General features: G+C 36.7%; 4 protein-coding genes, 2 long non-coding RNA genes and 1 pseudogene across 8 annotated transcripts in view; 2 read left to right on the top strand and 5 right to left on the bottom strand.

The window, feature by feature from the left end:
* LOC104115227 (serine/threonine-protein kinase STY46-like) overlaps positions 1-4,958 on the bottom strand; it is a 6,423-nt gene extending 1,465 nt beyond the window's left edge. The window contains exons 1-12 of one of the 2 annotated variants that reach the window (XR_011412943.1): positions 4,346-4,958; positions 3,814-3,928; positions 2,986-3,077; positions 2,735-2,851; positions 2,539-2,593; positions 1,748-1,858; positions 1,215-1,265; positions 933-1,135; positions 751-858; positions 534-607; positions 229-404; positions 52-147 (exon numbers count right to left, since the gene is read on the bottom strand). Coding sequence is in view for 1 of the 2 variants with exons in the window: in XM_009625810.4 (XP_009624105.1) it covers positions 52-147; positions 229-404; positions 534-607; positions 751-858; positions 933-1,135; positions 1,215-1,265; positions 1,748-1,858; positions 2,539-2,593; positions 2,735-2,851; positions 2,986-3,077; positions 3,814-3,928; positions 4,346-4,539 (1,392 nt within the window). In the remaining variant the exon portion in view is untranslated. The remainder of the gene's footprint in view (positions 1-51; positions 148-228; positions 405-533; positions 608-750; positions 859-932; positions 1,136-1,214; positions 1,266-1,747; positions 1,859-2,538; positions 2,594-2,734; positions 2,852-2,985; positions 3,078-3,813; positions 3,929-4,345) is intronic. The other variant, XM_009625810.4, reaches the window with a different exon arrangement.
* A 10,341-nt stretch (positions 4,959-15,299) lies between these two features.
* LOC117281190 (plastocyanin, chloroplastic-like) lies at positions 15,300-16,130 on the top strand (annotated as a pseudogene).
* A 1,813-nt stretch (positions 16,131-17,943) lies between these two features.
* LOC138903554 (uncharacterized) lies at positions 17,944-20,693 on the top strand. The gene is made up of 3 exons (XR_011412796.1): positions 17,944-18,506; positions 19,831-20,301; positions 20,360-20,693. It is a non-coding gene; the product is annotated as an uncharacterized lncRNA (long non-coding RNA).
* A 14,291-nt stretch (positions 20,694-34,984) lies between these two features.
* Positions 34,985-36,163, bottom strand: LOC138903119 (uncharacterized). The gene is made up of 3 exons (XM_070191035.1): positions 35,958-36,163; positions 35,756-35,831; positions 34,985-35,635 (listed from the first exon to the last, which is right to left on the bottom strand). Exons 1-3 carry the CDS (start codon positions 36,161-36,163, stop codon positions 34,985-34,987), a joined length of 933 nt encoding a protein of 310 aa, XP_070047136.1.
* Positions 36,164-40,792: 4,629 nt separating this feature from the next.
* LOC138903118 (uncharacterized) lies at positions 40,793-41,227 on the bottom strand. The gene has a single exon (XM_070191034.1). It carries the CDS (start codon positions 41,225-41,227, stop codon positions 40,793-40,795), a length of 435 nt encoding a protein of 144 aa, XP_070047135.1.
* A 5,271-nt stretch (positions 41,228-46,498) lies between these two features.
* On the bottom strand, positions 46,499-48,416 carry LOC104115225 (uncharacterized). Its single transcript, XR_690560.4, has 2 exons — positions 47,862-48,416; positions 46,499-46,772 (listed from the first exon to the last, which is right to left on the bottom strand). It is a non-coding gene; the product is annotated as an uncharacterized lncRNA (long non-coding RNA).
* A 650-nt stretch (positions 48,417-49,066) lies between these two features.
* On the bottom strand, positions 49,067-56,412 carry LOC104115224 (uncharacterized). Of its 2 annotated transcripts, XM_009625809.4 has the most exons (14): positions 55,947-56,411; positions 54,183-54,294; positions 52,764-52,876; positions 52,540-52,662; positions 51,490-51,680; positions 51,320-51,395; positions 50,831-50,917; positions 50,666-50,746; positions 50,554-50,586; positions 50,364-50,417; positions 50,246-50,287; positions 49,994-50,072; positions 49,838-49,908; positions 49,067-49,473 (listed from the first exon to the last, which is right to left on the bottom strand). In XM_009625809.4, the coding sequence occupies exons 1-14, from the start codon at positions 56,115-56,117 to the stop codon at positions 49,384-49,386; spliced, it is 1,323 nt and encodes a 440-aa protein (XP_009624104.1). In that variant the 5' UTR covers positions 56,118-56,411; the 3' UTR covers positions 49,067-49,383. The 2 variants fall into 2 exon arrangements, with proteins under 2 accessions (XP_009624104.1, XP_070048079.1); XM_070191978.1 differs by lacking the exons at positions 51,320-51,395; positions 51,490-51,680 and having other exon boundaries at positions 55,947-56,412.
* Between the last annotated feature and the right edge of the window lie 15,677 nt (positions 56,413-72,089).

Genomic DNA, 72,089 nt, shown 5'->3' with positions numbered 1-72,089 from the left:
AGCAGAAAAATGATTGATATTGAAGAAGAGGGAAAGAGAGGTAGGGTGGACCTCTGGAGCCATCCAACGATATGTTCCTGTTTCTGCAGTCATGACACCAGACTGAACTTGCACTCGAGCAACACCAAAATCAGCAACCTTCACGAGCTGTCAAGAACAAGCTGTAAGTACTTTGTATAGAGTCCTTTTACATATAAAGTTAAACAGGAAATCAACTTCATTCTTTACTTGATTTTCATCCATCAAGAGATTGGCAGTCTTCAGGTCTCTGTGGATTATGTTGTTTTGGTGCAGGTAGATCATCCCCTTTGAAACATCAATTGCAACCTTGAGTACCGATGGAAGATTGAAAAGACCTTTCGTTTTATGCAGGAAATCGTACAGACTTCCACCTGACATGAATTCTGCATAGAAGAGGATATTTAAAATAAATGAAAGGAGGCTTTTCCAGTAAAAGGTAAAACTAAACTAGACAATCAGTGTGCTCTTGAACTAAAAAGCATCTAATGTGACACATTAATCTCTAGGAATACCTGTGATGATACATAGGAGTGGAGGTTTTATACATGCACCAATAAATTGCACGACATTCTTATGGCGGACTTTCCTGTAAAGTACCAGAAAGAGAAGGAAATGTACACTATCTTAGACACACGCAGAGGGTAGAAGTCAAAGCAAGAAGTTGACAGTAACATTGCAGCAATCAAACAGGACAGAATATTGTTGTTGAAAGCAAGCATATATAGTCACCTTAATATATAAACTTCTTGGGCAAAATCTTTTTGCACTACTTCATTTAGGCACTCAGCCTTGAGAACCTTAATAGCCACTTCCTGACTTTGGAATGAACCCTTATACCTGCCAACAAGATAAATTATTAGGCCATAATCAGTAAATAATAGATTATTGTTTCAGAATGTCATTCTACTAACAAATCACCAGTTGAGCCAGTTGCAATTTTATATTCATATTTCAGCAATGCAGCGTCAATTTCCCAGGCTTCACTCCCATTGCTTGGTATATCCACATGGTTCGCGGTGAAGTTGATACCAGCTTTTACCAAATCCTTTTTAGGGGATAAAAGGACTTGATTTAGCGCAGACTGCAGAAGGTGCTGATTTAACGCAGACTGTTTCTGCATTGCATTTTAAAACTTAAGATAGACACAGATGATAGATGAAACAACATTACTAAGCCCAATCTATGACTTTTACCTCCATATTTGAAATTTCCTTCAACAGGGTACTTCTTAGTTGGTCGGTTTCCTAACAATTAGGAAAGAGACTAAACGTCAACAATTGTATAAAGATGATGGAGAGTGAAGTTTCATTCTCTAGCAACCAAAACAGTATTTGCAACTATCGAACACAGTTTTTGCTCAGTGTAGAGAAAACATTCATCACAATAGCTGCAACCAATTGGTTGAGGGAATAGTAAATGAATCCAAATACAACAAAGTGATTGTTCAATAAACCTAGAAGATACTTCTTTACAGCCTTTAGGATATTCTTCAACGTAATTTATGCATTGTCATCGAGAAAGGTGAAATACAGGAATAGCAATCAACTACTTGCAGGAATCTTAATGAATGTTTAGGTTAGCTCGGGAGACCAGATAAAAGAAAGGCACATAAGCACAGAACTAGAGAAGATGTGGTTCACTGTCATAAAAGGATGTGATAGCTCAATTTCAAGCATAAAACTATCATTAAACAAAGTATATCTAAACTTGAGTCTTAGGAGAGTACCTCATTTCCCCAACCATCAACCACAAAGACATCCAAGGAGTAACCATCTTTTGTGGAGAAAGCATGAGCTTCTTGAATGTTCAGCCCAATCTCCGAAAATAAGGAAGTCAACTGAAGTTAAACGTGCATTAACCTTAATCATATATCTTGAAAACAACTGAATGGAGAAACTTTTAGAGAATCTTTAGAGAGGACAAAGCAGACTAAGTGAAGAATATCACTATAGGAGAAATCCCTTATGCTTATCTTCTGATTACCCCCCCAGTTACATGTTCCTCACTTGACGAATGTTTAGTCGTAAGCCACATACTAGTTTGGCGACATGGTGGTAAATGACTAAGAAGAGTAGAACTATTAATATTAGTGTTTATGCAGGGCTTTAAATCCCAATTGAATCAGAATTCAAGGTTCTCTGGACATTAGAAGCATGCACAACAAATAATATAATATACTCTCTGAAAGAGAAGGAGAGAGGGAAGGCAATGACATAGTGTACCAAGCCTATAGAGAGATGTGCTCAGATAATAATTAATTCTTTTCATTACTTATGATAATTGTTACATGATCGTTTAGCTATTCCATCCATTGCAGAGAAACTAGGCAACGTGAACACGGTTTGAAAAAAGTCGAGATGTGCTCATTATGTAACTATAGTGAAGAAGAGGCAAATGCCACTCAGTCCTAAAATGTATATAATAAAGACTTGATTGTGAACTACATGGTGTTTGCAGATTATCCTCAGAAACAGAAGATACTATCAGATTTCTGGTCTGGCTACTGAAAATGCTTACCTGAGTGAGGAGCTTGGGCTTGTCAAGTGTTGAAATTGTTATTTCATACGAAGACCTGCAAAACAAAGTAAAAGAGGTAAGTATTAAATAAATTCCCTGAAAATGAAAGCATCATAGACTTGCAACATTTCAGAACACTGAAAAACTCCTTATGGACGACAATAGAGAAAAGGAAAGCTCAATAGGAGAATATTACCGAAATAACAGTGAATTTCCACTGACAGCACTATTTCCATCTTGAACATGTAACTTATTAGCTTCTAATGCAAGCTCTGTACTTGGTGACAAACCAAAGGCAGGTGGAGGATGCATGCTGTAATTTGATAAACAAAAGGAAAAAATGAATATAGAAACAGCCTATTGAAGCAGCTTTCATCACTATTCTGAGCATAGGAAGGAGAGTTCAGATATATATTTATATTTGTATTTGTATCATCATGCCTCTACCTGCCATTGTGATCAGTACCTTGTGCACCTCCCCTTTTTGAGAAAGTGGAATGAACTGAATCCCCTGGATTTCCATCGGATATTCGATGAATCTGGATTGCGCAAAAGTCAGATGAATTAGTTCTTATTCAATTTGCTTCAGGCATGCTAATCAGAAAATGTAAACTTAAAAGATACTCCTAGTAAAGAGAAATTGTAAAGAAAATAGGTGTATATCTTACTGAATAAAGTATACTAGACTTAAAAAATACATAACAGATTGAGATGAAAAGTCTTAGTACAGAGAAAATTCAAGATTTTGACACACTCCTGCTAAGGAATCAACTCGCATTACAGAAGGGATCAGGCCATTTGTCTAGGATGTTATCAAGTTAGAGCAGAGGACTTCTTCATGACTGGAAAACAAATCACAGAAAGTTATTGCTGTAAACAGGTTTTCAATTCTAAAGCAATTAGCTACAAATGTTTGATAATCATCATTAATTCAAGTGACCATTCCATCAAATATCCCTATGTCCATGATTGAGTTCAAATAAAACTTTTAAATAAGATGGTCACACTCTTCAACATAACATTAATTAGAGCAAGCAGAAATCCTGAGTTCGAATCTTACCGCCACCCATTATCAAAATAAGAATTTTTAAGTGATTGGCCTAAGAAAAAAGAGTCAGGCCCGCACTTGAGGGGCATGTTAAAGACATATAATTAAGTAAGTTTTTAGATGAGATGGTCATACACCCCAATACTTATAACTCATCACACATGTATATAGGCATAAATTGATCATCATAGAAAGAATGAAGTGCAAAAGTTGGAAAATATTATAACCTGCACTAGGCGGACTTCAACTGCTGGCCTGGTGCTCTGATAATGCGCCATTTGCAACAATTTTTTGTGCATCACTACATCTTGTGCTCTCTCAATATTCACAAACAAGGCATACCTACATTGAAGACGAAGATATTACCGATACTGCTAACAGAAAAGTCAACTCGAACCATCAGATTAAGTGGAACAACAACACATAAGTCTCATATCAAGTCTAATATAGTAACTTAGAAAATAGAATAATACTCCCTCCGTTTCAATTTATGTAAACCCATTTGACTGGGCACGAAATTTAAGAAAAGAGAGAACTTTTGATCATGTGGTGTAAAATGATATACAAATATTTTGTGTGGCTATAAATCATTGCATGAAGGTAAATTGTTACCAAATAAGGAAAGTGGTCATTCTTTTTGGCACGAACTAAAAAGAAAATAGGTTCACATAAATAGAAACGAGTATATAGTAACAGCTATAATCAGCTAAATATAACTTAAATTTGATCCGGGGGGGAGGGGGGGGTTAACAGTTTTACCGAAGTGGAAGCTTAGTAAAATGAGCCCACAACTCGTCCTCAAAATCAGGCTGATTCGTGTCTTCATCATTCGACTCCCTTAATCTACGAAGCACCTCTTGAAATACTTCAACTTTTTCTCTTCTCTTTCGAGTAATACGACTCTGTGGAGACTCCGACAATCCTCTACTACTGAAACTTACAGCATCTTCCATTATCAAGAAAGAGAATCAGATTAAGGAATATACAAAAATGAACGTGAATATACTCTCTGATTCAGATTCCAATTCCAAAGTGAAACCATATAAGGAAAAAAGTAAGATAGAGAGATGAATAAGTAAAAGAATAAAAATGTAGTAGTTGAAGTTGTATACGTATATTCTTTATGACAGGTTACATCATGAGCACACGAAAAGATTTAAAAAAAAAAAGCAAACAAAAGCAAGTAAGAACACAGTTTCGCGCTGATGGGGTCAATTTTTTTTACGTATATAATATGGTTGTATCTATCGAAGGACGTGGATTCAAACAAGGTTTGTAAACTTTGCTTATATCACCAAACTGTATTGTTGGGCTTTCTTATTCTGAATTAAGCTTTGTTTAAGGATTATATCCATTTCATGAATATCTTATTGGATAAAATAAATGCAAATTTGTCTGTTGTCTCATTTTCCACTCAAGAGATTCATTATGATGACACCATCAAGAACCTTTTTGAAAAAATCACACATCTTTATTCATATCGGGTATAATTGATAATAGGATTGTTTACCTCATTGCTTGAATCACCATATAGCACACTATTGGTTGGAAAAATAACGGTATGGAAGTTAGAAATAGAAACTGTTGGTTTTAAAAAAAAAAGGGGGGACGCATGAAGATTAAAAGTGTTGATCTTGTTATAAATATAACTCAAAATAACAATATCGAACAAGGAAAAACAAGCTAAGAGATATAGAGAGAAAGAGAGGAAGAGAGATTCTTATTTCTTCTTCAATTGAATGTGTTTCCTATCTATTACAAGGCTTTCATATAGGCATGAAAAGTGAATAAAAATATGTCATTGAATATGTCATTAAGCATAGAAATATGTCATTGAATATGTCATTAAGCATAAAAATATGTCATTGAATATGTCATTAAGCATTTGAGAAGATCATGGAGGAAGAGTAGACATCCAACATAATTTGATTTCTCTTATATCACTCCCCCTTGGATGTCCATAGATAATGTGCCTCGCTAAAACCTTATTAGGAAAAAATCCTATTGAAAAAAAAAATCATAGTGAAGGAAAAAGAGTACACATGTTTAGAAATACGTCTTTTGGTTGCCTCGTTATAAACCTTGCAAGGAAAACCTAGTAGGACAAAATCTTGTAAGGAAAAAAGAGTACAACGCGTATTAACTCCCCCTGATAAGAGCATCAATTCACATCCTTGAGCTTTCGCATCCCAATCTTGTACACTAGTTTCTTAAAGGTTGACGTCGGTAGAGATTTGGTGAACAAATCAGCCATATTATCACTTGAACGGATCTGTTGCACATTGATATCACCATTCTTTGAAGATCATGTGTCAAAAATAACTTTGGTGAAATGTGCTTTGTCCTATCCCCTTTTATGAATCCTCCTTTCAATTGGGCTATGCATGTTGCATTGTCTTCATACAAAATTGTGGGTAATTTATCACACTTCAAACCACACTTGTCTCGAATAAGGTGTATTATAGACCTCAACCATGCACATTCTCGACTTGCTTCATGAATAGCAATTATCTCAGCATGATTAGATGAAGTAGCCACTATTGATTGCTTAGTTGATCGCCAAGATATGGCAGTGCCTCTATATGTAAACACATAGTCTGTTTGAGATCGAGCCTTGTGTGGGTCAGATAAATACCTAGCATCGGCATAACCAACAAGATCGGGACTGTAATCATTGCCATAAAATAACCCCATATCGATAGTCCCTTTTAGATACCGCAATATGTGTTTGATTCCATTCCAATATCTCATTGTAGGAGCAGAGCTATATCTTGCTAAGACATTAACTGAAAAAGTTATGTCAGGCCATGTAGTATTAGCAAGATATATAAGTGCACTAATTGCACTAAGATATGGTACTTCAGGACCAAGAAGTTCTTCATTCGTTTCTTGAGGTCGGAACGGGTCCTTATTCACATAAAGTGATCGAACAATAATCGGAGTACTTAATGGATGTGCTCCATCCATGTAAAATCATTTCAATACCTTTTCTATGCAAGTAGATTGATGAATAAAAGTCCCATTTGCCAAATGTTCAATTTGCAAACCAAGACATAATTTTATTTTTCCGAGATCTTTCATCTCAAATTCCTTCTTTAAATAATCAATTGCCTTTTGGAGTTCTATAGGAGTTCCAATAAGGTTTATGTCATCAACATATACAGCAAGTACAACAAACTCTGATATTGTTTTCTTTATAAAAACACATGGAAAAATGGTATCATTTATATAACCTTCCTTTAATAAATACTCATTAAGGCGGTTATACCACATTCTACCTGATTGCTTTAGACCATACAAAGATCTTTCCAATTTGATTAAAAATATTTTCCGGGACTTTGAATTATGTGTGTCAGGCATTTTAAATCCCTGGGAAATTTTATGTATATCTCATTATCAAGTGAGCCGTAAAGGTAGGCTGTAACCACATCCATTAAATGCATGTCATGCTTTTCATGGACAGCAAAACTAATGAGATAACGGAACGTTATAGCATCCATAACAGGAGAATACGTCTTTTCATAATCGATACCAGGCCTTTGTGAAAATCCTTGTGCAATAAGGCGTGCCTTATATCCTTGTACCTCATTTTTCTCATTCCTTTTACGTACAAAAACCCATTTATAGCCAACAGGCTTAACACCATTTGGTGTTTTGACTACAGACCCAAAAACTTCACGTTTCGCAAGTGAAGTTAATTCTGCCTGGATAGCATATTCCCATTTTGGCCAATCATTTCTCTGTCTACATTCATCAACAGATTTTGGTTCAAGATCCTCATCTTGTTGCATTATTTCAATAGCGACATTATAAGCAAAAACGTTACCGATAACAATACTATTTCGGTTTCATCTTTTTTCTGTTAAGACATAACTTATTGAGATCTCTCCATTCTTATCATTTTCAGGTACTTGAACCTCTCTTGAGGTTTTATCATTTGTTATGTCTTTGTGCTCTTCTTGAGTCACTACCTCCGTATTATGATCACTTTGATCATTTGGTCCTTTTCTTTTTCGAGAATTTTTATCCTTAGAACCGATAGGTCTACCACGTTTCAAGCGTGGTTTAAAATTATTTGCTTTAATTAATTGTCCTACCGGAATATCCATTCAAATAGGAGCATTAGCAGCTGAAATATGTGACTTAGTCACCCTTGGTAGGTCAGTGAATGCATCCGGCAGTTGATTTGTAATATTTTGCAAATGAATTATCTTTTGAACCTCTTGTTCACATTGATTTGTTCGAGGATCTAAATGAGATAGTGATAATTCATTCCAATCTATCTCCTTTCTCAGCTGCTTATTTTCTCCCCCTAATATTGTGTATACTGATTCATCAAAATGACAATCAGAAAATCTTGCTGTAAATAAATCTCCAGTCATAGGCTCCAGATATTTTATAATAGAAGAAGATTCATACCCAACATATACTCCTAACCTTCTTTGGGGACCCATCTTTGTGCGTTGTGGTGGAGCAATTAGAACATATATCGCACAACCAAAGATTCTAAGATGAGAAATATTTGGCTCCTGACCGAAAGCCAATTGCAATGGGAGACTTTATGATAACTTGTGGGCCTTATCCGCACAAGTACTGCTGCATGTAAAATAGCATGACCCCATATTGAAATGGGAAGTTTTATTCTCATAAGCATTGGTCTAGCAATTAATTGGAGGCGTTTGTTCAATGATTCCGCTAGACCATTTTGTATATGAACATGAATAACCGGATGCTCAATTGTTATCCCAGTTGATATACAATAATCATTAAACGCTTGGGATGTAAACTCACCAGCATTATCAAAACGAATTGTCTTAATTGCATAATCTGAAAATTGTGCTCTTAGCTTTATTATTTGAGCCAACAATCTCGCAAGTGCCATATTGCGAGTTGATAGTAAGCACACATGTGACCGTCTTGTAGATGCATCTACCAAAATCATATAATATCTGAATGGTCCACATGGAGGGTGAATGGGCCCACATATATCACCCTGTATACGTTCCAGAAATATAGGGGATTCCATCATAACTTTAATAGCTGATGGTCTAATAATTAATTTTCCTTGAGAACATGCAGCACAAGAGAATTCTTTAAATTGAAGAATCTTGTGGTTCTTCATTGAATGTCCATGTGAATTCTCAATTATTTTACGCATCATAGTAGAACCAGGATGACCCAACTGGTCATGCCAAATAATAAAATTATCTTGATTAGTAAACTTTTCATTTACTATGGCATGCGTTTCAATCTTGCTAATACTTGTGTAGTATAAGCCGGAGGAAAGAGCAGGTAACATTTCAAGCACATATTTCTTATCAGACATTATTGTAGTAATATAAAGATATTCAATCTTTTCATCATTTGTAGTCTCAATATGGTAGCCATTTTGGCAAATATCTTTGAAACTTAATAAGTTTCTTTGAGATTTACTACAATATTGTGCTTCATCAATAGCCAAATTTATTCCTCTTGGTAGTAATAAATTGGCTCTTCCAGAACCTTCAATTAATTTTGTACTACCGGATATTGTATTAACATTGGCTTCTTTCATTACCAAATAAGAGAAATATCTCTTATCTCTTAAAATAGTGTGTGTTGTAGCACTATCCAGAAGACATATATCATCTTTATTAATCTTGAGTCTAACTGAAGACCGAGAAATTTTCATATTCTTCATAAAAAAAAATCAAAAAGTATATTATAAGAAATATGAAAGACAAACAAAATATATATTAAGAAATACATTAGGAATGTAGAAACTAGCAACACATGATACATTAGGAAAATGCACTTAAGAAAAATAAACTAGTTGCAAACATAACAAAATAACAACTTTTATTATAGCTTCATTCCCAATAAGGTGATTAGTTCTTCAGTCAATATCCTCAAAGAAGTCTCCAGCTTCTAAATGAGTGATATTTGCTAGGCCTCCAAAATCATCATCTTTATATGCAAGATGTGCCTCAGAATCATATTTGTTTGAGGGACCTGCTTCATCATCATTGTTTTGAAAGGTCAAGTGTGCCTCCACATTATTTTCTTTCTTTCTAAGGGAGGCTTGATAAAGTTTGACAAAATAATCTGGCGTACGACAAATGCGTGCCCAATGACCTTTCATACCACATCGGTGACATATACTAATTTTACCTTTTGAAGGATTAATTTGAGAACCCTTATTGTTCTCCTATTTATTTCTACCATAATGACGATAATTATTTCGTCCCCTGCCACGTTCACGTCTACGACTATGTCCACGACCACGGTAATTATTTTATTTTCTTTCAGACTTATCATATGCTGCTACAACATTCACTTTCGGGAATGGTGCTGACCCAGTGGGACGTACTTCATAATTTTTCATTAATAGAGTATTATTCTGCTCTGCCACAAGTAGGCATGTGATTAACTCAGAATATTTTTTAAAACCCTTTTCACGGTATTGCTGTTGTAGCACCACATTTGAAGCGTAAAAAGTAGAATATATTTTTTCTAATAAGTCTTCATCTGTGATAGTGTCTCCACATAATTTTAATAGAGAACTTACTTTAAAGATAGCCGAATTATACTCACTTACGGTTTTAAAGTCTTGCAACCTTAAATGTATCCATTCATACCGAGCTTTCGGTAATACCGTAAGTTTTAGGTGGTCATATATCGATCCTTCAAATTAATCCATAACTCAAGTGGATCTTTTACAGTTAAATATTCAATTTTTAACCCTTCATGTAGATGATGACGAAGGAAAATCATGGCCTTCGCTTTATCCTGATTTGATACTTCATTTTCTTGTATAATAGTATTTCCAAGACCTTTAGCGTCAAGGTGAATTTCAGCATCAAGGACTCATGATAAATAATTCTTCTCGGTAATGTCTAGTGCCACGAATTCAAGCTTTGACAAGTTTGACATATTGAAACTAATCACAAAAGTAAATGGGTTAAAACAAATAAAAATAATTTTCAATGAAAATATACTTGTAAAAATAAATCAGACAACTAAGTAAGAAGTTGATCACTTCAAACATGTAGTATAAAAAAGTAACATATAATATATATGTCAAATAAACAAGAATTATGGAGTATATGAATAAACACAAAGAGATATATTTAGTATGGTAAAAGAAAAGTAATTTATTATAAACGTGGATTTGAGGAATAACCATATACGGTGATAAGAGTGAATGTATTCAAATATTACTTTCCACCAATTGTAAAGTAATTTAAACTAGTATGTACAATAATTACTTTGTCACCCTGGTTATCACTATTTTATTTTTGTAGAATGTCTTGAAGATAAGTTTTGCTCTATGCAAGTCCACACATATTTATTAAATTATTTTTGTTAGTTTAACGCACTTAAGATCTATATCTTATATTTTCTTTAACAATAAGCAAGGTAAGAGAACTTCAGTAACATGATCAACTAAAATAAATGTTTAACAATATATGAATTTGTTAATAAATAGCATATTGGTGCATATATATTATCATAAACTAAAAGAATATATAGTGATATACCTGAAGGAGAATCGAACACAACTAGGATATGATTGTGAAAATGAAGGTGACAATCGTGCTGATAACGTGTTATAAATATAAATCAAAATAACAATATCGAACAAGGAAAAACAAGTTAAGAGATATAGAGAGAAAGAGAGGAAGAGAGATTCTTATTTCTTCTTTAATTGTGTGTTTTTTCTATCTATTACAAGGCCTTTATATAAGCATGAAAAATGAATAAAAATATGTCATTGAATATGTCATTAAGCATAGAAATATGTCATTGAATATATCATTAAGCATTTGAGAAGACCATGAAGGAAGAGTAGACATCCAACATAATTTGATTTCTCTTATAACAGATCTAAACTATTTCAACTAACTTATCCAATTAAATTTAAAATAAACAAAGACTCCTAAGACTAAACTACTTATTATTCTAATAAATCAAATATTAGCATACAAAATTCAACAGAAACATATATATCTAAGGAGTGGCCGATGCACCTAATAAGTTGCGTATTTATTGAACTCTATATTTTTTACGGAAGTATAAATATATCATGAAAATTCACTAAAATTTCATCAAAAATTATATTTAAACCTGTAATTCTAAGAGTATAGGAAATTATTCAGTACTAAAAACTTTAAAGATTGAATTCAAATGGTCGAAATTTTGATTTGTCTCAGTATCTAAGAGCTTGGATTAGACGGATATAGAATTTAAATTTTATGGGTTTAATATTTAAGATTTTTACCATTGCCCTCATTATATTTTTAAAATTATAAGTTCATGTCTATTATTTTTTTACAAATTCAATGAATTTTTACATATATATAAATTATACTTCACGCCGAAAATTATAGGTATCCCTCGCTTTAACACTACATCCGCCACTGCTTAAATGTGGGGTAGGTAGGGAACCATATGGATTTCCCTGCATCCGCTATGAAGGGCTTCGTTCCAGAAGGCTGAAAAAGATTATTCGTTTTTCGCTGCCGTCACTCAACATTTTCTTGGTCTCTCTTTCTCCAAAGTTGGTGGTACTACACTTGTTCCCCATTCGCCATTTTCTTTTCTTATCGTTTATGTCACTACCGATATTATATTTACTCAGTTTCAGTTTTATGTGACGACATTGAATGTACATTTAAGAAAGAAAATAGAAAGACATTTGAAAATTCTTATCTTAAACATGCTATAATATTTTTGAATAAAAATAAAAATTTAGAATGAAATTTTCGACCAGCCAACCAGGTTTTGCTCAGGGACATATACATGAACTTGCTTGTTGTTATCGAATAAAAGTAAGCCAGAAGAAAGTATTTGCTAATGAATCTGTTATCGACTAATTATACATTTGTAAACATTTTATAAAAACTATTGCGGAAGATCGTGGGTTAAGGTTAACTAGCACACAATCACACACAAAGCAAGAGTTGACCAAGAGTTGAGAGGATTTTTCACACCGGGCTAGGATTTTTGACCAAGAGTTGACTTTATAATTACTGGGCAAAGATTTTTGTTCCTTGAGTTAAAATAGGTCCGTTTTGTTAATTATGACTTGTGTGCAAAATTTGAGGTCAATCAGAGTTGATTTGATAGGTTTCGGCGTCGATTGTAAAGGTTGGAATTTTTTAGTTTTCGTTAGGCTTAAATTGAGGTGCGATTCATTTTTTTTATATTGTTTGATGTGATTTGAGACCTCGACTAAGTTCGTATTATCTTTTAGGACTTGTTGGTATATTTGGTTGAGGTCTCGGAGGCTTCGGGTCGATTTTAGATGGTTAACAGATCGAATTTGGAACTTAAGGCATGACTCGGCAGACCTGAACTGGTGTGATCGCACCTGCGAAGGTCATGGTCGCAGGTGCGTGGATGACATTGCAGAAGCGGCCTGGAAGGAAGTGGGCAGTGGTCGCAGGTGCGAGGTTATTTTCCGCGCCTACGAAGTCGCAGATGCGGCTTATTGGGCGCAGAATCAAAGCTCAGTGAGGAGGCTAGGGAGCGCAGGTGCGGAGGAAGTTCCGCAGATGCAGACTCGCATCTGCGCATGTGTTATCGCAGAAGTGAAGGCAGGGGCCTTCATGGGAAACCACAGAACCGGAGGAAATGTCCGTACCTGCGAGACCGCATATGCGGTTAAGTGGGTTGCAGGAGTGAAAGCACTAGCAATATACATTTCGAAGGGTTTCCGAGATTTTATCATTTTGGACTTTTGAAACTCGGTTGGAGGCAATTTTGAGAGGGATTTCGAGAGGTTTCTTGAGGTAAGTCACTCTTGATCATTTTTATGCAATAATATTGTTTACCCATTGAAATTTTCATCTAGTTTGTGTGTTTTTGAGGTGGAATTTTGGGAGTTATGGGCTAGGGATTGGAGAGTGAAATTTGGGGATTTGAGTGACGATTTGGTTTCGGAATTTGGTAAATTTAGTATGGTTGGACTCGTGGTTGAATGTGTGTTTGGATTTTGTAACTTTTATTAGATTCTGAGATGTGGTCCCGGGATTGACTTTTGAGTTGACTTTTTGACTTTTGATTAAGAACTTAGCATTTTCATATGGAATTGATTCCTATAGTTCGTGTTGATTGTATCGAATTCTTTGTGTCTAGATTCAAGGTATTCGGAGGCCGATTCGCGAGGCAATGGATTATTGGAGTAGAGATTTACACGGTTTGAGGTAAGCAACACTTCTAAACATGATTCTGAGGGTATGAATTCTTGAACTTCGTGTTATGTGATCAATGTTAAGGTGATGCACATATTGGGTGAGGGGCGTATAGGCGTGTACCGTAGTAATTATGACTTAGTTAATTTCGTGTGACTGTGTAGTCACCTTATCTGAATATTATTACTGTACTCTATGTGTTAGAGCATTTGAGCTGTGATTTATGTTAGAAATCATGTTTAGGCTATAAACAAGTATTATTGGAACCCACAATGGTCGTTCTTGTTGTTGAGTTATTTGGTTACTTGCCTAACAATTAAGCGCAAACAAGTGCCTGCAGATTCCCCATTCAGTCCAAATACTGCATGTTATGTACTCAGTCGCATTCATCATTGAGTATCATATCTCAGTCTCTGTTATCATACATTGTCACATCATGTATCATTGATTTGGGCTGCTTGGCATGAGTATTGTGAGACCGAGAGACTGGAGAGATTGAGTGTTGGTTGACTCAAGGAAGAGCAATGTTTAAGTGTGGGATGTTGATGTAAGACTACAATGCAGCATGTTATATCATCATTTACCTTGTATTTACTTGTAGATATTAACGATTTATGATATGTTTGCGCTTAATTGAGTTATTTTTATATGTAGGATCATTTTGGAATGAAGTGGGAAAAATTGGACAAAAGGCATCAAAGACAATAAAGTTGAGTACGAGAGGAATCACGATGCAAGGCCACAAAAACACTATGCCCCAGAGGGCGCTAGGTGACCACTTATTGGCGCCTTGCGAGGCTAGGGGCGCTAAGGACCATGTGCTTGATGGCGCTAGGTGAGGTTTAGGGCGATGGAGGAATGGCACGACACGCCAAGGCTGCTCACCGAGGCATTCTGACTGCCAGTCAGCTTGGAGCTTGGTTATTTCGGCCCTAACTTTATTCTAGCATATAAATACCCTTGGAACGTAGTTTTTAGAGGGTGAGACATTATTGTAGAGAAAAAAGACAGTGGGAACACTTGCAAGCAATGGAGCACAAGAATTCTTATTCCAATTTTGTCTCGTTTGTAGATTTATGCTTTCAATTATGAATATAATTGTTAGCATGACTATGAATAGCTAAGTTTCTATCTAAAGTTTGATTTAACCTTTTGAATGATAAACTCCCGTGATATTTGAATATAATTTTACCTGTAAATTTCTATGCGTGTTCAACGACATGCTTAACTTGGTTAATTGAATGGCCATCAATTAGCGGTGCCTATCTAGCGTGTACTACTTGAGAAAGAATGCATATTTGGGCGATTGTTGAACAGCATACTCCCAAAGTGTATGAACGATCAATATAGAGGGGTTAAATGGGGGTTTAGAGATAACAAAACCTTAACGTGATTATAATGAGCGATAAGAGAAAAATACAACTAGCGTAAGAGTGCGTCTAGTAAATTGTTGTACTTACTCAAGAGAGAATTACGATAAACGAAGTGCTCATGATTCATAGAGAGGAATAGGCGAAATTATTAGAGATATAGCAGGGATGATTCTGACAATTAGGGAAATCATAACTGTAGGCTTCTCAATCTTGTCTACAACTTTGCTTGTGATAATTTGCTGCATTGTTTTGTCGCTCGTTCGTAGTTATTAAACAACAACCATTGTTATTTGCAATTTCTGAAAGTTGATTGCTTGAATTCGTGCAAGAAAATTAGTTGTGATTTATAGGTTAATTTCCTATGGGATTCGACCGCTAGATTTTTTATTAGGCGTAGTTGGGCGTGATCACTATCCCATCATTCACTGGCCTTAAAGCTAGTGCATCAACTTCTAAAACTAGCAATATAGCCAAGATGGTGTCCACCACCCCAAATTGGCCGTGAAGGCTTTCATTAAAAGTTATTGGCAATGTCGTTTTCGCCACTGCTGCAAGTGCAATGCTAGCTAGCAATGCCATGCCATTGAAGTATTGCTTGGTGGTGATGATGGTTCTCTTGCTTTTGTCCCCGGAAACTTCAGCGTAAGCGCGGGTGGGAGTATTTTGCTCAAGAACAATAGAGGGTTCCCCCACAACATCGTGTTCGATGAGGATGAAGTCCCAGCTGATGATGTGGATGTATCAGAAATCTCCATGCCTGAAGAAGAGTATCTCAATGGACCTGGGGAGATATAGTTTTTGCAGTGCCTTGAATAATTGGAAGTTTTTCTTTGGAGTTTTTTCCACAAGACAAATTATCTCTATTCCTTTAGCAGAAATATGGTCCTTTATCAAAGGTTGAGTGAGAAAGGAGATTACACTTTCTACTGTGCGCCTCACCAGGGAGCTGGAATGATTGGCAAAGTTACTGTCAACTTATTACATAGCACCATGTAACAGTTGATATTATATAATTTCAGTCAGTTTAAATCTTTTTATGCTTCTTTTGCTTTTGAGGAGGCAATTAAAACTTATCATAAGAGCTAACAGATCTCTCTGGCTTTTTTTTTTTTTTGGGTATTACCAGTCACACCCCTTTTCTACCCAAAAAGATATGTGTTATGTTATGGATTGTAGGTTAAAGAGTTTTTTTAATTAAAGTTACCAACTTGAGTAGGGATTATTTTATTTAAAGAGTCGTCACTGAGAATTGATATTTTTGGTGTTTCAAGTCACATTTTATTTGAATCTCTAGTCAAATGAAGGTTTGACTATATTATTAATTAGTCTGCGAAAACAAAGTCCGGGTAAGAAAATTTGTTGACCGAGGAAAAGGTGTAAGGCATTCCCCGAGTCCCGTGGTTCTATCACGGTCGCTTTATTGACTTAAACTTGGCTTGAATTAATTTTGGACAAACTCTGATTTATATGATTTTTATATTAGACCTATCCGCTTTTATTTCTGGATTATTAAAAAAAATTAAAACAAATTTGAATAATAAGATGTTGTAACCACACTACGCAAGCAAATACGTGATCGAGACAAAATTTATTAATTTTATCATAACAGCGCTACGCAAGCGAATCCACATTTATGACAAGGATTATTAGTACATTATTACTTTTGAAAAAGTTACTACACTTGAAGAAATTAATTAAATATCAACTATCGCGCTACGCAAGTGAATTCGCGATTTTAGCGAAATGATTAATTATTAGAAATTAATTAATGCTATTGAATTTGGTATGGAATCAATAAATTAATTTAAGGTTAAACATCACGCTACGCAAGCGAGTCCGTGAATGAAAAAGTTAAAGTATGCCTATTAGTGCCTATTAATGCCTAGCATTTAAATTATTTGGTAATTAATTATTTACTAAAAATTGTCTCAAGTTATTTGTCCAACTATTATGAAAGTGTAGACCAATTTGTTTGCAAGTATTTGAAAAGACGGGTTATCTCACTTTGATGATAGGCTAATTTGTTTGTTTTTATTTTATAAAATAAAAATAAAAATAGGCCACCACACTATGGCTGTCCAACGGGACGAGACGTCCCATTCCGTCTCGGTTCCGTCCCGCATCCCGTCCCGTCCCACTTAATTTTAAACGGGATGGCCCCATATTAAACGGGACACGGGATGGGACGGGATGGCCATTTCGTCCCGTTTATCCCGTCCCATTTCGTCCCGTTTCGTCCCGTTCCGTCCCGCCCATCCCGTCTGTCCCATCCCGCCCGTCCCGTCCCCCCTGTCCCGTCCCATCCCGTCCCGCGTCCCTTTTTTTTTATATAAATATAGTCGTTGGGCAACGGCTATAATTGCAAAAATAGCCGTTCCCAACGGCCAAAAAGGCCATATTTGGCCCCCACTCCTACCAAAACACCCCCCTACCCCCAAACTTTTAATATAATCCCTAAATTTATTAAATTATACTTTGGCCCTATTTTCTACTATAAATACCCCAATCCTTCTTCATTTCTTCCCACAAAAATAAATTATTCTCTCTCAAATCCCTTTCATTCTATCTATATTATTCTCTCAATTTTCTCGCAATCAAGTGATAAGTTTCAAGTATTTGGACAAATATTTGGAGTAACTTTCAAGCTTCAAATTAATTTATCAAGTATTTGGAGCAATAGTTTGGGCAATTTCTTTAAGTTTCAATATTTAATCACGGTGTACTCGTTCCATCTCCTAATTTTAATATATATATATATATATATATATATATATATATATATATATATATATATATATATATTTTGCGCATTATTTTAGTGCTTAATTTTTGTGTTTACTTTACGTGTTCTATTTTCGTATTTCATTTGTGTTTTTAATTTTTGTGTTAACTTTTTAAATTTAATTTCGTATTTAAATTATGGCACCAAAAAATGTATTTGGCGTATTTAAAAAAACTAGTAAAAAAAGTAGTAAAGGTGAAAGTAGTAGTAATCCTAATCCTAGTCCTAATCCTAGCCCTTCTCCTATAATTAGAAAACATATAGATGAAATGACTCATGTTGATGAAACTTCATTTTTCCAACCCCCGCATGTTATAATATTAATTTCGGAGAACAACTAGATCATGAAACTTTACAAAGACAATTTGGCAAGGATATTTTTATTGAGGACGGAGAAAATGAGGATGAAGAAAATGAGGAAGAAGAATTAGATGAAACACCCACTAGTCCCGCAAGACAAGCTCCAACTCAGAGTCAATCTCGATCTGGAGCTTTACACCCTGTACCTCCTGTAAGGGGTAAGCCTAAGGGTGAACGTCCCAAAACATCACTTGTATGGAAATTTTTTAAACATGATAAAGTCAATCAACGTGCTACATGTGAAATATGTAGGCAACGATTTGTGCGCACCAAAAGTGGTGGGACGGGGGGTTTATCTAGGCATTTAGGTAGGGATCACAAAGCTTTATGGATACAAGCTAAAATAGAAGCCGGGCAAATACCGGATCCTAGCACTGGTACTAGCACTCCTAGTATATCTGGCGGGGGTTCTAATTTTTTACAACAACAGCTTGACCCTGCTTCTGGTACGATTTTATGCCCATATAACAAAGATAGAGATCGTGAGAACTTAGCAAAAATGGTAGCTGTATGTGGCTTACCTTTTACTTTTCCTTCTCACCCTGCTTTTGTTCATTATATACAAGAAACTTATAATCCTTCTTTTCAAGGTTTTCCTAAGACTAGAGTTAGAAATGATATTTTTAAATTTCAAACTGAATATCTTCAGTATATTCGTTGTGTATTTTTTCACTTAGATTGTAAAGTATCTATCACATCTGATATAGGTCGTAGTCCTAATGGTTGTGATTATTTAATTGTTACATATCATTGGGTTGATCATCACTTGAACATGCAAAAACATATTATTGGTTATAAATTTGTTGATTCAAAACACACTGGAGCATATATTGCAACTACTGTTCTACAAATACTTGATTTTTATGGACTCATTGATAAAGTTTTAACTATCACCTTAGATAATGCTTCTGCTAACACAACTGCAGCAACTAGCTTAAGAACTAGATTTTGTCCAATTAATTCGGTAATTTTTCATGTTAGATGTGCATGCAATATTTCTAACTTGATTGTAAAAGATGGTATTAATTTATTTTTTGATGCTTGTAGTAAAGTACAACATGCTTGCGGCTATATTTTTCGGGCTAATAAAGCGAGTAGAATTCGTGAATTTGCTCAACAATGTACTAGTGCTAACCTTCCATATAGAAAAGTTCCAAAAGATGTTTGTACTAGGTGGAATTTTACTTATAAAATGCTTAAAATTGCTTATGATTATCGGGTGCCTATACAAAAGGTATTTAATATGTATAATGGTATTCCCGCTGATCAAATTATTGATTCTGATTGGGATCAGATCAAAGAGCTTACTAAATTTTTAGAAAAATTTTATTATGCTACAAAACAATTTTCTGGTATATATTATCCTACTATTACACAAATATTATGGTATATTTGTAGAATTTCTGTTGTATTTGGTAAGTATAAAACTAATCCAACTTATGCAGCGGCCATTAATGAAATGATTACAAAATTTAAAAAGTATTTTTTCCTATTCCCCAAGTTTATTTAATTTCTACTATACTTAACCCATCTTTAAAATTAAGAGGTGCAAAGGGACAGGGACTTGTTCGTAAAATTTATGAGAATTTAGAAATTCAAGAAAATGAACAACCATCTCTCGAAGAATGCCAAGCAAACATATATTCTTATGTTAGATCAATGTTTGATAAATATAAATCTATGGAAACAACAGGTGGTGAAACTGCTCCTTATACTTCTAAGTCTAGAGTAGAAGTTCTATGGGAAGATATGGATGATATAACAGATTTTGATTCCTCTATTGATGATGAACTTGATTCTTATCTTAATCAAGGATTGGAAAGTATTAAAGACGAAGAAGGCAACGAACAACTTTTGGCATGGTGGAGGGAGCGTGGCAGGGCTTTTCCAACACTTTCCATAATGACCTGAGATATCCTTGCTATTCAAGCATCATCAGTAGCATCGGAGAGTGCTTTTAGCGCGGCAAGATTTCAAATCGGAGATCATAGACATTCATTAGCGGAGGACAGCCTAGAGATTTCCGTATTATTTAGAGATTGGATTAATTCAGAAAGAAGAAATCTTGGTTTTGAAAAATTAGCCACTAGGGAAGAAGAAGAATACAATGAGATACTTAGCATTGGGAGCGATGACGGCATGGAACTCATGGAACATCAATCAACATTGCCAATTCCAGAACAATGTCCGAGAGAAATTATAGATAAGTTACAACAAAGTTATATAGGAGCTTACAAATATTAGTATGATAATTTTTTATTGGCTACTAAGAGGCCTAGTTCAAAGTTCAAATAGAACCCTTCCTAGAAGGTGGCTGCATAGATTAGGTGCTCTTCAAAAGAATTATATTTGTATGTGAGATTTGAAAGTTCTATTAATAAAATAAAAGGCTCTAAGCGTTGAATTTGTTTTATGAATTCTCTTACACTCTTACTTAGTTACTTAATGGATTGAAATTATATTAAATAAATTATAACTCTATTATATATTTATAATTGCTAGAATATTTTATTACAAGTCTTTTGTTTTAATATTTTATAATTCTTTACTTAGTTTCCTAATTTTTATTTAATTTTTAAATTTATTGAATAAGTCAAAAAATTAGATGTTGCAAACTTTAAAAACTTAGTCATTGCCAAAAGAATATCCGTTGTCAAACTCAATACTTAAATAATTTTTTTAAAAATGGCACTTAAGGCCCGCGAACCCGTCCCGTCTCGTCCCATCTCGTTTGTTAGCGGGACGAGATGGGCCTACCGTCCCGTTCCATCACGTCCCTTCCCGTTTGTTAGCGGGACGGGATGGGTCTACCATTTCGTCCCGTTTGTCCCGTCCCATTTCGTTCCGTCCCGCCACCGTCCTGGCTAAATATCGTCCCGTCTCGTCCCGTTAATTTTGTCCCGTCACGTCCCGTTTATTTGTCCAACTATTATGAAAGTGTAGACCAATTTGCTTGCAAGTATTTGAAAAGACGGGTTATCTCACTTTGAGGATAGGCTAATTTATTTGTTTTTATTTTATAAAAAAAATAGGCCACCACACGTGCAAATTCTAAAGGCTCAACATAAGTTTTCCTTGAAAGATCACTTTTTCATTCAAATTAAAGTGCACTTTTCTCTTTTCTGCCTTTAGTTATTTCAATAGGCTTTTTCTTATCACTTTCAAAATTCTAATCCAAGCCAATAAGTACTAGTCATCATCCACTAATAAAGCATAATACATATTAGTAAATTTAATTCAATATATATATATACACACATTCATATGTATGTGGATGTACAAAAATTAATTCTAAAAATTAATTAAGTTACAAATACAAATATATTTTTAATGAAATATGAAATTCATATTGATAATCCAATATAATATTTTCTTAATCAATTAACTCTTTGATTGTATTACTTGGGGAATAGTGTTTATAAATTTAATCAGCATAAGTATGGGAAAAAAGAAACATTAACAAAATTTATTCAATCACCACTTATTTAAATAATTCTCAAAGCAATTAGTCACGAACTCCTAAATTACTTCATGCGTTTACAAAACATAGCAAGTTTGCAGCTAGCTAATCTCCAGGAAAACTCCAAATCCATACCCTATACAAAATCTGTTATCTAAGCTCCTGAATTAGACCTTATAGCACAAAAAGAGTTAAACAAATTAGAAATGAAGCTTCTGCAATAGCCATTTCAGATCCCTCACAGCCCTGAAGTTGCATATATACACTATCTCTTGCAAGAATTTCACTGTTTTTTGCTGTAGTTGTAAGTATTCTATAGTTCCTTTCTCTCCGCAGTCGTGAATGAATTCTGCAAACGTTAACATTCCAAACGACAAATATTATTGTATACGGTCGAAATAGATTTCGATCTTCCTACGTTCGAGCGAGTTCGAGTGTTAAAAAGTTGGAATGAGATTTTGGGAGTAAGCTCTGAGGTCGGTACTAACGAACCTCGAGCCCGAAGGTCGCTCGAGGAGGCGGCTCGATAATCCTATCGAGCCCATGACCGAATCAAGACGCAAGGCACTGCTTCGAGGTCGGAAATGCGCGACGCCCATCTCGAAGGTCGAACTCGATCCAAGACCGAAGGGCCCAACTCAGTAATGAGTTCGAGCTAGTATCGAGCTCACAGACAAGAGTCGTTGCAACCGCACCAAGAGAGAGAATCTTAGCGGAAATCAAGAAAGAGACAAATCATCATAGGCTTTCCACTATATATTTTATTTTATTATTTTTTTGTAATGACCCTCTTCTATAAAAGGGGGAGGATTGCAATAGACAAGGGGGAGCTCAGACAAAAAAAAAAGATATCTCTTTGTGCTTATTTTATTTGATCTTATTCAATTTCTCTATTCATCATTTTCTATCCTCACAGTCAAAATACTTGTATTGTTATTTTTGTATCAAAGGATATTACGTATCCTTAGAACCATACACAAATCTAACGTTCTAATTTTTTCGGTAAACAGTTTGGCGCCCACCGTGGGGCTAAGGGTAATAGTGGTTGTTTGATACAAATCTGCAAAACACACCAGTTTACAACTTCAGATCAACAATGGCAAACCCTCGATTGATGGCTATACCTATCGACCACGAAGCCGGCCCTCAAGATGAAACCAACGACTTGACACCCAGGGCCGGAAGGCGAATTAACGATGTCACCGAAGCTCGAGTTGAAGTACCGCTAGATGTCAATTCACAAGTGGCTCTTGAGGCGAACCAACGTTCCGAACCGGAAAAAAGCATTCGGGGCGATACTCGATCCGTAGCTCGAGACACCGATAACGTGGAGGAGATCGAAGTCAGCTTACGGGTGATCTTCGAAATGTTACAAGCCCAGCAAATAGCGATAGCTCAGTTGTAGAGCCAAGCTCAGGAACGAAGCAGGCAGGAGCCCAATCTACTTCGAGAAATCACCCACAGAATGGAACCAGCCATAGTGAAGTTAAACGAGCCAGAATCGGGGACTATTCCCGAAATTACTAAATTGCTCGAGGAACTCACAAAACGAGTCAAAGCCAACGATAAAAAAGTAGAAACATATAATTTCGGGGTCGATCAGATCCCGGGAGCACCACCAATGATAAAAGGGCTAGATTCGAAAAAGTTCATTCAAAAGCCGTTTCCCTCGAGTGCTTCCCCAAAACCAATCCCCAAAAATTTCATATGCCCGAAATACCCAAATATAACGGAATGACCGACCCCAACGAGCACATCACTTCTTACACGTATGCCATCAAGGGCAATGATTTGGAAGATGATGAGATCGAATCTGTATTATTGAAAAAATTTGGTGAAACCCTGTCAAATGGGGCAATGGTATGGTATAATAATTTACTATCTAACTCTATTGATTCTTTTGCTATGCTTGCAGATTGCTTCGTAAAAGCAAATGCCAGAGCCATAAAGGTCGAAACCAGAAAGTCAGACCTGTTCAAGGTAATACAAAAGGATAACCAGATGCTAAGGGAGTTTGTAGCTCGTTTTCAAATGGAACGAATGGATCTGCCACCAGTCACAGACGATTGGGCTGTTCAAGTTTTCACTCAAGGTCTAAACGAGCAGAGCTCGATGGCTTCACGGCGGCTGAAGCAAAATCTGATTAAGTACCCAGCCATTACTTGGACCGATATGCACAATCGATATCAATCCAAAATAAGAGTCGAAGATGACCAGTTGATTTCTAGGTCCGTTACGAAAAGCCAAAAGTCGACCAGAGATCGATACCAGCCATATAGCGGAAACGATACTACTGCTGGGTATCCGAGGCCTCTTTAAAATCAACCTCGTATACTAGGGGGCTTTATCATTGAACGCATCTATGATGATTATCAAGTTCGGTGCAAAGGAAGTTACTTCGTTATTTCATGACAAACAACGTCTCAACAGGAAATGCTGTAAGAGCCAAATGGTCAAAACGAACCATGCTTATGTAGTTGGCCTGAGCCCTGACGAAAAACATGAACCAATGTATAATGACTTGCAAAGAAAGCTCTCTTCTTTACCGATATTCTATGTCCAAGATTTATTATGCAGACAGGATTAAGTTCGAGCAATCACTCACTCGACCATTAAGCCTACGGGCTACTTTGACTATTACGCCTACGGGATACATTGCATCGAGTTCGAATCATTCACTCGACTGCCAAGCCTACGAGCCACTTTTATTTTGAGTTCGAGCAATCATTAAGCCTACATGCTATTGACTATTACGCCTACGGGCTACATTGCATCGAGTTCGAATCATTCGCTCGACTGCCAAGCCTACGGGCTACCTTTATTTCGAGTTTGAGCAATCACTCACTCGACCATTAAGCCTACGGGCTACTTTGACTATTACGGGCTACATTGCATCGAGTTCGAATCATTCGCTCGACTGCCAAGCCTACTGGCCACCTTTATTTCGAGTTCGAACAATCACTCACTCGACCATTAAGCCTACGGGCTATTGACTATTACGCCTATGGGCTACATTGCATCGAGTTCGAATCATTCGCTCGACTGCTAAGCCTAAGGGCCACCTTTATTTTGAGTTCGAGCAATCACTCACTCGATCATTAAGCCTACGGGCTATTGACTATTACGCCTACGAGCTACATTGTATCGAGTTCGAATCATTCGCTCGACTGCCAAGCCTACGGGCTACCTTTATTTCGAGTTCGAGCAATCACTCACTCGACCATTAAGCCTACGGGCTACTTTGACTATTACGCCTGCGGGCTACATTGCATCTAGTTCGAATCATTCACTCGACTGCTAAGCCTATGCTATTACGCCTATGGAATACATTATTTCGAGCAAAACTACTCATTTCTTCGAATTAAAACAAACACTTGATTATTTAAGCTGAAGGACACTCGAGCCCGATAAAGAAAAGGGGACTACCCACGAGGCCCGAAGGCAACAGAGATTTAAATTCAAACTATCTATTGGGTTTGAAAGGCCATTTCTCTTCAAAAAGAAGAAAGATTTGTATTTACAAATTTTTTGTACAGAGGCGGCTATTCTTCAAAAAGGAAGTTCTTTATACAAAAACCGAAAGTGGTATCACAAGAATGCAGCGATCGACCTAAGGCCCTAAATGACTCAATCTTCATCGGAGGCCGTATTCTCGGCATCGTCCTCATCTTCAGACTCCCCCGAGTCATCGGAGTCCTCCTTAGGAAAGGCCAACCTCCGAGCTCTGTTCTCCTCCGCCCTGGCGACTTCAATCTCGGCCCCAATATCGAAGCCCTGAGCTTTGACCCCTTCGAGAGCCTCTCTCCGAGCCTGCCACTTTGCATGTTCGACCATGCCCGCTGCTTTGTCTTGATTAACTTCGATGTCGATCCTGAACTAAGCCACTTTGGCATCGGCTCTTTTGTTGGCCTCGACCACTTCAGATCTGGCCACTTCGAGTTCTTTAGCCAAATCTGCTTTATCTGAAGTGGCCAAATCCAACCGATGCTGAAGCTCTTTCATCTTTTCGATCAGCCCCAAAGCATTTTCTTTCGCAGATCGAAGTTGGGCATCGGATAGCTCCAACTGAGCCTCGACGACTTCCTTTTTCGAGGCAAGGTTATCCATACACCTTTTAAATTCTTCTGCCTCGGCCAGCAGCGCATCTACCTGTGAATTAAGCCGTCCAATCTGCTCGATCCTCTGCCGAATCTGCAGAATCAGACCATTAGTGGTTATCTCTTTTTCATCTTCACTATCATGGAATATTCGGAATGCCTGCTCAGCCATCTCCTCATGCTCTTCCCGAGCCGCTGTCAAATCTGCTTGAAAGTTTTTCACTAAGAAGCTTGTACAAGTCATTCTTCTCAGTGAGGCTCCGAACCTCGGCATCATGCTCCTCCCTGATTCGGAGAAAAGCCTCGTGATGCAACATCGAAGCCTACAAACAAAATAAGAAACATTAGAATTACCTACAACTCTGTGTAAAAGAAGCGGCGAAAATGCCATCAGAAGTTACCTGATTCAAAGCATGTTGGGCCTCGTTGAAAAGACAGGCGGGTCCCACCGCATTCATTGATCTTCTCCGGTCACCAAGGACCGAAGGTAACTGGCAATTCCCACAGGGGAAGAAAAATTTCGGGTATCCTCGATAAAGTCGGGAACTGTAAAGACGCATAAGATGATCAAGCATTACATACGTCATGGTCGGGATCAATAAAAACATCCGTGTATATCTGATCGAGCTGCTGGGAAATCATATCGTTTCTCGTCACATTCTTTTCCCAGAAACGAGGGGACTATCTGTATACGGTCGAAATAGATTTCGGCCTTCCTACGTTCGAGCAAGTTCGAGTGTTAAAAAGTCAGAATGAGATTTTGGGAGTAAGCTTTGAGGTCGGTACTAACAAACCTCGAGCCCGAAGGTCGCTCGAGGAGGCGGCTCGATAACCCTATCGAGCCCATGACCGAATTGATCCGCAAGGCACTGCGTCGAGGTCGGAAATGCGCGACGCCCATCTCGAAGGTCGAACTCGATCCAAGATCAAAGGGCCCGACCCAGTAATGAGTTCGAGCTAGTATCGAGCTCACATACAAGAGCCGTTGCAACCGCACCAAGAGAGAGAATCTTGGCGGGAATCAAGGAAGAGACAAGTCATCATAGGCTTTCCACTATATGTTTTATTTTATTTTATTTTTGTAATGACCCTCTTCTATAAAAGGGGAGGATTGCAATAGACAAGGGGGAACTCAGACAAAAAAAAAAGACATCTCTTTGTGCTTGTTTTATTTGATCTTATTCAATTTCTCTGTTCATCATTTTCTATCTTCACAGTCAAAATACTTATATTGTTATTTTTGTATCAAAGGATATTACGTACCCTTAGAACCATACACAAATCTAACGTTATCCAATTTTTTCGGTAAACAATTATACTCCTATTACTTTGTCTTTAAAATGTATGAACGGAAAAATAATTAGCTCATAATATAATTTTAAAAAAGCTATTATATGTCTTATATATTACAGCATTCTAATATGAAGAAATTGAAAATCTTCTACAAAAAAGAAAGTTGAAATGTAATGACCTCTATATCTCAATCATATGTGCTATAATCCGAACCAAACTTGGAGGGCATGGAAAAATGTGAAGGAAAGGAATTAGAAAAAAGCAAAAGCTGTGAAAAAGAGAAAAATTTAAAAATAGTCTACGTTCTGTGATTGTAACATTCAGGATAATGTATTAGGAGTAATAAACTGATGTAAAATCAACCTTATTATAGATGGTTTTCTCATCCGAAGAGGCTCAGACAAACCTTAGTTTATATTCACCTCGTACTACTCCTCACAGTCCTTTAAATCTTTACATTGTGCCAGTGACACATCGTTGTTCCGAAAAATACAAAGTCTCCTGAGATTCAAATAAGAAAATGATGTAAATCTCATGATCGGAATTTCAAACTGCAAATTAAAGAGAATAAAAAGACTAACGCTAAGAAACATGTAGAAGAATCGCAACTATAAGAAGCTTCTGGATGAAAAGTACAAATACTTGAACACACAAATAAGTAAAAGAAAAAATTTACCTGACATCCAGTGAATATTTTGAGAAACATACGAGACATTGAGAGGAGAATATTGTGTCCCTTTCTATAGCTCTCGTGAAACTATTGAGTGCTTTGATCGGCTTTACTTAGTTGTGCGTACTATGACAGAAATATTCATTTGATTTTCTAATAAATACATGGCAAGTCTTAATAGAGACGATTGGGTGCTCTTAATTATGAAACGTTATAATGGAGAAGAAGTAGTATCTTGTATGAAACGGTTCTTACGGAAGACACGAATGACTATATTTCATAATGAGTTTTGAATTTGTAATATACATTGAAATTATTAGAATGAGCGGAGAAAATATAAAAAATTGAGAAAAAAAATAAATAGGTTTCCTGGCCTATAAGAGGTGACAAGTCATCATTTCTATTCCCTCAGTTATATATATATATAGATCTATCATCTTAATCAATAGAATTGGCATAAGACATGAAATCGCATATATGATGCCTTTCAATTGAACTTAAAAATAATTACTACCACAATTGTAGCTATATGGCCTTAAATTAAGGTGACAAATGCAACAAAAGTGGCCAGTTTTGAAAAATCAACTTCTCAGGTACAAATGCAACGGAAACCTTTTGACATGAAGTTTGACACAACACACGTTCACCAATGTCAACAATCCAATACTCTTCTTTCAATACTAAATATTATTGCCTCACTCATTTTTTAAGTGCACTATGATCTAACTAGTTCAAACTAATATCAAAGAACATGGATACTCAGATCTGCCAACTACGAAATAAACCAAACTACTCGACTACAACAATAAAATGATTACGAGCATGCAGATCTTAGCACTCAAATATTCAGAAACTCCTTTGAATAAAATTGCCCGGAACAAACTAAAAGGCCCATCTTTTCATCATCTTCTATTAAAGAAAAGAACCTGCATTACAAGTATTTGAAAGGTTACCTGAAAATCGAAAATACAGCAGTTACAATAGCATAAATTCAGCAACAGAAGCAGTAGGAACAACAGGGGAAACAACAACAAATCAACAACTTGAGTGACCCAAGAAAACAACCCAGAAAAACGGACGAACTAAAGCAGAAAATTCAGCAACTTTTAACAAGGAAAGAACTAAGTAAACTGACTTAGGAACCCCCTTTTTTTGGGACAATTTTTGCTTTCTAAATACTCACTCAACCGCTCTCAAATTTCAGCTCACTTTTGGATGTTCAGTTCTTAAGTTGTGTCTTTTTTTTTTTTTCCAGAGTGTAGAAGATCTTTCAATATGTGTCCTAGAGTGTGTGATCCTTTTTCAGTAAGTAAGGATGTGTATTCTAAGTGTAAGAGAGTCCCCTTTATAGGAGAAGAGCAACCCTTTAAATAGGCAAATAAAGTAAGATTTTTTTTGGAAAGATTTTGGTTCACCAAAATTTGTCCAAATGACTGACTTTGTGTGCTAAACACTGTTCAAAATCTATCCAAAAGGTGAAAGGACAGCCTGAAATCTGTTGTGTCAGAAGCAAGGAGAAAAATAAAGTCATTTCAGCCACCCTACTAGTAAAAGGTAGGCTGCTAGTACACAATTTTATGATAAAATAACCTAAACTTCAGATTTTAACCATCAGCACCAAACTACTTGATTTTGAACCAAATCAAACTCAGACGACTAACAATTGACAAAACAGAAATATGATTTCAAATGGAACTAAAACTCTGACTAACTAGATTAAAACAAATTAATTTGTGCAAACTAAACATAGAACAAACAGTTTGATTCACAAACTAATGCTCAAAACAGAACGAGCATCGTTAACACTCGGACGACGATGTTCAACAACTAAATAATTGATTAACTAAGCAAACGATTAAACTGATACACTAAATATTATATTTAATTAATAATAGTCTAACAAACAACTAAACTAAATAGATAACTAATTAAATAAATCTAACTTGAAACTCTAATTAACAACAAATCCAAAACAGAAAAATTAAAATCAGGAACTAAAATTAAAATCAAGAACTAACCTATTACTACTAAAGAAAATCAGAAATTAAGTAAAGAGATGACGATTATACCTAACGAACGTGCTTGAAGCTGTTCAAGCTACGAGAAGACGTCGGAGATGCCAAGAAGTGGTTACACGACCATGAAACGCTTATTTCATTTCGGTAGACAACAAATTCAATGAACTTGGTGTCATACCGAAAGGAAATGAGTGTTCTTGGGTCAGAATTAGGCTAAAACAGAGGAGGAGAAGGAGGAGTGCGACAGTAGTGGCGGGTCGGCGGTGAGGGTGGATCGCCGGAGGCGACGGTGATTTTGGGGGTGAAATGGATAGGAAAAGATAGGTCTCGCGGAGCTCTATCCATTTATGTATGTGTTGTAGGGTGGTGTTGGCCGGAGTTTCAAGAATTTGGGCCAAAAAGTGGCGGCTAAAGTTTCCTAGATCTAAAATTTAAAGAGTTTGAGGGTGTTTTGAAGGAATTAATTTGGAGATATGGGAAGAGGGAGGTTGTGGAGATTACATGGTATGAATTTGGAGGTGTTTGGAGGTGGTTCGCCACTGGTGGGTGATTTCTGGCGGCGGCGGAGAAAAGAGAGAGAAGAGAGAGAGAAGAGGGAGGAAGAAGAAAGGAATTACGGGAGAAATGGGGGCAAAATTTCAGCATTTCTAAATCTTAAATACCTAGTTGGGAGATTGATTGTAGATCATTGGATGAGGGAGAGATGAATGGATGAGATTTAACATTGATTCACTTAATCAAACGACGTACTTTCATGATGAAACTACGCCGTTTTGGACCAAGTCTTGGCTAGCCATTTTGGACTGGGTATAGCTGAATTGGGTTCAAAATTTGGGCCAATTTTGGCCCAATTTTAATTAAAATACACTAGCCCAATCCCTTTCCTAACAAATGAAAATATAGTCTTATTTAGTCCTAAAGAAAATGTACAAGTAGAAAGAAAATCTTTTTGATATATATAATTTAAAGATGCAAACTAAAATATACAAATAAAAGGTAAAAAATATTTTTGGTACTTTTTAATTAAGGAATTCACATAAAAATGCGCAAATAAATTCAAAGAAAAATAAAAAATAGCTAAAATCATCCAAAAGTTATTATTATTATTATTACTAATTGTTTTTTGGAAGAGCGTGCAAATATTAGGTATTCACAATTGCCCCTCTTTGCTCGAGAACATGAATAGTTTTCGTGCAAAGATAGTGAATGCCATGATTAACTCTTGCTTGCATATGACTCTAATGAAAGCATTTTTGAAAAATATGACCGAACCTTGCTTCTGAGGTTGCCTACATATCCTTGGCTATAAAGGAATCAGGTTTGTGTAGTTCTGAGAAACTTTTGGTAGCTGGGACTACCGGACACTAGAGTTAAGACTGCTACTGCTTGTTGTTGTTGTTGTTGTTACTGTTACTGCTGCTTACATCAAAATGAAAAGAGAAGAGAACTACATATGCCTGCAAGTTAAGAGTTACAAAATTCCTATCTATGAGTCTTGTGGAGTCAAATCTTGATTCTTGACATGCTCGATGGTGTTGACCTTGGATTGGATTTTGATGCTCGTTGAAGAAAAGACTATGAATTATTCTCGATTGCTTGCTTTCCTGATCCGAATTTGAGAGGATGAATCTTGAGACGCCGAGGTGCTGTCACATTATCAAAGCTGACTCCAACTATATTGCAATAGAAAGACTTCTTTCTTATGATGGGAAAGCTGAAACTGCAAGCTTTAATCGTCACTTGTGCTATGTGGCGGGGCCTGCAAAGCCATCAAAAACGAACAAAACGAACAAAATTTTTCTGCCCCAGTTTGGCACTAGGAAAGTTTTGTGAGTTAGAGAAAGCTATAAAGTATCTAATTTGTTGAAATCAAGACAACGGGAGTAGGTTGAACTAACTATGTGAGGATATGCAACCACGAGGGGTAGTACCTTATGTTACCAAAGGAAATGGAATTTAGAGGATGGTACCATGTATTACTGAAAGGGAACATAACCAGGGATTGGCACCCTGTATTACTATAAAGGAACGTAACCAGGGGCTGGCACCCTGTATTACTGGAAAGAAACGTAACCAAGGGTTGGCATCCTTTATCACTAGGAAGGAATGTAACCAGGGGTTGGCACCATATATTACAAAGAGGGAACATAACCAGGGTTCGGCACCCTGTATCACCAGAAAGGAATGTAACCAGGGGTTGGCACCCTGTATTACTAAAAGGTGTGTAACCTGGGGTTGGCACCCTATATTACTGAGACGTAATGTAACCAGGGGTTGGTACCCTGTATTACTAAGAGGAATGTAACCAGAGATTGGTACCCTGTATTACTAAAGAGGAATGTAACCACAGGTTGGTACCCTGTATTACCGAAAGGGGTGTAACCAGGGGTTGGTACCTTGTATTATAGAAAGGAGTGTAACCAGGGGTTGGTACCCTGTATTACTAAAAGGAATGTAACCAGGGGTTGGTACCCTGTATTACTAAAGAGGAATGTAACCAGGGGTTGGTACCCTGTATTACTAAAGAGGAATGTAACCAGGGGTTGGTACCTTGTATTACCGAAAGGAGTGTAACCAGGGGTTAGTACCCTGTATTACAGAAAGGAGTGTAACTAGGGGTTGGCAACCTGTATTACTGAAAGGAGTGTAACCAGGGGTTGGCACCCTGTATTACAAAAAGAAGTGTAACCAGAGGTTGACACCCTATATTACTGAGAAGGAATATAACCTGGGGTTAATACCCTGTATTACTAAAAGGAATGTAACCAGGGGTTGGTACCCTGTATTACTAAAGAGGAATGTAACTAGGGGTTGGTACCCTGTATTACCGAAAGGAATGTAATCAGGGGTTGGCACCCTGTATTACTAAAAGGTGTGTAACTAGGGGTTGACACCCTGTATTACTGAAAGGAGTGTAACCTAGGGTTGGCACCCTATATTACTGAGACGTAATGTAACCAGGGGTTGGTACCCTGTATTACTGAAAGGAATGTAACTAGGGGTTGGTACCCTGTATTACCGAAGAAAGTGTAACCAGGTGTTGGCACCCTGTATTACTAAGAAGGAATGCAACTAAGGGTTGGTACCCTCTATTATGGATAAAATGCTCAATCCCTCTAAGCGAAAGGGTTCTACCTAAGTTAAGCTAACATAAAACAAGCCTGAGCAAAAAGTACTTCTACCCGAAAACATAAGCTGGAACCGCCTAGGCAAAAAAGTTCTACCTGAGTTAAGCTACGTAAAACATGTTGAGCGAAGAGTATTTCTATCTGAAACTATGAGTTGGATCCCCCTGGGTGAAAATGTACTATCTGGGTTAAGCTAGAAAATTGGGAGGTATGAACACTAGTGATGCATGCTGCAAATAAAAAGAAAAATGGAGATTTTAAGGAGCTTACGTTTGGTGACATTCGTCCTTTGAGAATCGCCATTCTGCACTGCTTTGATCCTGCTTCAAACAAAGAAAAATTTATGATTTTTTAAAGTAGTGGTCGGTTTGTGGCCTTGATGCCATGAGTAGTTTGAATTCACGGTCACTCCGTTGTCGAAGAACTGATTTTGTCAGCGTGATACTGAGGTGCTCGGATACTCTGTATCGCTTTCTGGAGACATTGTCATTCTAATGTTTCCCCAGGCTGTTTCATACCCAGATGTCCATGGTACCGCTAATACTTGTCCCTAAGGCAACGCAATTTTCCTTTAAAATCAAACTTAGTTATCTTGCACCCCGAACCAATTTATGTTTGTAGTGCTTATCAACTTTTCCCATGAAGCAAGTCTTGCTTAGGCTACCATTTCAGTTTCTTTGAGACACTTTGTCTGCCTTATCAAAAGAGATCACAAATGGATTCCTGCATTCGTCACTGCCGTATATGCTCCAAATTGTGCTCGGTATTACGGGAAAACTGTAGCCTGTTTTGCAGCCATTTCTTTGCTTTACTTTTGATGCAAGATTAGACCGAAAGGGAATCAAAGAAAGATTATGGGAAAAACAGAAGAGCCATTGAAAGTTAAAAAAAAGGAATTGTGTCTAAACAAAAGGTGTCCCTTTTGGGGAGAGGAAAATGGAGACTTATCTGGAGGCATGTGTCGACTTCAATAAATCATGATATGCATTTTGGACTGGACGCATGATCCATTTGAGCTGTCTAATTCTCAAAATCTGTCCCAAATGATCATCTTGAAACTGTCTTGGTTGTGCTCATGCAGGAATATCGAAGACCCGCATTCAGCTAGTAGCGCCCTTTGCGGGTTTTTGCTAACTAACCTCTCTTATTTCTCTGCTCATCATCGTCGTATGGTGCCCATCTGGGTTTTCACCAATAAGTTTCTCTCATTTCTCTTCTCATCGTCGCCTTACAGTGCCTATATGGGTTTTCACCGATAAGACTCACTCATTTCTTTTTTTTCTTTTTGTTTTTGACTAAGATACTACATGCGGAAGGTTGCCCAACGCTCTTGGTATGGATACTTCAAACATTCTCAAAGATCGATCAGCAGTTCCTAATAGGGAAAAGGCAAAAAGAACCTTGAACTGAATTACAACTTTTGTAGACACTTTTATAGGAAAAAACGTAAAATAAAACAAACTTCTACCCCAGTTTTGGAGTATTGAGAATACGGATTTTCGTTGTGATGGGACTGAATCCAAGGTAAGGCTGCCTACGTATCCTTTTAAAATCAGGTCGAACGTAGTTCAATGAACTCAGAAGGTTTGCTGTATGATTCTTTTTTTCGTTTGCAAGTACACGGGTTCCAAAAGAGTGAAAACGAAGAAGACAAATATGGCTCAAAAGGGTTAACAAAAGGGTGACACCTATTTGGGATAGAGACCAATAATAGCCTTCGTCATCTCGATTTGACAAAATAATGCGTGAAAGTTCTGCAGTGGGTAAATATCAAGCATAATATCTTTTGACTGCATCTGCATTAATCGTCATGTCTGGTATCCGTCCTTCTTTATCTACCAAGTGCAAGGCCCCTTTTGGTAACACTTTCTTGATGATGTAGGGTCCTTGCCAGTTCAAGGCGAACTTTCCTTTAGATTCTACTTGGTATGAAAGAATGCATTTCAAAATGAGTTGACCTACCTCTAAGTGTTGTGGACGCACTTTATTATTGTAAGCGCGTGCCATTCTTTGCTGGTATAATTGGCCGAAACATACTGCTGCTAGCGTTTTTCATCAATCAGCATTAGTTGTTCTAAATGGGTCTTTACCCATTCTGTATCTTCAATCTCCGATTCCACAACGATCCGGAGAGACAGAATTTCGACTTCCGCTGGTATTACAGCTTCCGTTCCGTATACCAACAGATAAGGAGTTGTACCAACAGATGCGCGAGCAGTCATGCGGTATCCCAAAAGAGCAAAAGGCAACTTTTCATGCCATTGTCTGGAACCTTGGATAGTCTTTCTAAGAATCTTCTTGATGTTCTTGTTTGTCGATTCAACGGCTTTATTGGCTTTTGGCTGGTAAGGGGTAGAATGACGATGCACAATTTTAAATTGCTCGCATACCTCTTTCATCAAATGACTATTTAGATTGGCTGCATTATCAGTGATAATGGTCTTTGGAATACCAAAGCGACAGATGATGTTTGAATGAACAAAGTCTACCACTGCTTTCTTGGTGACTGCTTTGAAAGTGACGGCCTCCACCCACTTGGTGAAGTAATCAATTGCAACCAAATTGAATCTATGCCCATTTAAAGCCTTGTGCTTGATTGGCCAAATAACATCCATTCCCCAAGTAATGAAAGTCCAAGGAGAGGACATGGGATGCAACTCCGAAGGAGGCGAGTGAATCAGGTCACCATGAATCTGGCATTGATGACACTTGCGAACAAAACTGAAGCAATCTCGCTTCATTGTAAGCCAATAATACCCTGCCCACAGAATCTTCTTCGCCAAAACATATCCATTCATGTGAGGTCCGCATACCCCCGAATGCACTTCACTCATGGTCCGCTTAGCTTCTGTGGCATCTACGCATCTCAACAAGTTCAAATCTGGGGTCCTTTTGTACAAAATTTCCCCATTTAGGAAGAAACCGCCGGCGAGCTGCCTTATAGTTCTTTTTTGATCTCCCTTGGCATGCTATGGGTATTCTCTTGTTTTTAGGAATCGTTTTATGTCATGATACCATGGTTCACCATCTGATTCTGTCTCAATTGTATTGCAGTAACCGTGTTGATTCTGAACTTGGATTTCTAGTGGATCGATATGAGTGTTTCCCCGATAAGAGAGCATCGAGGCTAAAGTAGCCAAAGCATCGGCTAGCTCCTGTGAAACCTGGGAATGTACCTGAACTCGATGGATTTGAATCTTTTTCTCAAGTCTTGCACACATTGTCTGTATGGAATAAGCTTGATGTCTCGAGTCTCCCATTTGCCTTGGGCTTGCCGGATAAGCTAGTCGGAATCTCCCATAACCAATAGTTCATGCACATCCAGATCGAGGGCCATTTTCAGACCCATGATACATGCTTCATATTCTGCTGTATTATTGGTACAGAAGAACCGAAGTTGGGCCGTTGCACGGTAATACTGTCAAATAAGTGAGATGAGGATTTCCCCGATCCCAATTCCTTTGATATTGATAGCTCCATCAAAATACATTTTCCATACAGGTTTGTCGTCTAGAACTGCTTCCTCTATTGAGTTGACCTCTTCGTCTGGGAAGTATGTGGTAAGTGGCTTGTACTCATCATCAACTAGATTTTCTGCCAAATGATCGGCCAAATCATGTGCTTTCATCGCGGTGCGAGTGACATAGACGATGTTGAACTCTGTGAGCAGGATTCGCCATTTTACGAGCCTTCTAGTGGGCATTGGCTTTTGGAAGATGTACTTCAGAGTATCCATTCTGGATATGAGGTAAGTAGTGTAGGCCAAAAGATAATGTCTCAACTTCTGAGCGACCCAAGTCAAGGAACAATATGTCATTTCTAAAAGGGTGTACTTAACCTTATAATTGGTGAACTTCTTGCTCAAATAATAGATTGCATGTTTCTTTTTGCATGTTGCATCATGTTGCCCCAGAATGCATCCAAAGGAATTATCCATCACCGATAGATATAAAAACAAAGGCCTACCAGGTTCAGATGGGACCAGTACTGGGGGTTTTGACAGATAATCTTTGATCCTGTCAAAAGCATTTTGGCAATCGTCCGTCCACTTGATAGCAACATCCTTTTTCAACAACTTAAAGACGGGCTCGCACGTGGTTGTGAGCTGAGCAATGAACCTACTGATGTAGTTCAACCTCCCGAGCAAACTCATGACTTCCTTTTTGTTCTTCGGGGGTGGTAGATCTCAAATGGACTTTCTATTAGATGGATCCAATTCGATGCCTCTCCGGCTGACTATAAAACCGAGGAGTTTCCCAGATGGAACCCCAAATACACACTTGGCTGGATTAAGCTTAAGGTCATAACTTCGAAGCCGTTTAAAGAACTTTTTCAAATCACGCACGTGATCAGCCTGTGTCTTTGATTTTATGATGATATCATCGACATATACTTCAATATCTTTGTGCATCATGTCGTGGAAAATGGTAGTCATGGCCCTCATGTAAGTTGCCCCTTCATTCTTCAAACTGAATGGAATGACCCTGTAACAATAAGTACCACATGGAGTGGTGAAAGCGGTCTTTTCTGCTTCATCCTCATCCATTAGAATCTGATGGTATCCAGCATAGCAATCCATGAACCACTGTATCTCATACTTTGCGCAATTATCTATAAGAATGTGGATGTTTGGCAAAGGTAAATTATCCTTCGGACTTGCTTTGTCCAGGTCTTTGTAGTTAACACAGACTCTAGTTTTTCCATCCTTCTTTGGCACAGGCATAACATTGCGACCCAGGTGGTATATCGGACAGCTCTGACCACATTGGCGCTTAGGTTCTTCATTATTTCCTCTTTGATTTTGTCACTCATATCTGTTTTAAATTTTCGTTATTTTTGTTGGACTGGTGGAAAATCAGGATATGTGGGAAGCTTATGAACCACTAGATCAATACTTAAACCCGACATATCATCATAAGACCAAGCAAACACATCTCTGTATTCAAATAAAAGTTAAATCAAGGCATCTTTGATTTTTTGTTCAGCGTGAATGCTTATCTTTGTTTCTCTAACTTCTTCCTGACTTCCGATATTAATTGGCTCGGTTTCATTGAGGTTGGGCTTAGGCTTGTTTTCAAATTATTCCAACTCTCTTTTTATTTCCTCAACAGCCTCAACTTCATCATACTCAACCTCTTGATGCATTATTTCGAAATTAGACAGCTTTTTAAGATCTGGGCATGAATTCTGCATGCATGTCATGTTATTAAAGTCGGCATTAATAAAACTGAAATGGAAACAAAATGACAAGAATTAGGAAAAGGAAAAGATACAAAACTTAATAGAAACTGAACTGCATTTCATTGAATTTGAAATGATAGAAGGGTTAACAACAAAACAATGATACTGAGATGTTTAGATTACAACCCTGAAAGTAACCCAAAGTACAAAAAAAAAAGCTGCAAAAGCAAACTACCAAGTCTCCTTCCTTGTGGGGAGAGGAGTTTCTTTCCAGTTGTTGAGCATGGTGCCTCGGACCATTAGTTATATATCGACACGACTAGTGCCTTCACCAGCCTGGATCATATTCAATTCAGAAAATATCTGACTGAGGCTATGGCAAATTTCATCAATGTTTGTCTGTGCAGAGGAATTTTGACCCTCTTAGAGACGTGGCTTGAAAATAAATTTAGAAAATGTGAGGGATAGGTTGTTGCAAGACCCATCCATACTTTTTGCGGTGCTTGGCTTTGTCTTCGTCTGCTTGTGTTGGCCTGAAGCCTAAACCAAAAGTAACTTGGTTACTGAACGGAGAAATGGGCTCCAGAATTCCTTGCAATGATGTCCCCAAGCCTTTTCCTGTCTTATCATAAGTGCAGCCACCATTACAGATATGGCGGAAAGACGAGGATGCAGAATGGGCTTTCCTTCCTCAACATGGTCCATATCAACTACTTCAAAAGCCTGATAGACAATGGACTCACACCCTTTCCTAGCCTCAATACATGGGATTAACAGGTCTTTATAAATGGACGACTCGTCTTCCCCGTGAACAATAATTTCTTACCTGTCATGTTCAAATTTGAGCATCTGATACAAGGTCGATGGAACAGCTCGGGCCTTATGGATCCATGGCCTTCCAAGAAGAAAGTTATAAGAATTTTCCATGTCCACTACTTGGAAGACAATTTCAAAATCAACAAGCCCAATCATCATGGTGAGGTTGATCTCCCCAATGGTATCTCTCGTTGATCCATCAAAAGCCCGGATGCGAACATTGCAGGGTCAGATTCTATCTGTATTGATCTTCATGCTTTGCAAGGTAGAGAGAGGGAATACATCTACGCTCGAGCCTCCATCAACCATGACTCGCTTTATATAATGCCCCTCACATTTGACAATCAGGTGCAAAGCCCTATTGTGCCCGTCTTCCTTTTAGGGAATCATCATCAGTAAAGGAGATTATGTTCACCTCAAAAAATCTGTTGGCCATCTTCCCTAACTGATTCACGGTGATCTTCTCTGAGATATGTGCCTTGTTCAGGATTTTGATTAGTACATGGGCATGCTCTTCTGAGTGTATGAGCAGATATAACAGAGAGATTTGGGCAGGAGTCTTTCTCAGCTGGTCAATGATTGAGTAATCATGAACTTTCATCTTTTTCAAAAATTCTTCCGCCTCTTCTTTAGTGACTGGTTTCTTTATTGGCAATTGGCCTTCTCTTATTTGCTTGGCCTTTCTCAACTCTTTTGGAGAGTAACACCTCCCCGATCGAGTCAAACCTCCAGTTTTCCCCACTTCTTCTATGATTTCCTTGCCCTTGTAGGTTACTACAGTTTTGTTGTAGTTCCAAGGAATGGTTTTCGTGTTTGTCACACGGGGTTGTATGGCAGACTTGATTATGATCGGCTATGTTTAACCCTTCGTACCGCCCTGATTCTGCCTTCTGATGGGGTGACCTCCAAGGACATACACCTTTGGGCTTGGAACATAGGAGCGAATTTCCAACCTCGAGATTTTTGGAACAAATAAAGTTGTCTTCCCTGAGCTCTGGGCGCCTTTCACAATCAATGGCAGATCTCGGCTTGGACTTACTTCCAGTCTTGTTCCTTCTTGAATCGTTCCTACTGTAATTTCTACTCGGCCAACCGGCTTGTATTCTTGATCTCGGCCACTCATTCCCACAAAATGAACATCGTTGTGTGTTGGCAACGGGTTGTTTGTAACATTAGTAGGGTCTTTGCCATTTGCTACCACAATCAACTTTTCCGCGATGAGTCTTTCTATGGCTCTTTTCAGAGTCCAATAGTCATCAGTGTTATGCCCTGGGGCACCTGAATGATCTTCATAGCTAGCATTTGCTTGAAATCCATGTGAATCGGGATGCATATTGTGGGGAGCAACGGGTCTAATCACGCCCATCTACTTTAGCTTCTGGAATAGACTAGGGTATGATTCAGCCAATGGAGTGAATTTTTCCACCGGCCTCTGCTCTCGACCATAATCCTGCCTGGGACGAGCATTGTAGGGTGCCCGAAAATTTTGCTGCTAAGGTCGGGGATCCTTGGAGCTAGTGCCCGTACCTATTGATTGGGAGGCCGAGCATAGGATTGAGCATTTAACATTGTATATTATGGTGGGCCACAGAGTACTGAGTAATTGGTAGGGGATAATAATGTTGAGGATAGCTGGATTGCCCCTGCTGAACTTGCGCATAAGTGTGTGATGCCACCATTACAGATATGGCAGAAAGGCGAGGATGCAGAATGGGTTTTCCTTCCTCAACATGGTCTATAACAACCACTTCAAAAGCCCGATAGACAATGGACTCACACCCTTCCTTTGCCTCAATAGAGGGGATTAACGGGTCTTTATAAATGGACGACTCGTCTTCCCCGTGAACAATAATTTATTTCCTGTCATGTTCGAATTTGAGCATCTGATGCAAGGTCGATGGCACAGCTCGGGCCGTATAGATCCATGGCCTTCCAAGAAGAAAGTTATAAGAAGTTTCCATGTCCACTACTTGGAAAACAATTTCAAAATCAACAATCCCAATCATCATGGTGAGGTTGATCTCCCCAATGGTATCTCTCGTTGATCTATCAAAAGCCCGGATGCGAACATTGCTGGGTCGGATTCTATCTGTATTGATCTTCATGATTTGCAAGGTAGAGAGAGGGCATACATCTATGCTCGAGCCTCCATCAACCATGACTCTCTTTATATAATGCCCCTCATATTTGACAATCAGGCGCAAAGCCCTATTGTGCCCGGCTCCCTCTTCGGGAAGTTCATCATCATTAAAGGAGATTCTGTTCACCTCAAAATATCTGTTGGCCATCTTCCCTAACTAATTCATGGTGGTCTTCTTTGAGACATGTGCCTCGTTCAGGATTTTGATTAGTACATGGGCATGCTCTTCTGAGTGTTTGAGCAGATATAACAAAGAGATTTGGGTAGGAGTCTTTCTCAGCTGGTCAATGATTGAGTAATCATGAACTTTCATCTTTTTCAAAAATTCTTCCGCCTCTTCTTTAGTGACTGATTTCTTTATTGGCAATTGGCCTTCTCTTATTTGCTTGGCCTTTCTCAACTCTTTTGGAGAGTAACACCTCCCCGATCGAGTCAAACCTCCAGTTTTCCCCACTTCTTCTATGATTTCCTTGCCCTTGTAGGTTACTACAGTTTTGTTGTAGTTCCAAGGAATGGTTTTCGTGTTTGTCACACGGGGTTGTATGGCAGGCTTGATTATGATCGGCTATGTTTAACCCTCCGTACCGCCCTGATTCTGCCTTCTGATGGGGTGACCTCCAAGGACATACACCTTTGGGCTTGGAACATAGGAGCGAATTTCCAACCTCGAGATTTTCGGAACAAATAAAGTTGCCTTCCCTGAGCTCTGGGCGCCTTTCACAATCTATGGCAGATCTCGGCTTGGACTTACTTCCAGTCTTGTTCCTTCTTGAATCGTTCCCACTGTAATTTCTACTCGGCCAACCGGCTTGTATTCTTGATCTCGGCCACTCATTCCCACAAAATGAACAATGTTGTGTGTTGGCAGCAGGTTATTTGTAACATTAGGAGGGTCTTCGCCATTTGCTACCACAATTAACTTTTCTGCGATGAGTCTTTCTATGGCTCTTTTCAGAGTCCAACAGTCATCAATGTTGTGCCCTGGGGCACCTGAATGATATTTACATCTAGAATTTGCTTGAAATTCACGTGAATCAGGATGCATATGGTGGGGAGCAATGGGTCCAATCACGCCCCTCTGCTTTAGCTTCTGGAATAGACTAGAGTATGATTCAGCCAATGGAGTGAATTATTTGCTGCTGCGGTCGGGGGATCCTTGGAGATGGTGCCCGTACTTGTTAATTGGGAGGCCGAGCATAGGATTGAGCATTAAACACTGTATACTGTGGTGGGCCACAAAGTACTGAGTAACTAGCGGGGTATAATAATGTTGAGGGTAGCTGGATTGCCCCTGCTGAAATTCTGCATAAGGGTGTGATGCCCTTATTTGAACTTCCCTGGATCCGAAGTCATCATGGACCCTTCATCTCTCTTCTTTCTATTTGCCAAACTTCCTGATCCATTTTGGATAGCTTGGGTGGTGGCTTTGAGAGCAGCTTGACTTACAATTATGTCAGTCTTGAGGCTATTTTTGACCATCTCTCCTATTTCGATTGCTTCCGCAAAAGGTCTACCCATCGCAGACATCATGTTTTGAAAGTAGACAGGTTCTTGAGCCTCCAAAAAAATAGTGATCAACTCGTGGTTATCCATAGGTGGCTGACCTATAGCCGTTTTCTCCCTCCACTTGATTGCATACTCTCTAAAGCTTTCAGTCATTTTTTCTTCATATTGGAAAGGGAATTGCGATCCGGCGCAATATCAATGTTGTATTGAAATTGTTTGACGATGGCCTGGGCCATGTCGTCCCAGATATGCCAGTGAGAGAGATACTGGTCAATGAACCATTCGGAGGCTACCCCCACAAGACTTTCCCAAAATAAGCCATCAGCAATTCTTCTTTTTCCCCCTGTACCCCTCAGTTGGTTGCAGTACATTTTCAAGTGGGGGATAGGGTCACCGTGTCCATCATACTTCTCAAATATTGGGGTCTCTAACCCTGGTGGAAAATGGATGTGAGGGAACATGTATAAATCACTGAATGAAACACTTTTGTGACCACCTAGTCCTTGTATGTTCTTTATATTCTGTTCAAGACTTTTCATTTTCCTGGCCATCTCATCCGGCTCAACCGTCTTGCCAGGCTTTTCATTTTCCACTGATGACTCGTACTGAGGAATCTAATTGTATGGAGCCGAAACCCTGAAAGCCATATTTGGAGAGTATTATTGGCCATCATAAGCATGAGATGGTGGCTCGTTGATTGGCCTCGTCACAGGAGGTGGTGGTGGGATTGTGTATACCGGTGCGCCAGACACGACTAGAGGAGTGTTCCAGACTGGTGCGACTGGAGGTCGCACATTAGAGGTACCAGGAGCAGCATAGAGGCTTTAGTTTGGCACATACCCTGGTAGTAGAATGTGGTCGCTCGTTGCATGGAGCGGTGGTTGAGTAGCCAGGGGTACGGTGGAAGTTTCCTTTGAGGGACCCCGGGGTAGAGGCTGACCAGACACCCAAGCTTGATATACATCGGACAATTGTTATTTCAATTTTCTTATTTCCTCCGACTCCTGTTCAACTGACTGACCCTGGGGGTCGTCACTGACCAACTTGATCTCATCATCGTTAGTCATTACTACTATTCCCTTAGATCTGGTGAAGTAATGGTGTGTTGCTAGTTTCACCACAAACCAACCATCTTAAGCTTACTATATAAGAGACAACAAACGTGTAAGGGTTAAGCATTTTATATATATGAATCACACGTAATATGCCATGCTTCTATCATTGTTACTATTTCTAACATGCTTTTGGAGGCTTCATGCTTCATTCCGGCTTATCAGGTTGCTTCTTATTGACGCTATTATCTTCCTCTCTCCTTTTTTCTTTTCACTCATGCCTCATTTTGATCCCTCATCTTAGAATCATTAAAAAATATTTTGATCGAACCTTTTGTGGGCTGCCTACGTATCATGTTGCCGCATGAATCAGATAATTACGTAGTTCAAGGATGTAAGAAATAAAATAGATAAACTAACTCTTTTTTTTTAATATACAATTAATCCGACAAAATCTCCAAGCAACGAAAATATTTTCATTTTTTTTTGGGAATTGGTGAAATAAAGACTTCTAAAGAAGAATAAAAATATTTTTGGATTTTTATTTTTATTTTTTGAATTTTGGGAGAAAGACATTTTTTTTAAAAAAGGAAGAAAATATTTTGGATTTTTGGATTTTACGTCTCAAAGAAAAACTTCTAAAGAAGGAATTAAAGGAAAATATCTTTTTGGATTTTTAAAAAATTGGGGGGCCGGAACCGATGAAGTTTGCCTACGTATCTCACATCCGGTGAGAATCAGACCCGCATAGTTCGGTGAAATCGAGTATCCTTCTCTTTTGATATTTATAAAAATTAATCTTTACACCTCACGCCAGACTACTACAAAATCTTAGTAAAAAAGAGATTATTTGTACTAAACTAGGAGAATAAGTTTTTTTTATTTTTTTATTTTTTTTTAAAATTTCGCTCAACTAATTTTCTAAAGTCGGTAAAAAATGCAAGCAAGCCTTCCAAATGATGTAACAAGTAGCACATAAGTGAACATGATGGTCTCAAAAAGGATACCTGTCTTATACGGACTCGACCCCTGTGCCGAGTTTCGCTAAGTCAAATGCATGTGATGAAAATAAAGCGAACCTACTAGGGATATCCGGCATGAGATTTGTTCTTTTAGATTTAAATCCTAGTGGAGAAGGTATCTAGACTAGCTTACTCGAGCGGACAACTCGAGCCGAGGAGGGTTAGCGTACCGGTAGCATTGCTTTCCGGCTTAGCTGGTGGTGCTCCCCACCTAAAACATGTGTGACTAGAATCCTTCACTGGGTGACAAGCACCACGGCTATCTCAAAAAACTAGGCTATGCCAAGCAAATGCCCAATTTTAATTTCAAAAAGACTCAGAGAGGGTGCGTGAGAAGACAATTTATATGTTCAATTCAACAATATCAAAGCGGTAAAAAGTAGATAAGTACCACATTAGCCCCAAATAAATCACAGTATATACAAAATTAATAAAGCCAAAAAAAGTCAATGTACAAGCTCGAATTCTTGAATTCCCCATCAGAGTCGCCAGAGCTGTCACACTTCTTTTCTACCCCCCTCCCCCCCCCCCCAAAAAGATATGTGTTATGTTATGGATTGTGGGTTAAAGAGTTTTTCCAATTAAAGTGACTAACTTGAGTAGGGATTATTTTATTTATATAGTCGCTACTTGGAATTAATTTTTTGGTATTTCAAGTCACCTTTTATTTGAATTCCTAGTCAAAGGAAGGTTTGACTCTATTATTAATTAGTCTACGAAAACAAAGTCCGGGTAAGGAATTCTATTGACCGGAAAGAAGGTGTAAGGCATTCCCGAGTCCCGTGGTTCTAGCACGATCGCTTTTTTGACTTAAACTTTGCTTGAATTAATTTTGGACAAATTGTGATTTATATAATTTTTTATATTATACCTATCCGCTTTTATTTCTAGATTATTAGAAAAATTAAAGAAAATTTTGAATAATAAGATGTCGTAACCACACTACGCAAGCGAATGCGTGATCGAGACAAAATTTTTTAATTTTCTCATAACAGCGCTACGCAAGCGAATCCGCAGTTATGAGAAGGATTATAAGTACATTATTACTTTTGAAAAAATTACTACACTTGAAGAAATTAATTAAATATCAACTATCGTGCTACGCAAGCGAATCCGCGATTTTAGCGAAAGGATTTATTAAATTAGAAATTAATTAAAGCTATTGAATTTGGTATGAAATTAATGAATTAATTGAAGGTTAAACAACACGCTACGCAAGCTAGTTCGTGAATGAAAAAGTTAAAGTATACCTATTAGTGCCTAGCATTTAAATTATTTGGTACTTAATTATTTGCGAAAAATTGTCTCAAGTTATTTGTCCAACTATTATGAAAGTGTAGACCAATTTGTGTTACAAGTATTTGAAAAGACGGGTTATCTCACTTTGAGGATAGGCTAATTTATTTGTTTTTATTTTATAAAAAAATAGGCCACCACACGTGCAAATTCTAAAGGCTCCACATAAGTTTTCCTTGAAAGGTCACTTTTTTATTTAAATTAATGGGCACTTTTCTCTTTTCTGCCTTTAGTTATTTCAATAGGCTTTTTCTTATCACTTTCAAAATTCTAATCCAAGCCAATAAGTACTAGTCATCATCCACTATTAAAGAAATCTTTCATCTTAATCAATAGAATTGGCATAAGACATGAAATCGCATATATGATGCCTTTCAATTGAACTTAAAAAAAACAATTACTACCACAATTGTAGCTATTTGGCCTTAAATTAAGGTGACAAATGCAAAAAAAAGTGACCAGTTTTGAAAAATTAACTTCTCAGGTACAAATACAACATAAACCTTTTGACATGAAGTTTGACACAACACAGGTTCACCAATGTCAACAGTCCAATACTCTTCTTTCAATACTAAACATTATTGCCTCACACATTCTTTAAGTGCACTATGATCTAAGTAGTTCAAACTAACATCAAAGAACATGGATACTCAGATCTGCCAACTACAAAATAAACCAAACTACTCGACTACAACAATAAAATGATCACGAGCATGCAGATCTTAGCACTCAAATATTTAGAAACTCCTTTGAATAAAATTGCTCGGAACAAACTAAAAGGCCCATCTTTTCATCATCTTCTATTAAAGAAAAGAACCTGCATTACAAATGTTTGAAAGGTTACCTGAAAAGCAGAAATACAGCAATAACAGCAGCAGAAATTCAGCTACAGAAGCAGTAGGAATAGCAGGGGAAACAATAGCAAATTAACAACTTGAGTGACCCGAGAAAACAGCCCAGAAAAATCGACGAACTAAAGCAGAAAATTCAGCAACTTTTAACAAGGAAAGAACTAAGTAAACTGACTTAAGAACCCCTTTTTTTGGGACAGTTTTTGCTTTCTGAATACTCACTCAACCACTCTCAAATTTCAGCTCACTTTTAGATGTTCAGTTCTTAAGTTGTGTCTTGTTTTTTTTTTTTTTTCCTTTTTCAGTGAGTAAGGATGTGCATTTTATGTGTAAGAGAGTCCCATTTATAAGAGAAGAGCAGCCATTTAAATAGGCAAATAAAGTCAGATTTTTTTGGAAAAATTTTGGTTCACCAAAAGTCTGTCCAAAAGACTGACTTTTTGTGCTAAACATTGTTCAAAATTTGTCCAAAAGTTGAAAGGACAGCCTGAAAATCTGTTGTGTCAGAAGCAAGGAGAAAAATAAAGTCATTTCAGCCACTCTACTAGTAAAAGGTAGGCTACTAGTACACTATTTTATGATAAAATAACCTAAACTTCAGATTTTAACCATCAGCACCAAACTACTTGATTTTGAACCAAATCAAACTCAAACGACTAACAATTAACAAAACAGAAACAAGCCTTTAAATGGAACTAAAACTCAAACTAACTAGATTAAAATAAATTGATTTGTGCAAACTAAACATAGAACAAACAAATGGATTCACAAGCTAATGCTCAAAACAGAACGAGCATCGTTAACATTCAGACGATGAAATTCAACAACTAAGCAAACGATTAAACTGATACACTAAATATTATGTTTAATTAATAATAGTCTAACAAACAACTAAACTAAATAGAGATAACTAATTAAATAAATCTAACTTGAAACTCTAGTTAACAACAAACCCAAAACAGAAAAATTAAAATCAGGAACTAAAATTAAAATCAAGAACTAACCTATTACTACTAAAGAAAATCAGAAATTAAGTAAAGAGATGACGATTATACCTAACGAGCGTGCTTGAAGCTGTTCAAGCCATGAGAAGATGTCGGAGATACCAAGAAGTGGTTGCACGACCATGGAACGCTAATTTCATTTCGGTAGACAACAAATTCAATAAACTTGGTGTCATACCAAAAGGAAATGAGTGTTCTTGGATCGAAATTAGGCTAAAACAGAGGAGGAGTGCGACAGTAGTGGCGGGTCAGCAGTGAGGGTGGATGGCCGGCGGCGACGGGAATTTTGGGGGTGAAATAGGTAGGAAAAGATAGGTCTCGCGGAGCTCTATCCATTCATGTATGTGTTGTAGGGTGGTGTTGGCCGGAGCTTCAAGAATTTGGACCAAAAAGTGACGGCTAAAGTTTTCTAGATCTAAAATTCAAAGAGTTTGAGGGGGTTTTGAAGGAATTGATTTGGAGATATGGGAAGAGGAGGTTGTGGAGATTACATGGTGTGAATTTGGAGGTGTTTGGAGGTGGTCCGCCACCGGTAGGTGATTTTTGGCGGTGGCGGAGAGAAGAGAGAGAAGAGAGAGAGAGAGAAGAGGGAGGAAGAAGAAAGGAATTACGGGGGAAATGGGGGCATAAGTTCAGCATTTCTAAATCTTAAATACCTAGTTGGAAGATTGATTGTAGATCATTGGATGAGGGAGAGATGAATGGATGAGATTTAACATTGATTCACTTAATCAAAGACGTACTTTCATGATGAAACTACGCCGTTTTGGACCAAGTCTTGGCCAGCCATTTTGGATTGGGTATGGCCGAATTGGGCTCAAACTTTGGGCTAATTTTGGCTCAATTTTAATTAAAATACACTAGCCCAATCCCTTTTCCATCTAATGAAAATATAGTCTTATTTAGTCCTAAAGAAAATGTACAAGTAGAAAGAAAATCTTTTTGGTATATATAATTTAAAGATGCAAACTAAATATATAAATAAAAGGTAAAAAATATTTTTAGTACTTTTTAATTAAGGAATTCACATAAAAATGCGTAAATAAATTCAAAGAAAAACAAAAAAATAGCTAAAATCATCCAAAAGTTATTATTATTATTATTATTACTATTTTTTTTTTGGAAGAGCGTGCAAAAATCAGGTATTCATAACCACATTTTTCTGTATATTGCTCTGCACGCGCTGTGGCTGTTAAACTGACCATAGAAGTTATAGTGTTTGCAGGCACTTCTACAAATAAATAACAGCAGGGGAATTGAATTAAAAAGAAAGGAAATCTTCCTAGTATATGTTCATTATCATACATATGTACATATTTTAATTTCCTCTGAGCAATCATTTACGGAGTCATCTAAGATGGAAAATAACACTATTGACAAACAACACTTCTCTATAGTCTATAGTTACAAGCAGAAGCCAAAGCTAATGATATTGAGATTGACAACACATTTGCTACATGTAGAATTTCAGGCTGCCTCTAGTATGCCATAATACACTGTCGATGAAGTTGAATAGATTGAACTATAAAGAAATGGCCTTACGGTTTAGAGCCATTACACTCCAATTGCAAGACTACGGTTCTGCTGAATCTGAATTGCTTAGACTGCAATTGGTTATCGGATGAGGTGATCTTATCATGAAGCTCTCAACGAAAGCTAGCAACTGCATAAGCATCGATCATGTTATATTTGAAATCCTTCAGGACCAACATTTCATGAGCTCCAATACACGAATGTTTATCCAGCATGCTCGAGATAGTATATACACACAAGAAATGAGAAATGGAGCTCAAAATGACACTAATTGAAATGAAAACTTTCACACTTTTAGGCCTCAGCAATGCATATTCACTAACAATAGACTGAGATCTTTAAATGGGAATAATCAAACTTTTCACCAAGGAGCCTTAGAATTTCATGTTGTTTAGCTTTAATCATTTTTATACATGCATTTCCTGTTCTCTACTGATAAGAGGAGGCAATAGGAAAGGAAATTGAAGATACCATTCAGAAACCAAAATACTTACTAAAGCAAAGGCAGCACAGGCTAGACCAAATCCTGGGAAATGAAAGGGTGCACGTTCTGATAGAAATAAAGCTGGAAACAATTGCCACCTTGATCAGATTAAATTGACTTATACCGATGACACGGGGGGTGAAAAAGATAATCCCATTTTAGCTACCTGTTAAAGGACTAAAAATAAATGGGGAAACTACGCTTGCAAAGGAACATATTCCTGTGATGCATCCTTGAACCTTTCCCTGAAAGCAGGAAATAAAGATCAACTTGGGGCTCAGAGCTACATAAGCAGAAGTGTTTACAGTACAAGAAACTCCAGGTGAGGAAAAGAAAAGAGAGTTTAACAAATGATCAATTATGTTAGTGACATGTAAAGGGAAAATATGAGAATAATTATTGATAACAATTAACAAACCTGCTCATTTGGCCCAACTTGCTTGGAGGCCATGCTCTTCAACTGCAACCAAGGTAACTTCTAGTGATTTTTAACTTTAAGCTAACGAAAAGCAGATGATTGTATAAATGAGACTTACACATGGCATTGCAAAAATAGACATAATAGAGATCAAAGCGCTAGCGTAAGGGACCTGCATGTTTTTGACTAATCAATAAACCTCATTCATTTGGTAAAGTACATACGTCATATCTTGAAGAAAATACAGCTAATAGATCAAGAAAAGGACTAAAAGATATGAACTGGACTAGTAAGGAGGCAGAAATTACCCATGAGGACCAAGCAATGCTATAAAGTAGCATCTGCAATTGAATTTGAGTCAATGTCTCAGTTCAATAAAATCTCTAAAATGCTTTGAATTGGATAGAGTTAGTTATGTACATGAACACAACTGAAAAAGAGCCCAACAGAGAGCAGCTTCTCCTCACCAAGAGCAGGAACTAATGTGGGCATGAGCAGTAGCTGCAAAAGTTGAAAAAGATTGAAGAGGTAAGAAGCTGAAAAGTATGTTAACATTAATCAAAAAGGTAATCCAAAAACAACCACCTGTGATATGGATCCTGCAATCCCAGAAATTATCAGCAAATCAGCAAATTGGTCTTTGTTGAAGTGAAACTGAGCCTTCAAGAAATACTGCTTACAGTTTCAAGAAAACCAAATTGTCTTAAAAAATACACTTTGTATATTTGTAGGCATTACCAAACGATGGGGTTTTCCACACTTATGGAGTTAATTTTCATGTATAGTTACTGAATTTTATTCATTATAACAGTAAAGTCATAATAAAACTATCTTTGTCACATTAAAGTAGTTGAACTTTACACACTACAACGGTAAATTTACTAAACTAGGGTATAAAGTTATTATTTGAATGTGACGATCGAGAAACAGTTTTATACTTTACTTTTATAGTGGATAAAGTTCAATTATTGCAATGTTACAAGAAGCAGCTCTATGACTTTACTGTTATAGTGAATAAGGTTCAATGAGTATATTTAAATTTAATCCACACTTGTGGAGGGTAGTGAAACTTACAAGAAGAGAGGACTCAAGGCCAACTTGTGCAACATAAACAAAGAATGAAACAATAGCTGCATGTAAGAGTGTTGAGCTGCAAGTTTCTAATTAACCATAATTAATAGGAGAGCCAAAGTAAATATTCTTCTAAATCATGGTAGAAAAATTGAGTGAATTTCCAATCTGACCTATTTCTTAACAAACAGATTACATCGTTGAAAGAAGGCAATGTCTTCAATAATTGGATGTTTTTCTTTGGAGCTTTTTGCAAAAGACAAATTGTATCTGTTCCTTTAGCAGAAATATGGTCCTTTATCAAAGGTTCTGGGAGAAACATCCTTGTGTATACCAGAGCTATCACTGCCACTGTTGCAGCAACCTATAAGTAACAATAGTTTCATTTTACCTAAATTAAACAAGATACTTGTGTTTGACTGTAAACAGCTTATAAGATGTTAATTTGACTTATATGCATTGTATTAGTAAAAGTTTACTGGTGAAAATATTGTTTGGATCGAAATAATCATATGTTATGCGGAAGCTAGTAAAGTAAACCTTGAACGACGATAAATCAGACAATAAAAGAGAAATATACCAAAAGAGTCACAAACATTTAATGTGGTTCGATCAATTGACTTACATCCATAGTGTAGATGAGCAATCCACTATATAAAAGAGAGTACAAGAGAACAATCTCACAAAGAGGTACACACAAGTGATAAGATAACACTTGTCTCACAAATTCTCCCCCTAAATAAAGACTCTTAAACCCCTTAAGGACTACATTATAGATGTTAATGAATGAATTTATAGAAGTCAAAATATTTTTCTCTAAGAAAAAGGACTAAACAAATATGGACGAATGTATTTTCTTTTTCGTAAAAGGCAAAATCAATTGTGGTAAATATATTATCTTTCCTTCGAGAGATAGGAAAACCAAATATGATAAGAAAATCAGGACAAACACCTAACGTCACATCAAAAATTAAAACTTGTGTAGTTGGATGAATTTGAAATCTCGAAAAATGTAGACAATAATATTAGTATGTGTTTAACTTGTATACATGACAAGTGGGATTGATAACGTGAAACTAAGACAGTAACTTTTTCCACTGATGGATAAAATTTTCATTTTAACACCAGAAGTGAATATAAGTTAAATCGTACTAATATACTACTATTAATGAAATAGTGTCTTACGTCCTTAAGACGTCTCAAATAAAATGAGTGTCACGTACCTGGAAAGTGGAAGCAGTGGAGAGGAAGCGAGTAGAGAGGTTTCCACAGACAAAAGCAGAGGAAGCAATCCCAGAGAGGACTCCAAAGACAGAGGCACGGCGGCTCTTTGGAACTACATCAGCCTGATATCCCAAAAAAAGAAAACCATTTTGCAAATTAGGTGAATTACTCAAATACTCACACAATTTTCAAGATTTCAGTGGAAATTTGAAGGTAGTTTTACCACATAGGCAAGAGCGAGGCAGTGTACATTTCCTTCGCAAACCATAGCAACGAGAGTTCTTAGGACGTAGTAAGCATAGAAGAAGTATTTTGTCCTGCTGTATGCCAATATCACTAGGGACAAAATTTCGTCAAGACATGATCAATTTTATGTTTCAAAACATAATGGTAAATTCTCACTTCGATTTCATCGCCAACAACAATTGAGGGTAATAATTTCCATTTTATTACTCCATATATCTCATTTTGTGTCTTAATTTGATTGTACAGGTAGTTTAAAGAAAAACATTTGAATCTTGTGCTATTAAATTAGAGTTGTGTATAACATACTAAAAATTACACACTGAATATTGTGATCTTCTCTAAGTATGGGTAACTTTGAACTTATAACTTGGTTTTATAGGTACCCTTTCCTATAGTAAGATCATTTTTCTTGCAACAATAAGGGATAGTAATGTATTATTACACTATTACTGTAACTATTCTCCAAATATAATATGGTTAATTACTTTATACTTATCACTAAAATGCATAAATATAATATGGTTAATTACTTTATACTTATCACTAAAATGCATAGTAGTACTTAGTTGTTCTTTTATTATTGCCACTAATATTTATCCTTCTCAAGCAAACAAAACACTCAAGAGAGAGAGAGGGGACAACCAAACTAACAAAAGAGAAATTTCCTCCTTCTGTTTCCATAAGTGAGTAAAGACAAAAAATAAAGAAAGTGAAAGAAACTTCGTAAGAAGCAGTGGAGTGGAGGAAAAGAGAAAGGGACGTTAGTCCCCTCGTCTTTTAGTGCTCTTATTTACTGACGGACAAATTAGGTAGTTGGTTTCACCAGAAAGACGAAAAAATTAACCAACTCGACAGTACAAAGGTGAATTTGCTTTGCATGCTTTAATACTACTTATAATTAATACTCTTTCTTTTTAAAAAATGCTACAGCTAATAACGTTAGCTTTTTCATTTCTTCATTCTTAGGGTCTTTAACTGTTCATTTTGTTCTCCTTTATGGCTATCTGGTTCTTATTTGTTCATTTTTATATTTAAAGTGGTAATAAGGTAGGTCTAAAGATTGATTTGATTTTTTTTTTAAAGGAGCCGGTGTGATAGGTCTGAATTAAATATCTTGTTGTTTGCATGATTGGCCTTATGCTTCTCTAAACATATTATGATCGTATGTGATGTTTTTCTCTAGCATACTGACTTATCAGCTAAAATTCTAGTAAAATTTATCTACATTAATATGTTGCTCCTATGTAAATTGAATTAAGATTTTTGAATTATTCATCTAGTAAAATACAATAATAATAGAGAGTCTTTTAAAATGACCATATCAATGATGGATATTAAATGCAAAGAGATTATTGAGTAAATTAAGAGGAAGATGGAAGGAAGAGTAACTAAGTACCTAGAGGAAATATGGAAAGGGTCAAAGGAACCATCAGCATGACTTTTCTCCCATACGTGTCCGACAGATTCCCCAACACTGGCATTATAATCAGTGATCCCAATCCTATTATCTGCACATGACCAAAAAAAAGGAAAATTGTCATGACTAATTTGTTATAATGAGCAAATACACCGATAATATAAATATTCTTTGTATTGTGAGTCCATACAACTTAAATTTTATCCAAAATGTTCGATTCCGGGATAGAGGAGGAGCAAGAAGTTCGGCTATGGTTCGGTCAAACTTTTTGTTAAAATAATGTATTTGAAGTCGTCGTTCTAAAATTCAGAACTCATAAAATTAAAATTCTACTCTGCTTAGGTTTCGGGAGACATTGTAGTTGAGGGGAAAGACATGTTTCTGTAACCAACCCTTGGTAACAAATCATATGTACGTAATTCACTATCTACCTCTGTTTCAAGATTTTATTTGAAGATCAATCCATGTAAGTTCTTATTCTCCTCCTTGAGAGAAGAAGAGTTAAAGTTGCATACTCAGTAGTACTTTCTAATAAAGGGAATTTTCTTAGGAATCAGCGGAAATTTCCAAAGTAAAGACAGATAAAAGTGGTTGAGTAATGTACTATGCGTCATCATATCATAGGAGTAGTGATTTTCTTTATTTGGCAATCTAGGACGGGTATGCACTTGTTTTCATTTCTTTTCTTTCCTTTTTCGTTATATGCTCCAATCAAAGAACATTAATGGAGTATTTTAGATTTTCACAAAAAAAAAAAAAAAAAAATCTCACTCAATGAAATTTTTCATGCCCAATTCATTGATTCTCAAAGGGGCAAATGATGCAACAAGGAAAATTACACATTGATGTATTAAAACTGAGAATACCTATCAATTATGTTTCACTCTTAATAGAACTAGTCATATGTCATAACAACTACGGAAACACTTGAGCCACTTTAGGCATACACGTATGCAAAAATAATGTGGGGATTCTTGTTGATGGCTAGATAAGGCACATGGGTAATTAAAAGATTGTAAAAAAGACTAATTTTGATAGAGTTCAGGTGTCCACTTGAAATCTAGCTAAGAGGGCGGCATATTAACAAGTAGAGGTGTCAATTAAGCTATTCGGCCTTATTACTTTAAGTATTCTTCTATTTTTGGGTTCCCTTCTAAACAAGTCCAACTCTCCGTTGGAGGTGAGTTAAGACTTAAGACTCACGATCAAACTCCATTACAAACCAATTAGCTTAGAACGAAAGCAAATAATTTCGTTGAGAATAGTGACGTTAGTGGCTCCGAAATAGCACATTATATATATTCCCTTATTTCAATTTGTTTGAACCTATTTTCTTTTTAATTTGTGCCAAAAAATTGATCTCTTTCCATATTTGAAAGCAATTTACATTTATGCAATGATTTATAACCACACAAAATATATGTGCCTCATTTTACAACACAAGTTCAAAAGTCTTTCTCTTTTTTCTTAAACTTGGTATCCAATTCAAAAGTCACTTCTAAGAATTTCAGCTAAGAAATGAAAAAGACAACTTAAACACACGACAAAGGAAAAGTAATGAAGACAACAATAGAAGCAAATTTAAAATGTAGAGTCAATGAGTATGACCTTATAATTATAGTTCTAACAGAAAGTGAACAGTTCGGTTGAACTCACTAAATCCGTCACAGATTCGTCTCTAATTCTGAGTCATGCATGGAAATGAAAAGGCAAAGGAGAAGGGATTAGGGGAATAATAATTACCGCATGTTGAAATCCAGTGAGATATATAGCGAGGGAGCATTCATCTTTTCCAGGACAAATGGCAGACATGGTTATATCAGTAATGGCAGGAATCACCATGAATGCAGAGAAGCAGTGAAGAAACACTGTTATGAATATGTGGCTCAGCCCACTACTAGACAACTTCTCCATAGCAGAGACAGAGTTTAAACAAGTAGAATTAATATTATAGAGTAAAAGAAGAGAACCCCCAAGTGTTAAAAATAGATATACATCAAAAACGTTTCTTTTTCTTTGTCTTCTCGGAATATTGTTTTAGCTTTTGAGTGATCTTTTTCTTGTCTGAATGCCAAGTTAGTTAGCTTCGCTCTTGGGGAAAGCGAGTAAAAACAGGAAAAGGAAATTAAAGGAAAGGTGTTTGCTAATGAGACAGGGATGAGGAGGGAGGTTTAGAGGCCCTTTTAACACATGGGCAGATTTAGTGTATGCACAACAAGTATATATGCAGGCATGCATGTACTATTTTGACTCCACATATATACAAAACTTATGTTGTTCAAACTCTCTAAAATAATGTCATATTATTAGTGTCGGATCCTTCAAGAAATGCTCTATTTTGGAGGATTTATTGTAATTCTTTTGAAAAATTCGAGCAACATAATATAAAACTGATCAATCTTAAAAAATATTTATAGGGATAATAACACTTTTGGTCTCTCGATTATTAGTAAATTTTGATTTTAGTCCTTGTATTATTAGACTAAGCATATTTCACATCCAATTAGTTGAAATGTGTATTTTTGTTCCCTCTCCTATTGTGAATCTTCAAAATTTACCGAATTATTAATTGTTTCGTTATTTAATTATGAATATATCATATTAATTTTGTGTTTTTACTCCATATTGGAAAGTAATATAGTCCAAAAAAATAGTCTAAATAGAGCATATTCCTTACTTAAACGGATTAAAAATTACATATTTTAATTAATTAAAGATTAAAGGTGCTTAATCATACTATATCACAAGGACGAGAATTAAAATTTATCAATAACTTAGGACAATGATTACCCCATATTTATATATATAGATTGTTTGTAAAGTAATGAATGATACTTTACATCATGGTTTCTTCTTCTCAACTCATAATTTTTAGCGTAAACTTGAATTTATCTATGTAAAATTTATAGAAATTGCTGAAAATATTGAACTATAAACCCATAACTAATTGAAACCACAATTCTGAACCCATAAAAGTAAAATTTTGAATTCACATATGCTCTATATTCACTAATTTAATAATGAATAAGTGAAAATTAATACGTTGTTGAAGGATCGATGCGTAGGTTGGAAGTTCAAGCAAAGCAATCAAAACATAAAACTCACCTCAGCACTCGCCGTACACCTCTTCTTCTTACGCTTTGAGGCGTACAAGTTTGAATAAGCCACTCCACACACTTTGCTCTCCCACTACTCGGGACCCTCTCTTCTCTCACTCGATATTCAATGAAAGGAGCTTTTGGCAAAGGCGGTGTCAAAAATTTTGAGTTTATGAGTTTTGAATTTTAAAAAAAATATTTTACTGAATTCTGAATAAATTATTTATGCATATTTTGTGAATTTTTAAATATAAATATAGAGTCTAGATCAAGCTACTATGTTCTACTGAACTCGCAAGCAAAATTGTAGCCCTGCCCCTAGGTTTTGGTTGAGATGGTTGTAGTAATTGTATAGCAAATGTCCAGAGTAGCTAATCTCTTTACACTTACCTACCCCGTTATATGTTATTGTCTTTAAATAACTCGATAGTATAAAAATTACTTCATACAAACTATTCGCCATTTTCATTACTAGTAACTTCCAGTTGATATGCACAAGGGCGGATACATCATACAGTTTGCCGAAATTTTTATTAAATATGTATATATTGATATAGTATACAAAATGAAAATATTGGATATATACTTATATGACACCGCACTTGTTATTGTAGTGATTTATTCCTTCATTCATTTTCTAAATTATTGACACCGCTTGTCAAAAATTCTGCGTACGCCACTGAAGATGCATGGTTCTAGTAAATACGCTCTTCCCTCGTGCCTATTGCTAGTATATTTTTTAATCTTCAATGGAATTGATCCTTCTAAAAATGTGGTAGAGTTGATGCTTCAATAAAAGTAAAATAAAAGAAAGGCGAGAATACGTAGCCCAAATCTTATCGCATCCGATTAAAAGATTAATTTTAGTCTTTAAAGGAAAATCTAAAGAAAAACTTTCATTGCAGATGGCATTTAGCATAACATGATGTGTAGCAATTAGATGGGCACGATGTTAAAGTAACACCTTAATTTGTATATACCATTTTTTTTTCTTTTTGATAAAGCATGAGCTGATGAATTGGTCGCTATTGGGATTGATTGAAGAAAGAAAAGAAGAAAAGTAACAGCAAAAGAAGCTAGGATCCGTTCGATATTCGAAAGAAAGAATTTTGGGCTTTTAAGACATTAGGTCAGTCGACCAAATATTCTTACAGCCGCTAACTAAATATACGAAAGAATATATTACATTATGTATAATGTATTATACATCAATATATAAAAATATATATATTCATCGGCTTTTATTTTGGAGAACGACTAAACTGTATAGATTTTCAAAAACCTTTTGAGAAAACTATCCTCTATAGCCCCTTAAAATTTTAATAGCCCATGATTTTTTCTTTTTTCCATAGACCCGAAATGCCCCTCCGGCACAAACATATACATCTAATAACCCATAAATAATCCATAATATACTGACCCACCCCACGCCTTTTAACTCGCGTTTGTTTTCCTATTGCACTCGGTTCTCTCGAAACACCAATTTCTTCTCAAAAACACAGCTTCTCCATTTTTACTCTTGCTCTCAATGTAAGTCAAAATTTCAGTAGGTTTTCGAATTTTTGTTCATAGTCAAGTCTACAATGAAGGAAAAAGAAGTCTTTGAAGAAAACTATAAAGTTGAGGGCATCTCAAAATTCTATGAAATTAGCTGGTAAATTAGTAAAATATAACCCTAGTTTCAGTAGGAATGATGATGACGATTTTGAAGATTTACCAGAATTTGGGTGCGATTTGGGGCATGCAACCCCTAAATCTGTTGAAGCAATAAAAAATACCCCTATTAAAGGATGCAAAGTACCCCTGGTGATAGAAGGACTCGTTCACATAGCGGGACTCCCAATGATAGAGTAACGAGGTCACAAACTGCTCAGCGTGTAGTTGTTAAAAAAGGCACAAGTTGAAAAAGAAAGAATAAAATGGTGGGAAAGGATGTTGTGAAGGATAAGGGTAAATGGTCTAAAAGGAAGGCTAAAAGGGATGGGAATGATGTTCCATCAAAAGAGAGAAAAGTTTACGTTGATAAAAAATATTCTAGCTCATCTGATTTGAAGTTATTTTCTAATGATATAACTCTGACTTGTGTGCGCTTAGTTTATTTTAGTATGTAGAAAATTTATCCAATATAGCAGTTATGTTCCAAATTTGTATATAAAATATATCATTCTTTTTTTTTATATTGTATATAATTTGTATCAAGTCAATAAGTAATATGCAATTTGTATATAAAGTGTATCATCTATCCACATAGTGTATACGTAATGTTTAAAGTACATATTTGTGATTGTTATTAAGCTTATATATATATATATATATATATATATATATATATATATATATATATATATATATATATATATATATATATATTTATTTATTTATTTATTTTAATTGTATGCAACTTTGGGATTACTATGTTCCTTTAGGTGATCATTATAGTACTCGTATCAGTGTGCATACAAACTGCAGTATAGTGAAATATTTGAAAGATACTTTGGATGATCAGCAGATTGAGATGTTTAGAAGAACATGTTTTGGTTATTTTGTGGACTTGCCCGAATTTTTTATACTAAACCAACTTATCCATTCACTATAGCTTAGGGAAATGGTGTGACCTAAAGATGATGTGTTATGGATTAAAGTGAATAGCACCAAGTTGCTCTTTGGACTTGCAGAGTTTTATATTATCACAGGTTTAAAGTGTAATGGTGATCCCAATAAGGATTATGAATCTGTCCAGTCGAGTCGGTTGATGGAATTATACTTTCCAAGCATATCAAAATTGCCTAAGAAATTGTTAACTGACTATTTCTTTAAAAAAATGTGAAAATCTGATGAGGACACATTAAAGATTGCAGTATTATATTTCATTCACAGTTTTCTATTTTTTATTACGAATGATGATTTCATAACAAAGAATGATTTTCTGTTGGTTGAATCTGGTGATTTTGAAGACTTTCCCTTGGGGAAAAGTGATTTTCAATGCTACGTTGGAGTCAATGAAAGATAACGTTCGTAGTAGGAGAGAGATGTACCAATATGGTAGTTGGCCTTTGGCATTCCAGTGTTGGTTTTATGAATGCTTCCCCTATACTCGCAAAAATCCCGCTTACCGGATTGGAGATCTTGTGCCACGCATAGTAAACTGGACTGTAAAGAAGAAGGTGACCTTCAAGAGGTTGAAGAAAGAATTTTTTCTTTTAAGTCGGGAGCAGGTAAAAAATATTTTTGTTTAGTTTACAACATTTGTAGAAATACATATGAATTTACTTCTCATACATAAAGTATACATTTCTGATACATAAATTATATATTTCTGATACATATTTTATACTTTTAATATACATAATATCAATTAACTGTATGATGTGTAGTTTCTATAAGTAATATATTAGTTGTCTTTTATTATTTTAAAATTTCATGATTGCTAAATTTATTTTTGGCGAAATACATTAATAGCCCCTTTAAGTTGTCCTTAACGATCAGACAAACACTTCAACTGAGCCATTTTTTATTTTAACACTTCAAGTGGATATTAAGTAGGTCAAGCAAACACCCAAGTACAGCAGGCCATATGCGTGAGTTGCACTTTCTGATGACATGTCAAATGGACCAATCAATAAATGACACGTATAATTTTGCCATATGAATTTGACACATGTAATTAACAAAAAAAGTACATTTACAAAAGAAAAGAAACCTTATTTTCCGAAATCAGTGCCCCCCCCCCCCCCCCGGTCTCCTTTATCTTCTTCCGCCCGTCCCCTCTACTCAAATCCACCAGGTTGTCCCAGAATAATGCATTCAGCTAAAAAATAATAGACCAAAACCAACAAATTGAGAATTAAGATCTGTCAAATTGAAGTGATCTAAATGTTTTAACATTAATTTAAGAAGCAGCCAGCAAGTGGGTTTCTTCTAAATAACTAATCGTAGAATTCTTCTTGAAGTTCCTAAGAATTCGAAGGAAGTTGGCCAGGTTCTTTAAGTTACCAGTTGAAGAAAAAAAATCAAATATTATAAGAAAAATACTGGACCTGATGAATCTATGCTATTGTTTTGAAACGGGTTCTCTGTCTAATGTCCTGAAATTGAAAAATTCCTTCCAATTGAAAGAAAGGTCACCAAAAATGGAGGGGTATAGCAGAAGGAACATGGAGAAGATGAAGTGAAAATTAGGGTTCATATTTGGGCTTAAATTAGAGATTTGTTAAGGTATATTGTATTACTGTTTATTAAAGTTTGGAATGCATAGGCAACGTGCGTCTCGGTGAGTGTATTACACGCAAGATATGCTGACTAGGTCGAGTATTTGCTTGACCTACTTAATAGCCACTTGAAGTGTTAAAATAAAAAATGACTCAGTTGAAGTGTTTGTCTGATCGTTGAGGACAACTTAAATGGGTCGTTAATGTATTTCACATTTTTTTTATTTGTAGTTGGTGTTTGATAACATTGCCCCAACAAATGTTGAACAAACAAGGCTTGAATTGCATGATTTTGTCCCGGTGTATGATGATAAAAATGAGATATATATCGAATCTGGAGTCATGGCTGAAGTTAATCCAATAGATGATGTTGATGATTTCAACACTCGACCTAAAAAAATATGCTAAGAAGCACCCCAAAAATAAGCTGGAATCACAAACTATAAGCAATGAGAATCCGGATCCAGAACTTAGTAACTTGAGTTCAAGCGAGAATGAGCTGAAACTTCTGAGAAGTGAAATCAACAAGGTACAGTTCTGACAACTTAATTGATATTCGGTTTCACTTTTTCTTTTAAAGGAACGACAAGGTTTCGTCTTTGGAGGAGTTAATGATTTCCTCATTTGAAAAGGTTTTTAAAGCTCTAGGTGAACGCGATAGTTCAAAGATATTCTCATGACTATGCTTATTTGTTATTTTTACCTGTTATTATAATTTTTATAACTTTTTGTATATATTTTCCTGAACATGGTGATAAAAAAGATGAAGACCATCATGATAGTCATGGACATCATGATACTGGTGATATTCATAGTGATTATTTTGGCGATAAGAAAATTGCAGAGAATAATTTTGGTAGTAAGGAAGTTATAGAGAAAAATATTGGCAGTGAGGAAGTTGTAAAAAAAAATATTGGTACTGAGGTAAGTCTAGACCAAATTGTTGATGTTATGGAGGGTGTGGTGAAGGATTCTATAGAAGCTGATAAAAGTAGTGAAGGAGTTGGTGATGACGAAGCCTGGATTGAGGATGCCGATCCTGAAATCATTGCAATCACCCAGAAGTTTTGTGACAAAAATGATGTAGATGGTGATAGTGTAGTTAATATTGCAGAAGTTAAGAAAAATACTGCTAATATGGGGGGTTTTGGTGGAGGATTCTGTATAAGTTATTGGTAAAAATAGTTATGAGGAAGTTGGTGAGGACAATGGCCGGACTAGTGATGCTGAAGCTCAAACAACTGCAATCACCCAAAAGTATTTCGATCAAAATATTGTACATCGTGATTATTTAGGAGTGGAGAAAAATGTTGCTACTATGCATGCAGGAAGATCGTATAATTTTTGATGATCATGACACACCTGAAATGATCCCCAGAGAAATGAAACCAGCAGGGGTCATGAAGTCACCATTCAGGAACACATTTGACTCTGGTCGTACCATCTAAGTTGCTCAAAATAAGCCAACTAAGTCAAAAAAGCCTATCTTGACAAATAAGCCAAATAAGTCCATCTTCACTATAAAGTATCTTTTTCAAAAAAATATTGACAATCCTGTTGATTTCAGAATATTGTGTAAGCGGAACACTTTTATCAATAGAGGCTTAAGGACTAATGCACCGTAAGTTTTATGTTTCAATTTTTTTTTTCCTTGTTTATTTTTCATGTTTAGTGTTATGAACCATATCATTTTATCGTGATTCGGCAGGGACAGTGTTTATACAGAGATTAGCAATAAGCTAAATAAAATCTTTGAATTTGGAGTTGATGATATTGGAGAAAAAAATAGTTCTTCACATTTGCATATCCCGACCTGCCCCTGTGTGATTCAGTAAGTCAACACTATAATGGTTCTTTATATTTTCAGCATATTGATGTTAATCTTTTAGCATAAATGCCATTTCTTTTCTTTTATCCATGTTGTAATTACATATAGATTCTATCTGTAATAAAATGATAAATGGGACTCAGTAACCCTTGGATAGTAGGCAGAAGAAAGGACTAGAACAATAATGGCAATAGAAAATATAGTATCAACTTGGAAGAGTATCTTTTATGTATATTTGCAGTATCTTCTGTAAAATGTATAATCGGTTTATACATAAAATATACGTTTTAGTTTTCTCATAATGTAATTTTCTGACTATGTGTGTTTATTCTTTATATTTCAGCATATTGATGTTATTTTTTACTATTTGAGAAAGAAAGAAAAGTACGGTGTTGATGTTCCAGTAAGATTCACAACTACCGACTATTAGTTTAACTACTTGATTTCGAATTTGTACAAGGAGTTTTTAGAGAAAAACAAAGACATAAATTTGATTACTGAAACATATCCAATTGCTGAGTATATACTTTGGTATTTTTAAAGATGTAATGTTCCTTGGTGTACTGTTGATGAAGTCATTTTCTATAAATCTGTCTGATAAGTGGCACTGGATATTGGCGAGACTGCCATTCAAAGATCTGCTCATTTATGTATATGATTCCATGAGTTGTGCACGGCAAAATAATGCAGCTCGGAGATCAATTGAGCCATACTCAGTGTTGCTCCCATATTTCCTTCATTGTATTGGTTTTTGGGACACATAAGAGAATCATATGGGAATTCCTGCCATTGATCCTTTTGAGATTCATGTCGTTGATGGGTTGCCAATGCAAGATAACATGTAAATTATTATTGAATATTTCTGATTTTTATTTATTTTTGTACATGAATTTCTATTTGGATATTGTACTAACTTATTCAACGTTTATGTGTGACCTTTGTATGTAGTGACTGTGGTGTTTATGTTGCTGCATTTGCTGAGTACATCATTCAAGGCAATAGTATTCCTAAAGCTATTGATATTGATGGGATACGGAACCAATATGGTATATTGCTATGGGATTATGGAGTGAAGAAACAAAGAGCACATTTAGTTAGTGATGACGACTCAACTGGTAGATTGAAGGATATGACAGAAAAAGATAACAAGAAAAAGGGCAAGTCGCATGTCGTTGGTGATGACAAGGCTTTGAAAGATAACAAGAAAAAGGGCAAGACGCATGCCGTTGGTGATGACGAGACTTTGAAGGACATCAAGAAAAAGGGCAAGTTGAAGGGCAAGATGAAGTAGTTTAGGGTAGTTTAGCGGAAAATTAACATGTAGTTTTAAGATGAAGTAGTTTGGTTATGATATTGTCTTATGATTGGATATAGTTGCATACCTATATCACATTTTATGCTTTTTGTTTGGGATATTTTTGAACAGTATGTTTAAAATACTAATGTTGAATATTACTTTTAATTGCGACTTGTTTGTTTTCAGTTAATAGTGAAATTTTGAAAGTTTCATTTTTTGTGTAGTTTTGACTTTTCTACAGTTTTAGTTTTTGTAACGATCCGACTTATCGTTTTAAGAATTAATGCCCCGTTCAGTGACTTAAGATCCCGAGTAGTTTCGTAATATGTATTATGACCCGCGGGTGTGATCGAGTTTGATTTTCGAAAGGTTCGGAATTTAATTAAAAGAATAATTCTTATTTAGAAGCTTAAAGGGAAAGAGTTGACCAGAGAGTTGACTTTTGAGCAAACGACCCCAGAATGGAATTTTGATGATGGAAATAGTTTCGTATGATGATTTTGGACTTAGGCGTATGTTCGGATTTGGATTTGAAAGTACGTAGGACAATTCGACGCATTTTGGCGAAAGTTGGAAAATAGAAGATTTTTGAAAAGTCCGACCGAAGGTTAAATTTTTGATAACAAGGTTGGATTTCGATTCCAAAATTTGTAATAGCTCCATTACATCATTTATGACTTGTGTACAAACTTTAAAGTCATTCCGGATTAATTTGATGTGTTTCGGCACAAAATATAGAATTTGAAAGTACGAAATTCATAGATTTTGATTTGAGGTGTGATTAGTCACTTTGATATTGTTTGACATGATTTGAGAATTTAACTAAGTTCGTATGATATTTTAGGACTTGTTGGTATATTTGGTTGAGGTCCCGGGGGCCTCGGGTAAGTTTTAGATGGTTAACGGGTTGGATTTTGGACTTGGAACTCTGCTGAAATTTTTCTGATGCCCCATCTGGTTTCCTTCATCATGTTCGCGAGTGGAGCCTCGCATTCGTGAAGAGGAACTGAGAGGCTGGTAATGTTTGTTCTTCGCATTCATGAAGATAAGGACGCGTTTGCGAAGGGTGGACAGGGTGTGTATCGCGAACGCGAGAGGTGTTACGCATTCGCGGAGAAAAGAAGAGGCAACTGGGACCCCCTACATGTGTTCTACGCGTTCGCGGAGGTGAGGTCACGTTCGTGATGAGAGGAGTCAGTAAAGGTCCGTGTTCGCGAGTGGTAGACCACGTTCACGTAGAAGGATTTTGGGACAGAAGCAATTGTGCTTCGCGAACGCGAGGTAGATGCCGCGTTCGCGAAGGAGGAATTTGGATAGATTTGAGGTGTCCAGAGGTCAATTCAAGGAAGAAGGCAATTTTGGAATACCAGCATAACTTAAAAAAGGTAAGTGTCTTTCCTAACCTCGAGTGGGGAAATTACCCCTTAGGCATCGAGTCTTATGTGCCATTTGTGAAATGTGAAAAGCCGTGTACGCGAGGTGACGAGTACGTACCCGAGTTTATATGTACAAAATTTATTGAGTTAAAGTCTTGGGCATATTGTGTAGTAAATTGGATAATTGTTGGTATATATTTAATAATCTAATTGCCATGCCTCGAATCACATTTATTGAACTTGTTTTTATACGATAATTCGATGTAATTATTACTTGTATGTTTTCCCTATGCAAATAATTAATTAAGCAAGCTTAAGAAGATGGGTTAATATAATTATCTAAATTTAGATTAATGAAGGCTTTGCTTTATGCTGAATAATTTCTATCTCTGTTGATTGTTTTTATGGTATTATACACATTGTGTGGAGCCTTCAGCTATTTGTTGTGAAATTAATTGATTTGGTTGTATCTTTGTAATTTGGTTATGGCCATTGGGCAAATTGTGATATGAATTGATTTTGTTATATTGCCGTGATAATTTTCCATGTAAATTGTTGTATTGTGTGAGTTGTTATTTTGAGGATATAAGGGTGGCATTCCACTGTTGATATTATGTGGGTATAAGTGTGACATTTCACTGTGTTGTGTTTGTTGGAATATTGTCTGGACGGAGAGATAAGGGTGGCTATAGGAGAGATAAGGGTGGCAATAGAAGCGATAAGGGTGGCTATATATATTGTCAGGGCGGAGGGATAATAGAGGATATTATAGGAGTGATAAAGGTGGTTATAGGAGAGATAAGAGTGGCTATTATCAGAGATGATATGTGATGAGGTGGAGTGGTTGCATTGGTAATTTTATGTGATGTTGTGATTTTCCTTGTGTTTATTTTTATACCTTGTGCAATTTGTCTTGTTGTTAGTAAATTGATAATAGTCTGATTTATGTTGAAATTGGGAGCATGTGGCTATTGCCAGGCAGATTATGAAAAGAATTATGGGCACGAGGTGCCGTGAGTAAATAATGATGATATTGGCACGTGAATTGTCCGTGCAGTTGAGATATGAAATGTGGCACGAAGTGCTGGGGAAAATATGATAATTTAATTATGGGCACAAAGTGCCGTGAAAATATGAAAAGGGCTGAGACCCGTACTTTTATGATTATGGAATGAGGTAACACATGGTGACTTTAATTGAATGAATTATATTCAAAATATCTATTTGGAAAGATTATTATTTAAAAATTAGTATTTGAAGGAATTGTATTTGAAAGATATTTATTTGAGAAAATTATATTTGAAAACGATTTATTGAAAGAATTGTATTTGAAAGATATTTATTTGAGGAAATTATATTTGAAAGATAGTTATTTGGAAGAATTATATGTGAAAGATATTTATTTGAAGAACTTGATTTGATTGGGTGTACTTGTTTTTATTATTGTTGAGCAATATTAATAGTGTTCTTGTTGTCCTGCTGTGCATTTCACTGGTTGATTTGTGTTGTCCTTATTGTCATTTGTTTCCTATTATTTTGTATATCATATTGCACAGGTTTTTACACTAGTGAGTGTCTAGACTGTACCTCGTCTCTACTCCACTGAGGTTAGTCTTGATACTTACTGGGTACCAACCGTGGTGTACTCATACTATACTTCTGCACATTTTTGTGCAGAGCCAGGTATTGGAGCTATCGGACTCGGACAGAGTTAAAGTGTGATCGCAAGGATTCAAGGTAGAGGTGCTTGGTCGTCGCAGTCCCTTGAAGTCTTTTCATTTTATTGTAATGTTAATTATTAATCAAACAATATTGAGTATTCGATCCTTGAGATCATTCCATATATTTAGTTAGAGTTCTGACTCAGTACTACCAGTCTTGGAAGGTTGATATATTCATATTTGTTCCGCTGCTGTTTTTGACATTAATATTTAATTATATATTTAAAAAAAAGGCTTCGAAATATAATGGAATAGGCTTACTTAGTCTTAGAGACTAAGTGCCATCACGACGCCTGTGGTGGGATTTTGGGTCATGACAAGTTGGTATCAGAGCTCTAGGTTCATAGGTTCTATGAGTCACGAACGAGTCTAGTAGAGTCTTACGGATCGGTACAGATACGTCTATACTTATCTTCGAGAGGCTACAGAACTGTTAGGAAATTTCCACTTCTTTCATTCATGTCGTGCGGAATTTGTTGAATTTGGAATTTGAACCTTTGTATCTCTATTCTCTCATAAATGATGAGGACACGTGCTACCGGGTTAGCTGAGCAGGCATCCGCACATACTGCTGGGGCTACAAGAGGCCGGGGCCGAGATAGAGGTCGAGGAAGGGCACGTGCTGCGACTGGAGCACCTGTCAAAGCAGCAGTCGAGGAGCCGCCAGTAGCTTCAGCTGGGGGACAGGTACCAGAAGCACCTGTTATTACCCCTGGGCTTCAGGAGACTTTAGCACAGTTCCTGAGTATGTTTGGTACATTAACTCAGGAGGGATTGATCTCTGTTGCATCAAATATTTCACAGATTGGGGGAGTAGCTCAGACTCCTACCATAACTCCTGAGCAGCAGGTTCATGTTGGTCAGGTTCTGGGTATAGTACCGGTACAACCTGTTATTCCGGTTTGGCCTGAGGTCAGCCAGAGGCATCAAAAGAAGAACAAAAGAGACTTGAGAGGTTTAAGAGGTATAGTCTACCTACTTTCAATGACACAACTACAGAGGATGCCCAATAATTTCTAGAAAATTATCACCGTATTCTCCACACCATGGGTATTGTGGAAGTAAGAGGAGTTGCCTTTAATACATTTCAACTGTCATGCGCAGCGTATCGGTGGTGGCAAATCTATGAAGAAGGTAGACCAGCCGATGCAACACCACCAACTTGGGCTCAATTTTCAGAAATATTCTTGAAAGAGTTTGTTCCCCAGACTCTCTAAGATGCGTGGCGCACAAAGTTTGAATGGTTGCGTCAGGGCACTATGACAGTGTCAGAATATGCTATCAGGTTTAGTGAGTTAGCCTGCCATGCACCTATCTTGGTTCCTACAGTCAGAGAGTGGGTTCGCATATTCATTGAGGGGCTCGATTATGATATTAAAATATGCATGGCTCGAGAATTGCAAACTGATACTCCATTTCAACAAATAGTGGAGATTGCGAGGAAGATTAAGGGTGTTCTAGGCGAGGAAAGGGAGTCTAAGGAGGCCAAAAGGTCTCGAAGCTCTAGAGGGTTCACTGGATTTTACTCTTCAGCTAGGACTCATTATAGCGGAGGCTCGAGCAATCAGCCAGCTCAGTCCGCACATCAGATTACTCGGAGTGCTCCAGTTAGTTCTTACAATGCACCACCGGTACGGGATTCCTATAATGGTTATTCCAGTTATCCGGCACAGACTCAGTATGAGCAACCGCGACCTCAGAGGGGCTGTTATGAGTGTGGTGACACTAGGCACATTATAAGAGATTGTCCCAAACTTAGGAGGGGTGGATTTTATCAGAACACTCAGACTATGAGCCCCAGTGCAACTACTACACCACGTGCACAGCCAGTAAGGGGTGGAGGACAGATGGGTAGAGGGTGCCTAAGAGGTGGAGGCCCTACCCGTTGATATAATCTCTATGATTTGGGTGAGGCCGATACACCAGATGGTGTCGTTACAGGTACGATCCCGATTTATTATAAAAGAATATTTTTCCTTAACTTGATTCAGATCTGAATATTGAGGTTAGCCCTCCTATTATGCTCCGATTATGGGTGAGCTTCGTAATTTTGTGACCCACTTATATGTTTATCCCTGTTGGGAGATTTGAAGATATGAGTCTGTGTCTGTCATTTTTATTCTTGGGCACCATTGGGGGCTATAAGTCCAAAAGTAATTTTTTATTATTCATTACAGTGGGTTTGATGTGTTTCGAAATAATTGATTCCAATTTTATGAATTATATGCCCTACTAGTATAAGAGTTCATTATGTGTTGTGAAAATTATTTACGGAATTTATTGAAAAGAAGAAAGAAAGGAAATTGAAATTTTCAGTTGGCACAATGTGCAAAATAATTGTGATTCGGAGTTGAGGACGAGATCCTCGCATTTTTTTATATGATGTGAAATATTTAAATCGGGCTACAAGCCGCAGTGGAAGTTATATAAGGACGAGGTCCTTGTGGTGAAATATTTATGAGTTAAATTCTCCCTTTGTGAAGTTTAATTTGTACTATAGTACTAATAGTGAGTTATGCCTGATAGGCTTATATGATAATTCATTTATGTGTTTCTGTGCCATAATTGTGCTGTAATTATTGAGTTTTAACCTACGAGGTGAGTTCCCAGGTAACGTTAAATGTGACTCGTTAAGTCGGGTAAATAGTTATGAGGTCTTCATGCTCACATTATGTTGTCAGTATTGTGAAAATTGGAAACGAGATGTTGGTTAATATAAGATTAATTGATGATGCTGGAATTAATTATGAATAACTTTTAAGACCAGAGATGTGGTGATGGGCATACATATGATGTGCTTCATGTCCTAATATCATTATGATAATGCAATGCTTGTAATGCTGAGATTAGTGTTATTGATATATACCTTGTGGTATTTTGTTGGGTTGTGGATGTATTGTTCAGAGTTGTTTTGGTGTTACTCTAGCAGATGGATAGGCCTAATTACAGGGGAAACTCTACCGAAATTTCTGGAAAAAAATTGGAAGTTAGTAAAATTTGGAGGATTAAGATGTGCAAAAGAAGAGATAAGTTATGTTATGTGTTTGAGGGCGAATGATCCTAAGTGGGGGAGAATGTAACACCCCAGAAATTTTTTGAAGTACTTCAACACTATCAAAAAGTTGATGTGTGTGTAGGCACGAGTGGCTATAGCCAGTTGGCACTAATACCGTGCATTGATGTGAAAATCAGGCCTTTTGAAAATGTTTGGAGTGTAAGAAATTGGTTTTAAGGCTTATAAGTGTAAATCAAAGAAATAATCTCAATTGAGATGGTGCTGTCGGACCCATGTTAAATTGAGGGACGTAGAATCACCCACGAGTATATGTGTAAGAATACACTCAGTAATTTAAAATCCTCAAAAAGATTCTTGGCACGTTCGAGGACGAACGTATGTTTAAGAAGTGGAGAATGTAACGACCTGACTTGTCATTTTAAGAATTAACGCCCCGTTCAATGACTTAAGGTCCCGAGCAGCTTCCTAATATGTATTATGACTCGCGGGTGTGGTCGAGTTTGATTTTCGAAAGATTCAGAATTTAATTAAAAGAACAATTCTTATTTAGAAGCTTAAATGGAAAGAGTTGACCGGAGGGTTGACTTTTGAGCAAACGACCCCGGAATGGAATTTCGATGATAGAAATAACTTCGTATGAAGATTTTTGACTTAGGCGTATGTTCATATTTGGATTTGAAAGTCCGTAGGACAATTCGACGCATTTTGGCGAAAGTTAAAAAATAGAAGATTTTTGGAAAGTCCGACCGAAGGTTGAATTTTTGATAACGAGGTCGGATTTCAATGCCGAAAATTAGAATAGCTCCATTACATAATTTATGACTTGTGTGTAAAATTTAAAGTCATTCCGGATTATTTTGATGTATTTCTGCACAAAATATAGAATTTGAAAGTTCAAAGTTCATAGATTTTGATTTGAGGTGCGATTCGTCGCTTTGATATTGTTTGACGTGATTTGAGAATTCGACTAAGTTCGTATGATATTTTACGACCTGTTGGTATATTTGGTTGAGGTCCCGGGGGCCTCGGGTAAGTTTTGGACGGTTAACGGGTTGGATTTTGGACTTGGAACTTTGCTGGAAGTTTTTTGATGCCCCATCTGGTTTCCTTCATCGCGTTCGCGAGTGGAGCCTCGCGTTCACGAAGAGAAATTGAGAGGCTGGAAATATTTGTTCTTCACTTTCATGAAGATAAGGACGCGTTCGAGAAGGGTGGACAGGGTGTGCATCGCGAACGCGAGAGGTGTTACGCGTTCGCGAAGAAGAGAAGAGGCAACTGGGGACCCCCTACATTTGTTCTACGAGTTCGCGGAGGTGAGGTCGCGTTCGCGATGAGAGGGGTC

This window comes from Nicotiana tomentosiformis, chromosome 12, assembly GCF_000390325.3.
Source record: "Nicotiana tomentosiformis chromosome 12, ASM39032v3, whole genome shotgun sequence".
Taxonomy (NCBI): Eukaryota; Viridiplantae; Streptophyta; class Magnoliopsida; order Solanales; family Solanaceae; genus Nicotiana; species Nicotiana tomentosiformis.
The sequence above is the reverse complement of the archived record's forward strand: the minus strand, read 5'-3'. Positions and strand labels throughout refer to the sequence as shown.

What these genes read in the sequence shown, in the direction of transcription:
- LOC138903119 (XM_070191035.1), bottom strand. Translation starts at nt 36,163, where the DNA reads ATGTGTGCAAGACTTGAGAAAAAGATTCAAATCCATCGAGTTCAGGTA. An exon ending in GAATCAGATGGTGAACCATG is followed by an intron (nt 35,832 to 35,957) that starts GTATCATGACAT and finishes TTTGTACAAAAG; the next exon opens with GACCCCAGATTTGAACTTGT. An exon ending in TGAGTGAAGTGCATTCGGGG is followed by an intron (nt 35,636 to 35,755) that starts GTATGCGGACCT and finishes CATCAATGCCAG; the next exon opens with ATTCATGGTGACCTGATTCA.
- LOC138903118 (XM_070191034.1), bottom strand. Translation starts at nt 41,227, where the DNA reads ATGGCCAACAGATATTTTGAGGTGAACAGAATCTCCTTTAATGATGAT.
- LOC104115224 (XM_009625809.4), bottom strand. Translation starts at nt 56,117, where the DNA reads ATGGAGAAGTTGTCTAGTAGTGGGCTGAGCCACATATTCATAACAGTG. An exon ending in TTGCAGGATCCATATCACAG is followed by an intron (nt 50,747 to 50,830) that starts GTGGTTGTTTTT and finishes CAACTTTTGCAG; the next exon opens with CTACTGCTCATGCCCACATT. An exon ending in AAGTTGGGCCAAATGAGCAG is followed by an intron (nt 50,073 to 50,245) that starts GTTTGTTAATTG and finishes TCCTGCTTTCAG; the next exon opens with GGAAAGGTTCAAGGATGCAT.